Below are 72,089 nucleotides of genomic sequence, written 5' to 3'. Positions count from 1 at the left end.
TTTTGACCAAAGAAAGAAAAACGGAACAAGATTTACTTTTATTCCTCATACAGACAGGGTAAACTATTATAAATAAATCTTATCCTAATGGTCATTTAAGTATATATATGGAGAAATCTAGTTTTCTCAGGATACCAGAGACACTAGGATATGAGCAAAATTTATGGACTAATTGTTTATTGTGGAGTGCAGTTTTGGGAAGGAGAAATGGGGCAAAAGGGAAATGAGATGAGAAAATAACAACAGCAAGCATAAGAAGTGTATTGTTGAGTTTAGATCAGAAGTGCAGCTGAATGCTGTGTTTTGCAAAAAATCTTCTGGTTTTGCCTGCTATTTGTTGGAACAGTCTTTTCAGGGGAGATAGAAAAATTATCTCTTTGCTTCCTTCCTCCATTATTCCAAGTTTACTCCAGGCACATCCAGCTTTTGGGGGCAGGTACCAGGAAAACCAGTTCCCAAGACAGCTGTGTTAGTCCATGTGGCTTGTGCCAGCAATACTAACTCCCTGCCTTTGTCTTATAGTCTAGCAGGCCTCTTTGGGATGGGGTGGGATGACTGAGCACAGTCATCCCACTCCATGGTCTCCAGCTTCAGAGACAACAAGGAACTTTGGGGCAGGAGGTACACTTCAAGATATATCCAGTTGTTCCCATAAATGATATGAAGGAAAAATATCAGTTACTCTAGAGGACCTTGCTAGTTGACAGGATGCAATATATCAGAAACAGAATGGCTTCTAAAAGGGGAATTTGATAAGTCATTAGTTTACAGTTCTAAGGCTGAGATGATGTCCCAATTACAACATGTCTATAGAAATGTCTAATCAAAGGTATCCAGGGAAAGATACCTTGGCTCAAGAAAGCCAATGAAGTTCAGGGTCTCTCATTCGAAAAGGCACATGGTGAACACAGTCCCAGGCTCTCTCTCGGCTGGAAGAGCACATGGTGAGCAAAGTGCCATCTGCTAACTTTCCCTCCTGGCTTTCTGTTTCACGAAGCTCCCTGGGATGCATTTTTCTTCTTCATCTCCGAAGGTCACTGGCTTGTGGGCTCCTTGCTTCCTATGGCTATGTCGTTCATCTCTGTGCTTTAGGAATCTCCTTTCTCCAAAATGTTTCCTCTTTTATAGGACTCCTGTAAACCAATCAAGACCCACCCAAATGGGTGGACACATGTCATCACCTAATCCAGTTTAACAACCATTCTTGACTAAATCACATGATTCAGAGAGATGGTCTGATTACAGTTTCAAACATACAGTTTTGAATACAGATTATTCTAACTTTATGAAATGGGATTTTGATTAAAACATGGCTTTTCTAGGGTCCATACATCCTTTCAAACCAGCACAGACCTCAAGCCGTGTTGCAGTCATAAGGCTACCACCATACACCTGTGATGAAGCTCGGAGATTTCTTTCATATTCTATGAGAATTCTCCAAGTCGAGGCAATCATCCTGTGGGATCATAATTAGTATCTAGCAGAATATAATTGTCAAGGAAATCGGAGGAGACCTAAACAAGGTCCAGCACGTCATCATCAATGAAAAGCTTCTACTATCATCTTCATAATTTCCCATCCATAAACCTAGACCAGCAATTCTTTTGACCAAAATTATATTTAGATGGGGTGCTCAGCCACTTTGCTATAATAATGATGAACATATAATACATATACAACATATAACAGAAAGAGCTACCTCAACTAGATGAACTTATTGCTTCTACTTTATGACAATATCCTTGGAATAATTATTAAATTAGGCAAGGATGAGACAAAAATCCTATAAAAGACAATGAACTCAGTATAGAGTATCTTCCATGTTGCTTATGCCCTAAACCTGTTTTAGATACCTTTACACCTATTGTGCTCTCTAGTTATTTTTATGAGTTCCCATTCTTTGATACCACAATTGCACTAAGGTCTATGCCCTGTTGCTGCCTAATATTAATGCATGAATTCTCCAATGTACAAATGTGCCTGTTAAATGAGTAATGATTTCTGGATGCTAAACTTCATGGTCATCTTCCAGTCTTTGCCTAACTCCTCTGTTGCCATTTAACTTTGAACCTTTTTTCCCTCTTGAACATGGTTTCTATACAAATATGCTGGCAGGATGTGATTTGGAGCTATGTGCCCCAATGAAAAAAATGTTCTTGATCTATTTCCATGGGTCTGGACTCTTGTAAATAGGGCCTTTTGATAAGGTTATTTCAGTGAGGGTATGGCCCAAGTGACACAGGGTGGGTCAAGTTTCATTACTGCAGCCTTTATAGGGAAGGCCACAGAGAGACAAAAAGTGAGAGAGCAGCCAGAAGCTGAAAGTCAACAGAACCTGGAAGAGAAAGGAGAATCCAAGAGAGGCCACCATGTACATTGCCATAACAGAAAAGCCAAGAATCCTACATCACCAGTACCCAGCCCCAGAACAGCAAAGTACTTTGGAAGAAAGCACTGCTTTGATGGTGCCTTGATTTTGGAGTTCTTTTAGCTCAAAACAATATATTTGCATGGCTTAATCCCACCAATTACATAGTATTTGTTTTAGCAATGAGGAAATTGGAACAGAAGGATATATAAAATAAGGTTTGTTTCAAGAGTTTACAATCTAACAGAAGAGACAGAGTGATAAATAACCTTAATAAAAGTGCTAAGTATGTTCATAAAAGTCAGCACACAGTGTCTTAGAAAGAATTGCTTGGTCCTTCCAAGAGCAGTGAAGAAAAATGCCCTTGGGTTCTACTACCTTGCCTATTTCACATTCCTTGTATCTAAAGGATTATTTTACTGTTTCCCTCTATCCTCAAAAATTAAACAACACTTTCTCTTTCCACATTTTTACCTGAGGATTTAACTCCCTGAATTCACTGAGAAAATATGACAAAAATAAGAGGACAATTGGTATAAACTTTAGCTTTTACCATGAAATCTGCCAACCATTATATATACTTTTATAACATGTCTTCTCTCCTGTTATTATGCTTCCAGTTTAAGCCAATGTTCCTGCAGCACACACACAACATATACACAAACACACATACACGCGAACATGCCCTGGATTCTATCTCCTCTTTCCTATTCAATAAATTCTTCTGCAATTTCTGATTGGATCAGACAGAAACTAGGTGAATCAGGCCCATCTAGATTATTTTAGGTAATCCCTTTACTTAAAATCAACTGATTATAGATGTTAATAACCTCAACAAAATATACTCTAGGCAACACCTAGATTAGCATTTGAATGACTAAGTAACTGCTACAATTTAGCCAAGGTGATATATAAAATGGACCAATACTGTCATCTCATTAAAAATGCCTTCTTTAATATTAAATTTGTATCTAGTTTGATGGAGGAACAAGGGTAGTCCAGTGGTAGAATTCTCGCCTGCAAGCGGGAGACCTGGATTCGATTCCTGGCCCGTGCACTTCCCTAAACAAAACAAACAAACAAACAAACAAAAAACCAAACAGACAAAAATTCAACAAATGGTGCTGCCATAACGGGATGCTCACATGGAAAAAGAATGAAATGTGACTTCCACCATGCAGCATATAGAAAGAAAAATTGTATCTAGTTTGAAATATAAGAAAATACTGTTTTTTTAAAGAGTCATAAAAAGGTAGATACCTATTTAAGAGAGTCATAAAAAGGCAGATACCTAGAATTTTGTGACACAACTTAAACAGTAATGTTTCCATCTTTCTCTAATTCTTCACTCCGCCATATGCTTACCAAAATCCCCACTTTAAAGCCAATAGAGCATAGAAAGCTTCCATTGTAGATGTACATGAAAGTAAATATCACATTTCAAGTTATTATCTCAATGGGCTATTTGGAAGAATATTACCAAAACTTTAAGTAAAGGCAATGTTTAATTACAAACTTAGTAACTCTCTTTAAAAGCAGAATTTTAGAGGACCCCTGAACAAGAATACTCTGGAGTCATCTTTCTTTTAAAATCCGGGTCTGTATTCTTGCATACTTATTAAACCACGCCTGTTTTATCTGAAAAGGATAAACATACTATTTGCCCTAAGGATGCAGTTTAACATCATGTGGAATATGAAATGCTATTCTGCTTCAGGAGATAAAAGCAATTTAATTTTAATCTCTCTGGAAGCTAGTGCATCAGCTCAGCTAGTCATCTGTAACATCTGTGACTATTACCTTTTAGTAAACTCTTTTACACTGTCATTAATAAATGTGATGTTTTTGCACACTGAGCCTACTACAAAGGTGGTGTTCTTGAATCTTGCCCCTTGTGACCAGCAAAATTCCAGCAGTGGGTGTTGTAAGTCACTTTTCCTCAGTGGATTTTTGTTTGTATTTCTTGCATTCTTAGAAAGTGGTAAAAAGTTTTTTAAACAATGTATTCTCCAGGCAACCAGGTGGGGTGAACTCAGCATCTCTGTTTCCATTTAAAATAAAGTCCTTCTGAGATTAAAAAAAATCCTGTTATAATCTCCTGAGTTTTCTCTATCTGTTTCACAGTCCATGTAGGTTTTAACCAATCATAGCATGCTGCTTAATGGTGTTAATGGGAATTCATTTCTTCTTCTAATTAAACACAGATGTAGATCTAAAATTTAAGAAAACAAGAAAAGCTTTGTATTCCCTTGCCAACTCATAATTTATCTTTTTTGCACACTACAGGGTCATTGACAATACCCAGGAGCCTAACACAGATGCACATTAATTACCCGTTCTCTAATTACTAGGGTACTAATATAACTGTTCAACCATTCATTACATATTCTTCTCAACTTCGCAAAGCCCCAGAGACATATGCATGAAGCATGCTACTTGGCAACATTAATTGAACTCTATTAACTCATAAAAATTTAAGAAAACTGCAGCTATTAATAAAAAGTCCTTTTTCTTTTAGTCCACTAAACCCACAATATACAAATGATCATTTTCCTTTTGCTGTATATTAGGTATAAGACTGTGCAGCTGCTGACAGATTGTTAATTATCAGAAATGCATCAACAGGATTAGACTAGAATCCTTGTGGTTAAATTAGCCAAACTAATCTCCCATTCTGGAAGTTATGCACAGTGGTAGCTAGCTGTATAAGCAAATCTAAATTGGCTGCTTAGCCAGGAAGTCAGATTTTTATAAAGGCAAAATAATGAAGTCAACAAAAGTGAGGAAAATAACAACATTTAAGCTCTGTCATACCAAATCACTGCACTTCCAATCTGTTTATTTAAAAGCATAATTCAATTTTAACTACATTTTCATTGGAAATGCATCTTTAGTGGGATATGTTAACTTGGAAAAAGTGTATTTATCATGTCAGATAGATTTTTCTTTATTCATAGCAAATAATGTCTTTGGGAAATTTACCTTCGCTGAAAATAGTCCAAAACCCATATTCTGGATTCAGTCATCCAGGTTGGTTTAGCAAGTGTTTCCCAATTTATCTCCTACTAATTCATACATGAATCCCACTTTTAATTAACCAATCTATTTACCAATCTGCACATGTGCCATACCAGTCTCTGGATGTATTTGTGGGCCTCTATACCAATCTAGACATTGAGTTACATAGGATTAAAAATGGGAATTTCTAAGGTAATTACTTACACTGTATTATTCATGATTCATGAGATAAACTTTCAAAAATTAGAAAAATAATTAATATGCTTAAAATGTATGTTTTATTAATACCAGTTAGACATCAATATGCATAGAGAAAATTAATTTCTGTTTTTAAAGTCTGGTAAAAACATAATCAACACTGTGTATATGGTCTAAAACTCATTTTAAAAAATAAGAATATTTATAATTTCCATTGGTGCTTTATATATATTTAGTACTAGGCACATATATAGAAATACACATATATGTATATATCCTATAAATATATATATATATGAGAAAGTATGTGTGTGTATAAAAGATTTTTAACTTACGACACTTCTTTGATGTCATAGAATACTGGAGTTTCAAATGCACTTAGAATTAACTTATTCTCAATTTCTATTCTATCAAATTAAAGGAATACCTTCATAGCTCTGTGCTCCTGAGTTAAGAGAAATATGTCATATTATATGTGTACAATGATATAAAATATCATTTTTACTTTAGTGGCACCAAGGGGAATTCTGAATAACCCTCTTATATTCAATTTCATCAGTGACGGTTCTTATTATTCCCTGTGTATATTTAGGTTTACACAGCAGGTCAAGGAAAATAAAACTCAATGTCATTAAACAATTAAATATTAAGTATCTGTTCCTCAAAAGCCAAACTATGTGTAGAATGTTAATTATCTGCTCCCTTCTGTTCTAGATACAGCAAGTGCAGTTCCATTATAGCGAAGGAGATGTAAAAGCACAAAGACTTTTAAGTGAGGCCATTGAAATGCTAGATGATATATGCTATTTTAGGGTAAAAATGAATGTGAGAGGACGCAAAGCCAGGATATACAACCTTCCCCAGAACTGTCTGGTTAATTTTTGCATTTTAGGAACATTTAAGCTAAAAGCTGAGAGCTGGTGGGATGTAAAACAGATAGTGGGTTTAACAGGGATTGCCTGTAGAATAACATCTTTCCCCTTTTAAGTGGGGTTTGAAATGTTGGGATGGTTCATAGATCAAAAGAGGAATTTGTAGGCAATAATAATGGGTTTTGTCTCTATTCAAAACCTACTTGGAAGCTAATAAAATATTTTAAAAATCCGTTGCTATGGGTATAAATTACGTTTCACATTACAAAAATGTCAGCCCTTCACAATATATACTTCAAAGAATATTCTCTGTGACCTTCTGTTATTCCATGCTATTCATTTTAGGGTCCATACTCCTCAAATCCTCTGACTCACTGGGGTCTCCGCTATATTGACACATCACCATTATATAATATTCATTACTTCAGTCTAGTCCTTAATTTTTTCTTCACCAACCTTTAGGTATTTTCTCTATAAATGTAAATAGTCACCTTTGAATAAACCTAATTCTCTGTCTCCCTCAGTCAACTTATCTGGAAAATTCCAAACCTGATTAAACCAAGGCTCTGGCTACTCTCCACCCATGACCAAATATTGCAGAATAATATTTACTTTCTAAAGGAAAAGAGCTTTCCCAGTTTTCTCTCATCAAAATTACAAGACTTTCTCATTAATCTTACCTGAAAATCCTAATTCATGATTCGTTGAAAGGATAAATGCGTCAGATGAATGTCACTTCTCCCCACCATCAAAAATTTACCTGTAACTTATCCATATACAATTTATCCCATCTATCCCAATCAATAAATTCTTCCCTACACCTAACTAATGCCCACCTCTCCTTTTAGCTCCCAAATTCTGCTTTTTTTCACATAAAGAATTTTTCTATAATGGATCACTCCTGTCATCATATAAACATATTTTTGTAACTACCATTTTAAAACACATTGACAATAAAAAAACCCCTTCCTTGATCGTATGTCTTCTTCCATCTATTCCCCAAATTCTCTGTACCTTTCATAGCAAAAGTCTTCATAGGAACTCTCTAAATGTATGATCATAAACTTCCCACATCTCACCTCTCTAATCTAGTCAGTTACTTTTGCTTAAGCCAACTCTACTGCAAATTTATCAGCTAAATCTATCAATGAGTTCTGTCTTGCTACATTTAATATTTAATACTCAGTTCTTTCAAGCTTCTTATCAGGACAGTTGCTCCATGTAGCCACTGCGATATATGATTGTTCCCTTAAAATTCCCATTTTATAGAATCATAGCCTGATGTCTCTTGTAAAGACAAATACCTCTATTATAGTTTTGTATAGCAATATGTCACCCACTTCACACAGTTGCAATTGTGTGGTACATGCATGTGTGGTTGGCAGGTAATCCATTCCAAACAACAGAGAAAAAGAAATGGTCATTTAATCTGCATAGGAGGAAGAAAGAAAGCAGAAAATAGTTTTGAACTGAATTTAGTTAATATTAAAACATATTTACTGAACATTTTATCTCAGGCATTGTGTGAGTCCCTGAAATGCTTCTGAAGGTTCAATCACCTGGACATTTTAAACAAAGGAAAGAATATATAAAAAAAAAATCAGACTGAAAGTCAAGGAATGATGGGGTTGGGAGAAATAGATGATAAAGGAACATGGAAGACTATTGAGTACGAAATTTTGGTAGTTTACAGAGAACTAACCTTGGTTTGCTGAAGAGTAAACTAAATAAAATAAAGATTAAATAACCTACAAAAATGCATATGTTTCAAAAAAATATGTTTAATTGCAAAGTAAGAATTCCCAAACCCATGTTGGTTTGGTATCGTTTATTTTTCACCCTAGCTTGGAATATCGAGGTATGTTTCGCTGTCTGGGATAAATATTAGGACTACACAGATTAGAAAGCTGAAATCCTTAATTGTCTGCAATCCATCTCAATTCCTTTATTCGAAGACCACAATAAATTGAAAAAAAGGTAGAAGGAATCAGGGCATGGAAAAGAAAGAGATGCAATCATAATTAGGAAGTAAAATATACTATAAAGTATGTTCTAGAACTCTGGAATACATTGGATTATTTTTTATAAAACTTTTAAACTAGAAACATGCATTGCAAGATGGCTATGTCCTTTCACTGTTTTCTTTTAAGAAAGCAAAACTTTGATGATCTGTCTACTATGAAGGTCTTTAATTTCAATAGGAATGTAAGTTTCACAGTTCATATTAACAGTTAGGAGTTTTTGTAAAGGACAAGAGGAATTTATTTAAACAGTGGAGAGTGAAACCACATGTTTCCTTTACTTGACATAGATTCCTTGATACACATTCCTGGTTTAATGTCTCTATCGTATTCTTTAATCACCTTACCTCTCCAAAGAATTTTACTTCATACCATTTTCCTTCATTTGTTGAAAATATTTCTAATTTTATTAACATCTCGTGAAGAGACTCATTTGCATGCAATTAGTTTCTTCATAAAATGATTTCTCTTTCTGAAATTATGCACTAGCACATTACAGAACAATCAAATTACCAGCCTCTCTTCCAAGGATCAATTCAACACTCAGAAATTATGAAGAGTGAAATTCTCCATCATTAAAACTGCACACAAATTTTAGCGCTGTCAAAGCAACATCAGTGGTTGCTATTTAATGTGTTTATGACTATCAGGAGTTAATGGCATCTTATAACAAGATAGACTTTTCTAGAAAGTTAATCTTCCCATGAGTGAAATATATAGCTAATACTGCCTAAAAAAAGTCCAAAAGAGCAATATGGTAGTGTTTTTAGGCCTCTGCTTCTTAACAATCAGTCTACCACCGTGCCTATCAATAATCTAATGCTACATTAGTTCTAATTGAAACCTGATAGATTTAAAATCATGTTTGTTTGTTTTTTTAGCATTTAGCATGTTGGATTTTGAAATGAAAAGCTAATATTTAAGGGTATATTTGTATTTTGTTCACCTGAATATAAAAATAGATTAATAAACATTTACTGATTCAGTCAAATTAAAAAATATATTGAATTTCAAAAATAAAATATGTTGCACCAAACAAAGAAAACACTTTGGCATGACAAATAACATTAGTGCTTTTTCTCTGCAGAAATTACTTATAGAACAATATATTTTCCCGATCAAAAGCTGGATAGACAGGCTTATCTGAGAATTAGCTCTTTGTTCTCTGTATGAGCATGTCTCTCAAACATTAATGTGCCTAGAAATTAGCTGAGTTTTTTTTTCTTACAGTGAACATTTGGACTTGGTAAAACAGGCATAAGGTTTAATATTTCAAAAACACTTCCCTACGAGCAGATACTTTTGGTATCTGACACTGTCACTTTGAGTAACAAGGTTCCATATAATACACATATTTTCACCAAATAAGTGAATTTCCTATTATTTGTATTGGAAAGAATCAGGGTAATTTTCTGTACCCTTTGTTTACTAGTGCCATTACCTGCATCTAAATCTCAGCCTAGCTAGCATCAAATTCTTACGAAGCCCTTAAGAGAGTCAGATATTTTGACTACATTGAACACCTACTGAATGGATTCTCTGATAATGGTGCTCTCAAATTTTGATCTGCAAAAAATTTCAACAGTGATTTTGAAGCATACCAATGTTTAAGACTCGAAATACTAAGAGATGCCTATTGTGGTAAATTGAATTAGGTACCACAGCAAACCATGTTCTTAATCATAATCTGGATGTGAATCTATTGAACCTAGGGCCTTTTGAAAACGTTACATGTAGTCAAAATGTGACCAACTGAATGAGGGAAAGTCATAACTTTATTCCTGAAGGCCTTATAAAGGAAACCCAGAAGTCACAGAAGCCAGAAAGGAGAGGACATTGTCTTGTGCTGGGAAGCAGAGATACAAGCCAAGAAATCCCAAGGAATACCAGAATTCTACAGACTTTGGGAGAAAATGTTGCCTTGCAGATATCTTGATTTTATACTTCTTGTACCCTCAAAACCATGAGACAATAAGCTCCTGTTGTTTAAGCCAACCCATTGTTGATATTTATCGTAGCTAACTGACAAACTGACATTTACCATATGAGCTAGAATTACAGTTATTCACATGATTGGGAGAAAATAAATGTGTAAACATAAACCTAATAACCTTCTGGCCTCCATTATGCCTATTTATTTTTCTTTGTCTGACTAATTTAATTAAATGGCATCTTTCTTCTTTCAAATTGTAAAGAATTATTGCTAAGTAGAAGCAAAAATCTCTCACTTATGCTATATGTAGCACAGCTTAATCAACTACATATACATTACATTTTGATGGCAACTGATTCCATTCATAGGTGGTTAGTCCTAACCATATATTGGTAAAGAGTTAACAGAGTCTGACATGTTGCATATGAAAAACAGCTCTTTTACTTGTCACATGGAATAGGAAAATTATTTCTCTACCCAATTCCAAGGTAATCTTCTCCAGTGTTCCATTGTGACAAGTTTGGTTATTATAGACAGTGTAATTGTAACAGTGTTTTCATTTTGCTATCACAATATTAAATAAAAAAAAAGCCCTGAGGATGTATAGATTACTTTCAAAGTATTGTATGATATTTATCTCAGAAGAAAAGTGCTAAAGAAGATGCATGTAATATGATTATCAGAGCAGAAAAAGATACAACAGAAGCCTTCAAGCAGAATCGTCTTAGTTTAAAATCCTCATTTTGCTGAACTTGTAATCCCTAGTAGGGTTGCCCACTCAAAGGATATTTATGCTCTAAGTTTACATATACCAACTATTTTAGCACAGATGGCAGGTTTTTTTTTTTTTAAGGGAAATGATAATAGTTTATTTTTTGTTTAATTTTTGGATAATCAGGACTCTCTATACATACATATTTTTACTCAACGAATGAATTGTAATACATCGATACACACACATGTAGTTTTATAGTATCTCTATGGAAAGATGGAGTAGTATAGTTTCAAGTTCCGATCCTATTAAACTTAACATTGAATTGAAGCAGATGGGTAACTGCTTTACAATTTCTTGCACTGAGCTCCTATATGGCTAGTGTCACTTTTGAAGCAGATGGCTGTTTTACTCTAAGCCTAGAAGTGTCAATTGTATTTAAGAACTGTATTTGGGAAACATTTGCTAATTCATCACAAGTGATGTTGTTCATTGTGTAAATGTTAAAAATTAAAGTACAATTATAATTATCAGTCTAATTTCAAATAAGTATATATAGTAAGAACATTCTTGGTATCGAAGTCCAATATTGCCATGTGCTTACTATGTGCCAGAAACTATTCCAAGAATATTTATTCACTTTATTCTCACTCAGTTTTCACAATAATTCTGATAAATGTGCTATTGTAATTCCTATTTGACAGATGAAGAGATTGAGGCATAGAGAAAGTAACTTACCTGAGACCCTATAGTTAGCAAATTAATAGTAACCAGAATTGCAAACAGACTGTTTAAACTCCCATGCCATTTTGAATTTGTTATGTACCCCAGAAAAGCCAAGTTCATTAATCCTCATTAAATATTGCTGGGTGGAAGCTTTTTTATTGCTTCCATGAAGATGTGACCTACCTAATTGTGGGTAGTAATTTTTGATTAGATGGTTTCCATGGTGGTGTGTCTCCATCCATTCAAAGTTGGGTTGCTTACTAGAGCCCTTTAAGAGGCAACCATTTTAGAAAAAGCCTTAGAGCCATGAGAGTCCACATAGTCAGAGACCTTTGGAGACGAAGAAGGAAAATGCTCTTGGGGGAGATCCATGAAACAAGCCAAAGGTTTCTGACTATGTGGACTCTCATGGCTCTAACCCATTTGGAGCTTGTAGTGTTCTGGAAAGTTACACTAGTGCATGGAACCCTTGTGGAATCTTATATATTTCTCTAGGTTTCTTCAGGATTGGCTGGAATAGTCCTGGTTGGGATTTGGGAGGTTATGATAGGTAGCAATATCTAGCTGAAGCTTGCATAAGAGCAACCTCCAGAGTAGCCTCTCGACTCTATCTGAACTCTCTCTGCCACTGATACTTTATTAGTTACACTTATTTTCCCCCTTTTGGTCAGGATGGAATTGTTTATCCCATGGGGCCAGGGCTGAATTTACCCTTCAAGTCATCTTCCACATCAACAGGGAGATTTTCAGCCCTGGATGTTATGCCCCATGCATGGGAGACAGCAATGATTTCACTGGCAAAGTTGGATTTAGATAGAGTGAGGCCATATCTGAGCAACAGAAGAGGTCATCCAGAAGTAACTGTTAGGCATGTCTATAGATAGGTTAAACTTCTCCACTACCCACATAAGCTTCACAAGAGTAAGCCTCAAAATCAAGAGCTTGGCCTATTGATTTGGGTGTCTGTTCCAGTTTGCTAGCTGCTGGAATGCAACACACCAGAAATGGATTGGCTTTTAATAAAAGGGGATTTATTTTGTTAGTTCTTCAGAGGAAAGGCAGCTAACATTCAACTGAGGTTCTTGCTTATGTGGGAAGGCACAGAATGATCTATGCTGGCCTTCTCTCCAGGCCTCTGGGTTCCAGCAACTTTCCCTGGGGTGATTTCTTTCTGCATCGCCAAAGGCCTGGGCTGAGCTGCGAGTGCTGAGATGAGGTATGCTGAGCTGCTTTGGCTGTGCTACATTGTGCTCTCTCATTTAAGCATCAGTCAATTAAGTCAAACATCGTTCATTACAGCAGGCACACCTCCTAGCTGACTGAGATGTAATTAGCAACAGATGAGGTTCATGTACCATTGGCTCATGTCCACAGCAACAGAACTAGGTGCCTTCACCTGGCCAAGTTGATAACTGAATCTAACTACCACAGTGTCCCTAAAGTTCGACACTGTATCAGGGGATTTCCTAATGGTAAAGTTTAACAATTCCACACTTTCTCCTATCCCTCAAGGGAAATGTTGAGGATAAGCAAATTTATACTTTTATGTTTAGGGAAAATTTTTTCAGAATTGCTATTGTGCTAATGAGTGTAAATTGATTTATTTATGACCAGATGGTCCCTGGGCCAGATAAGTCCTGAAACCTAGAGGGCCTAGGCTCTCTAGAACATCAGATAGTTCCATCTCCATAACTTATATTATTGACAGACCCTTCCAACATGAAAAAGTTAGAATGACCATATCCCAAACACCCTTAAAAAGAGGAATAGAAAGATCAAAGTAAATCATGGAGTTATACAGAGAAGATAGGACTTAACGAATGTGATTACTGAATCATTAAAGTGACATCTCTTTTGGTTTCCAATATCTTAGAGCAGCTATAAGTAAAAGCCTAAAATTGTGGAATTGTTATCCATGTCAGACTCTGAAATATGTTCTACAACTAATTGTGGTACTTTGCACTTTGAAATGTATTGCTTTTTTGCTTATATGTCATTTTTCACACACAAAAAGAAAAAAATGCAATTGTAGTGATAAAAAATACTTAAGCCTTCTAGCTTCCTATATTCTGGAGCAGCTGGAAGGAAAAATCTGAGAGAATTTTATGGTAGCCCTCAATAAACTCTGGGATCTGTCCTGTAACTATTTGTTGAAGAGTGTTTTGAAAACTATTGCTTTTTTATTTCTTTGCTTTGTATATATGTTATACTATACAATAAAAAAGTTAAGATAAAAAATCTAAATGCAGGACCCCAGCCTTAGATCTAATGCTCTCCTGACCCACATTGTAGTCACAATGAAAGCATTTTATATTTCATTTCATTTCGTTTGTAATGAAGGAGTGTTTGAAGGAATATCTCAATAGAGATATAGCTTTGTGCACAAAGTAAGCATACATAATTACTTTTCTAATAAAGAGATGAGACATCAATTACTAACTAGATATTGAACATTTTATTGAGATATAAGAATTGTGATTCTAAGTAATGTTGCAGAAGAATTAATATCTCAAAATACAAGATACCAATATTAAAGAAATATATGTCAAAATTACACTGTCATAGGGTGGACCACCACGGTGGCTCAGTGGCAGAGTTCTTGCCTGCTATGTCAGAGACCAGGGTTCAATTTCCAGTGCCTACCCATGCAAAAAAAAAATTACACTGTCATAATTATCAAATAAAATTAATTCCATAATAAATATCAACACATGCGAATTTTAAGGATTAAATTGTTAATTCTAACCATATAGAAAGATTAATAAATTACAATCTTTAGTTTACTTTACAATGTATCTGAATCACCAGATCAGATTGTTAAATAAGAGGACCCTGGACCTGCCTCATAAAACTCTGGTTCTGGTAGAGTCCAGCAATCTACGATATAACAAGATCCTTAACTCCTCTTATATACATCAATTATTGAGATTCATTCTGTTAAATTAAGCCAACCTTATAGCAGTAATATAAAAACATTTTTTTCTGGTTTTCAATATGGTTATTTAGAAAATTAACATTTTTATAATTAAAATGTTGGATGTCTAGAAGATAGTCATTATTTAATTACAACATAGCTTCCTCATAACTATAATCTGTACTCCTAATTAATTAAAAACACAGACTAGATTCTTAATCTAATCACACTCATGATGTTCTTTAGAGACTATCTGACAGAACACACTAGATTTGAATCTTAAAGCTGCATTTCTAAATATTTTGTTTCTGATAAAAACTAAGAACTGTCTTCCCCACACATGCATACATTTCCAAAACATTATACACAATTTCAAATTCTTCACAAACATGTTGAATATAATCCATGGACAGAAACTTAATGATGATTTGTTTCAGTGATAGACAAAGCTGATTTCAAATTCTACTTTTAATTCGTATTAGTTTAGTAAGTTTGGGCATATTTAAATTGCGGATAAATTGCATTGTTCATGAAAAGAGGTTTTTCATGGTCATCAAGAGTTTCAAATAACATGTAAAGTTCTGAAGAAAAGTCCTCAGTAAATGTCTATATCCTTTCACTAGCAGATTGTGATTCCTTTGTGACTCTGGACTTAATTTTCTAGTGATATAGTAGATATTCTAAATTACTTGTATAATTGATCAATTTTAAATTTAGAAAAAACATGTAGATGGTTACATTTGTATGAGATTGCTAAATATTTTGCATTCTATAAACCAAGATTCACTGTTACAAAAATGCCACTTAGTGCAGTAAAAGAGTATTTTAAATTTAGGAATAATTAAATTGAGTGCACGAAGGATTAGATACCTAGTGGTCTTTTCATTAATAGGAATGTTATTACAATTATAAACGGCAACACAGAAATCACCCATAATCCTTTTAGCCAAATGCTGCCTATCCCTGTTGCCTATATTTCTTTGTCTTTTTTTTCACTTTTCCCTCAAATAGAGGAGAGACTGATTCAGATGAGAGATTATTCCCTATATTTACTTATAACTCAAAAAGAAATTTTGTTCTTTTGTGTGTGTGCTGCTTTTCACATTTTGGAGTTTTATCTGTATATGTTTATAAAATTTCTAAAATGGAATAGTAAAAATCCAAGTCATGCACCCTTGGATTCAGATCCCTTATCATTACATATTAAATGTACGACTCCTCATACTTCACTTAAACTCTTTAAGTATCAGATTCTTTTTTAAAAAATTAATTAGGGGATGTCCTGTGGTTACCCCATGGGGTAAAATGTTCAATCTTCCACCAAAACTTTAATTGGAATATAGGAACCGATGAAGCCACACATGCTTCAAAAGGAATGGAAAGATTTTATTATTCACATAATGAGGTTTTCAGGGGAGAGCAGAGTAGGATCTCAAATAGGGCTGTAAATGGCTTTAGAGAACAAGCAGACAGAGGGTTGGGGTTTCATTGTGGTTAGCCATTACTTCCCTGGGAGCGTTAGGCAGGAGGGCCATACCTTGCATGTTTTGATTTGAACTTTCCTCTAGCACCATGGCAGGAGAGCCCAGACCTTCTTATCAGCAACAAGGGAAGAGAAATGCGTGGAATTTGAAAAGTCCTCAGTAGTCAATCATCAGAGATGGAGTTAGACATTTTATTGCAGGTGACTTTCACTTCTGACCGTGGTGAATTACCTGGACTTTTACCTATCATACCACTGTAAACAACTGGAAAAATGGACATAATATATTTAAGACCTATTGTCAAGCTTTAGAAAATAAGCAGCAGAGGCTATCCCCCAGAGAAAGGAAATTGACATTGCCATAGTGCTTAATCCACAGCCTGGTAAAAATGTTTGAAATATACATAGATTTGAAAAATAACCTGTTCAGAATATGTAAAGAACACTTACACGTCAGTATTAAGAAAAGAAACAATCCAGTTAAAATTTGAGCAAAAGATTTGAACATATATTTCACAAAGGAATATATGTGAATGCCAATGAGCAAGTGATAACATATACAGTGCAGCATTATGAGTTAGCAGATTAATGCAAATATTGTATGATCATGCTTATGAGAAATACTTAGAAGAAGCAAACTTCCTGAGGCAGATGACAGTTCATAGGCATGGGGCAATGGGGCAGGATGAATGAGAAGAAGGAGTATCTTAATAAGTGAGTAGATTTTGGTTGAGATGAAGGAAAAGGAGGGGTCATAGACGATGGTGATGGTAACACAATATGTGATTAATTAATACTACTGAATTGTATGCTTAAATAAAGTTAAAATGCAAAATTTTGTGCTCCATTTTGGTTAGTACAATAAAAAGGCAAACACAAAAAATGAGAGATCACTTCACAATGATAAGAATAGCTAAAGTATAAAAAAGAAAACAGAGAGATTATCGCCAAGTATATGGAGGAACTAGAATGCTCATATAATGCATATAGGAGGGAAACATAAAGGAGGGAAACAATTTGGTTGTTTCTTATAAAGATAAATTTCTGTCATAAGGTTCAGCAATTCCTGTCTTAAGTATTTACTCAAAACATACCAATGCAAGCAATCACTTAAAGACTTTTACATGAAGGTTAATAGCAGCTTTGATCATATTAACCCAAACCCAGAAACCATCCAAATGTCTATCAGGTGGATAGATTGACATTTTAGTACATTCATAAAGAGACAATCACACTTTTGCACAAGAAAAAAGAACACACTGTTGATACAGAAAAATCAAAGATGAATCCCCAAAACAACATACTGTGTGAAAGAAGCCAGTCTATATGATTCCATTTATTTGAAATTTTAGAAAAGGCAAATTTTATTCAGAGTGACAGAAAACAGATCAGGCATTATCGATGGCCCGAGGAAAGAGGACTTCTGTGGTAGTTAGATTCAGTTGTCAACTTGGCCAGGTGAAGGCACCTAATTCTGTTGCTGCGGACATGAACCAATGGTACATGAACCTCGTCTGTTGCTGATTACATCTGCAGTCTACTAGGTGTGCCTGCTGTAATTAAGGACGTTTGACTTAATTGGTTGGTGCTTAAATGAGAGACCGCAACCTAGCACAGCCCAAGAAGCTCAGCATACCTCATCTCAGCACTCGCAGCTCAGCCCAGGCCTTTGGAGATGCAGAAAGAAGTCACCCCAGGGAAAGTTGTTGGAACCCAGCTGCCTGGAGAAAAGGGCAGCAGAGACCATCCTGTGCCTTCACACGTAAGAAAGAACTTCAGTTGAAAGTTAGTTGCCTTTCCTCTGAAGAACTAACAAAATAAATCCTCTTTTATTAAAAGCCAGTCATCTCTGGTGTGTGGCGTTCCAGCAGTTAGCAAACTAGAACAATTTCAAATGGGCATGAAGGAACTTTCTGCGGTAAAATAATCTGTATTTGATCATTGCGGTGGTTACATAGGTCTATATATAAAACTTATCAAACTTTATATTTAAATTGTATTAATTTTATTTTTAATATAGTATACCTCAATAAAATTGGTTACAAATTAATTACATTAGCATTTACAGCATAGCATTGATGTGATGGTTAAATCACATAATGTGTGCAAATCTTTTGTCCCAAAATATGTAGCTATTGTAAGTATTCCTTCTCCCTTTCTTCTTCAAATTCAAGGACTGCATGAGCTTTAGCATTAGACAGACGCGTTTTGCTCATTAGTAAGAAGCTGCAAGATTTATCTTCTATATTTTCCTTGTTGTTCACATAAAAATAAAATTAGGCTCCTGAATGAATTGAGAACACAAATACAGATCCATTCCTTAAGAAGAATGTTCAGACATTCTAATGTTTTTTGTTTTTTTTTTTTTGCATAGGCAGGCACCAGGAATCGCACCCGGGTCTCAGCATGGCAGGCGAGAATTCTGCCACCATCGCACTGCCCCTCTAATGTGTTTTTATTAAAATATTTCAAATGAAGGGAACATGCTCATGTAAGTATTTCAAATAATGCAGTTGTAGAAATAGACATGAAAATAATGGGAATATCATAGACACCCAATATGTAACCTAGAGTCAGGTCTCAAAGAAACTGTAAGCTCAGTAGCCTCCGTGTGATGTGTAGTCTAAGGAAACTCTGGAGAGCCGGTCATCTTATCTGTACCTCAGTAACTGGAGTTATTGATTTCCATCCTGATAACTCAAGTCTTTTCCATCTTTGTCAAATTCTGGCTATGAACAGCTACATCCTTTATTTCATTTCAGCTCCTCATGTTTGCTGATACTCACTGCTGTTGCTGACATGTAGCTTTATTATTTGTGGCTTGTTTTGCCATGATTTTTGCACTTTTTTGTGTTTGTTTTTGCTTTTAATTCTCTGGGAAAATGTTTATTTCCTTTCAGTCGCCTTCTTGGATGGTACCTGTTCCATGATCCACTCAGCTATAACTAAAGAGATAATTTGTTTGGAAATTTATACGGTCACCTTTGCATAAAGAACTGCTAAGCTATTGCTTCAGCAGCAGAGTGTGGATGAAGTAGTTTCTTTCTGAAAGAAAATTGTAGTTGTTAAAGGTATCTGAAGAAAAACAAAGTTTCCTCTAATACATCATGATATATTAGTGTAGATACTTCCCTTAAACTCAGCAAAGCAATGATACTTCTACCTGAAGATGGGTATATTATTTGGAATACACCTGGAGATGTGTCTATTGTTTAGAACACGTATATATAGTAATTATATGTGTAATTTTTTAAAAATGAACATATTATGTGAAACAAACTAGAATCACCATTATACATAAGTACTTGAAGTGCTTATGACACAATTTTGCATTTTTATTGGAAAGTTTCCTTAGGCATAAAAAAAAAATGACTCAACTATGAAAAAATTAAAAAAAAAAACAGATTTAAAATACATCAACATTATTACGCAAATTGGCAGTTATCACTTTTAATGCTATATTTTAATGTAATATTTATTAAAATCAAGACGGTAGATTCATTTTATGAATAAATTGCTGTTAAACTCATTAAAAATACAATAATTTACCTCTTATCTAAAAATGCATTTTTGAAGTCCCATTATAGAGTTAGAATTATTGCAATTTCGTAATATAACATTTAAGAAAGCAAAAAACCACTGTAGAGTTAGTCTTTTATTCTCAGATGATTTTTCCCACTAACTTTAGAGATCAATTAATTTTAAAGTTTCAGTATTAGCTGTATAATATTCATAGGTATGATATAGAGAATGCAGTTCTAAACTAAGAAAACATAGTTGTTAATGAGTTTTGCTTTTAGAGTTAGCTTTAACTTTTCAATTTGCAGTTACTTCATACATTTCCCTAATTTAAAAATAATTCATAGATGATTGCACTTTGGCAGCAGCTATATTTGAATAAAACACATATTTGATCAAGGAATACATTCATAAAGAATTGCTACTTAAATTGTATAAGTCACTATCTAGGATATATTAAAGTCTTTAAAAATAATTTTGTTAATTATAAGCTAATTTCTTCTTTAATAAGAAAAAAATGCTATGTAACTTTATGACCCTGAGTTTTGTAACACAACATGTTCAGTGATAAGCAAATCCTTTCCATTCTCTTAGGCCGTAAATCAGACAGTAAGCTCAAATATGTCTAGGAACATGCAAGGGTCATCTCAGCAGCTTTGGGATGGTCCCAAACCATTCATCTTTTTGAACCTTCAAGGGCCTGCGGGATACCCAGGAATTAGGAGTCTGATCTCATGATGCCAAGGGATTAGCATTAGGAACGGCAGGCCAGTGGCACAGGACACTGGGCACTGGTACTGAAATCTGCCTTTTTCTCTTCTGTCTCCTCCTTAGAAATGGGTGGGGCTTCCAGCAAGTTGGAATAATCTTCCCACCACAGAACTGAAAAAAGAAGAGCTTATTTTCTACTGTCATACTACTATCTGGCTATAATGTTGCCTAAAGAATGGCCAGTGTTGGCTCACAAATGAGACAGTTAGTTATAACCATATCCTACAGTTAAATCTCTTTTGGAAAAAGGAGAAAAAGTAGAAAGAAATTCCTTATGACTTTTTTGGACTTTATTTCAGAATAAATCCATGAAGGGCTCTTGCGCATTATACTATGCCCAGGAGGACTCTCAGGGGCTTCTACCTCATTACATTTCCACATGAGAGAAGGCAATTATTTCAAGTAATCTTATCTTAATTACTCCTCCCCACCATAATCCTGTCCCCAAACCTAAAATCCTCCTAGTCCCCCTAATGCTTAGGCTGTGGCCCCCTCAAAACTATCTTCACCTCCACACTACTCTAGCCTAGCAAACCATTCTCACGGTGGTGTTCCAATCATCCTCCAGGGTAAAAAAAAAGAAAAAAGATAGTATGCTTTCCATTCAGGAAGTAACAAATGGAAACTTGGAAATTATCCGTGTTCATGTTAAAACCAATTTTTATGATCATGCTGCTCTCACTATAAGAGGGAAACTCCAAAAACTGGCCTCTGGTCCACAAACCATATGAATGATTCAATAAATGCTGCTTTTTGTAACTGGGACACAACTGCAGAGTAGAAAAAGGTAAGAAAAGACAGGACAAAGCTCAGCTCATAGCACTTGCCATGAATGATAAGCAGTCATCTTGAGGTCACAAAGGGCACAAGCCATCTGGATCCTGCCATCAGTGCAGAAAACTGGAAAACTAGATGTTGTTCTAGTGTCTGTAAAGATTCTGAAAGCCTCCAGGAGTGCACTGAATCCTAAAGGAAGACAAGCCCTCCCAAAGACCTTAGTGATTGGCCCCATGGAAGACTGAGGAGGCGTGGGGCTGCTAACAGCTCCCTAGACATCACCAAGGAATGTGGATTTCAACAAGCCCCAGGTGACCGTCAATGCGGCAGGTAAGATGATATTTTAATTAATGCTAGAGCCACTTACTTTAATTTGACCTATCACTCAAGCTCATTACCCTCACAAGCCTGTCCCATAGTAGAGGTAGATTGCTCAGCTTCTTCTCTGGCAAAATAGTAGCTATACTTTTAAATTATCAGTTCTTAGTAGTACCAAAATTCCCCCACTCCTTCGAAAAAGATCTTTTTTCTCCCTGGGGACCACCCTAATACTAATAAACCCAGCTAGTGTTCACCTCCTTATTTACCCTAAAGTCCCTTCTAAATTGAGGCCTCATAGCATCCCAGAAAAGATCTTTAAGCAAATAAACCATCTATAGAAAATAAACCTAACCCAAGGTTAGCCTAAAAATGACCCCTAATTGCATTCAAGTTTTCAGTCCTAAATCTTATAAATTCATTTTTGTATCGCTCTTTACATAATTCTCAATACCTGTTTTTTGTTTTAGTTTTGTTTAGTTTTTTTAACATGGGCAGGCACACGGAATCAAACCTGGGTGTCCAGTATGGCATGTGAGAACACTGCCTGTGGAGCCACCATGGCCCGCCCAATACCTGTTTGTTTTTAAATGGCAAAAACCTAAAAAAAAATCTACATTCTACTTAAACTGTGCTGCCCCTATGGTTTTAAAATCTCTATATCTTTAAAAATATCTTAGCAGTGGACTTTACTAGCCTCCAACTGCTTCAAAGTACAGTCCTTTAATATGTTGGCTTTGTGAGCTAACATATTCCTAATATCATTGCTAACTGGGTGAATATGGAAAGTTATTGAACAGTTTTAGAAAGTAAATTTTATAGTCATTACTAACAAGAAACCCTAAGTAAATATAGAAAATTGCAGAAAGTTTAAGTTTTAGATGGATGTGCAAAGTTTTGGAAAGTTTTTAAAAAGTAAGTTCTGTTTACAATCATTTCTAACTATAAAAAGTTTTAGAAAGTTATAAAAATATATTGTCTGTCAAAGCCAATGCTACTCTGATTCAAACTTCTCTTAATGAAAAGTTAAACTGCTTTTAATGAAAGGTTATAAAAAAGTTTTCCTTAACCATCTGAGCATTCTGTCTAAAAAACAAAAAATTTATACCATATGAAAATGATATCCTTGTTAATATCTTGTCTTTCAGAAACAAATTTTCTCACTCTTAGAAGAAAACTGTTACAAAAGATTTGTTCTTTCACCTTGTAAAAGGAAGGTGCTAAAATAGTTTGGCATATTACATAAAATGTTTTAAAATATTATAATGATTTTTAAAATGTTCTATCCTTCTATTAGCTAAATTTGCATGGGTAAATTATTATTCATACATTTAAAACTAATTTAAAATTTCTAAATACTTGAGAATATTCTCATTGTCTGTTGTATTCTAATACTTATCTGTATTACAACCAGATTTGCTTGCCAGTTGACCTACTGTACTCTAAAACTTCTCTAAAAGTATAGATGGTCAGCTATAAGTCAACACTTCATCTTCAACAGTAAGTACTTTAAAGAAAAACAAGGCAAATAATCTATTTATGCTCTACCTGTTAATTAATTAACAGCTCTAGTTAATTTATAGCTCTAGTTAATTTATAGAAGCTCTAGTTAATTTATAGAAGTCAAACAAAACAAAAGTTCTGCCATAGTTTGTAATTAATAACTCTAATATAAAATTGTCAAATGTTTTTATTTCTGAAAGTAAATTTATTTAAAGTGCTTATAAAAATTAAAGTCTAGAGTGTACATTTTTACAGCAATCACATTTACTTCTAAGCTTTAACTGTTATTTTTAAATTTTGAAATACTTTGCTCTTTATATAACCTAATAATTCCTAGAACTATTATCTGTGTAATACCCAAGATTCAGAGTTAAAGTTCTCCAGCTCTGAAAATCAACATCGCTCCATCTAGCAGTATGTAAATGATGCTGATCTAATTAAAAATAATACAAATATAGTATTGTCTATATTCTAAAACTATGAAACTTCCCCACCTTGGGAAGTAATTCTATTCTCTTAAGAGGACTCCAATTTAACAATGCAAAACTCTACCCCAAGAAACTAACTTAGAAAACCAAACCAGTTGCTGTCACCTGAGTGCTAGCACTAGGAAATGACAAAGGGCTGTGCCTTTTTACACATGCCTTCATGTTCACTGAGCAATGTAAAAAAATAAAAATAAAAAGCAAGCTTTCTCCCAATTAAACACTACCAAGAGATACTCAATTTATTAAACTCCATGCTCTTATCAACAAAATATAGCAGTAATTCATTGTCCTGGCCATTAGAAAAATAATGCTAACATCTCTCGAGGGAATAACTAGGCTGACACAGTAGCCAAAGCTGCAACCCAATCAATCAAGCCCCTTCTAAACCTTATTCCTGCACCCTATAACTTAGCACATGTGCCCTCTTATTCGTCATTTACACAAGAATAGACCTCCCAGCTAAAATTCAATTTAAAAAATGGTCATTTCCTTCCTTCTTCCCCAATCTCACTTGGCTAATGCATCTTCTAAACCGATTCACTTCTATCCTCTTCTTGCATTTTAAAGTTTCAGCCCTTGCATTTTAAAATTTCTCACTAAGTTGATTTTTTCCAGACTAGAAGCCCTTCACCCCAACCAATGCTGATGTGGAGATTTTAAGCTGTTCTGACTGACCACTTCTCCAGACTCCTCACTTCTCAACTTAAATAAGATAGCCAGAGAGGTCTGTGTCCCATTAGGAAGGCCTACACCTGCTGGTAAGCCAGAAGCACCTACAACAGACAGGCTACTGTCCCTCAGCACTCCTTATGGTTAAGGGGTGAGAACTTTCTGAGGGGAAGTTTGAAGCAGGCTAGAAGAGGGAGAGAGGGGAGAGAGAAAACCAATGAAGTCCTTGAACATGGACAATTAATCAAAGTGAAGAAGGTGTTATGTCTGACACAGGAACCATGCCAAGATACCTTGCCTGGGGCTACCCATTTATGGGAAAACACCCGCAGCAGCTGCCCCATCTGGAATTAAAGGATCTCCACCTGAGTGAGACATCTACAGCGAAAGGTGGAACCAAAGGACCCCCACCTGAGTGAGTGATGCATGGAGAAGGGTCAAACCAACTGACCCACCCAAATTGACTATCTCCCACTAGGCACAACCCTGGTGAGAAGGGAAGGGGAGGGAAGTAAGTAAAGAAAAGCAGTAAGAAGATGGTCCCAAAGCAGATGGTTACAATGTTAGGGGCCTTTCGCCCTCCATCTTTCTCCACTTGTGGGAGTGCCCACATCCTCCTTTTCTCTGCATGTACTTAATGTCTTACCTACTTGCCCTATTTGTGCTGTGTCTCTAAATTCTTTCTTACAGCATAGACAAGAACCTAGGAAAACAAAATCCAGTGACCGTACTTCTCTATAGAGCAAAAGGAAGATGTAATAAAAACAACAAACCTCATAAATTAACAATTTTTAATAAATTACAATGATTTTTTGGCATTTTCCTTATTGTTATTATTACTGCTTTCCTGAAATGGTGATCTTATTACAGTTTTCTATTTTTATCTTTGAACTTACAACTCAGAGATAATCAAAAACATCTCTTTTCAAAACCTGGGGGTGATCTTCAAAGGGTAAATCTACTCATATATCCTCTACTCCTTGCATAATAAGACTTTTCAAAAATAGAGTAGAAAATTATAATATCTTGATTTCAGTCTTTAAATGCTAATTCCATGTAAAAAATGACTGTTTTCAGAATATCATGTAATGCCATGAAGAAATGACATTATAAAAGAACAATGCAATCCTGTCAAATAGACAAAGGAATATACACGAAGAGACTGACATGGGCCAAAGATAGGGCATTTGATAATAAAAATAGTAATGATTATAACTGATGGAAATCAATGAAAATATTAAAATCATAATTTCGTGATAAAGAGAGAAAGAAAAACTAAGTAAAAAAGAAAAAAAAAAGAAAGAGAGAAAGAATGCCCCAAGTTAGAGGGCAAGAGGCCTTGGAACCTTGCCTTGGGACCATCTGCTTTTCATTGCCTTGCTTCACTTATTTCCCTTCCCCTTTCTTCTCCCTAGGGTGATGCCTGATGGGAGAAAGTCCATTTGGGTGGGTCAGTTGGTTCCACCCTTTTCCAAGGATGACTCACTCAGGTGTGGGTCCTTTGGTACCAGATGGGTTAGCTGGATGTTTATTTACAAGCCTTTTATGTTTAAAAGCTTTTAAAAATAAAATATTGCAAATAATGTAAGAGAAGGTTGGAGAGGAAAGTGAAGCAATATATACAATGCCATATGGATCATATTCAAAATTTTTCATATTTAAATATTTTAAATATTCTCATTGATATTGCATTGTCATTACATCTAAGACTTCTCAGTGATGAGACAGAAAAAAATATTTTTGTAAAGAAAAAAATACCAAGAATAAAACATATGTTTCAAAGGTTTAAAAAAAAAAGAGTAGCTTATTTCATAATATATTTGCATATATAGTTCCTATTCCACTGAAAATGCCTGATGATAAAACCATTAGCATAGTTATTTATTCACTTTATTTTGGATATATAATAAAGTTTCAAAATAATAATGCCAATATTAATAAGAAAACGAAACCAATATCCAAACCAAAAGAGTTTAAAATCAATTGTTCTATTTTATCTTGGATTATATTACATTACAGCTGGAAATAATATTAAAATATTTTAAATATTAAAATATTACATCAAAATAAGTAAAAGTATTAAATATTTTCTAAAATAGCAAGTTCACTTGAAATAGTTATTTGTTTTCTCTCACCATTCAATATACAATTAAATTTGCTCCTTTTATTTTTTCAGATTTTAGTATTTCCATTATTTATCTACTGCACTGAAAATGTAAGACTATTGCTTGATTCTAAAGTCATAATTCTAAAGGTAAGTATTTTTAGAGATATTAACTTCCATTAAAGGAACATATATGGGCAATTATATTTCAATCCCTCACTCTATACCTTCCCTCCCCATAATGCATTTGCTTTTTATTGATTTTGGTTTCTCCTAAATCATCTTATAAAATATTGGTAAACAATATATATTTATATATTTACTTCATCCATTTTTTACTCAAAAATAGCATATTATGCATGTTTGTATATGCATAGCTCTCCTCCTTGATTTTTTTTTTTTTTTACATTTACCAAATATTATGGAAATAACTCCACATTTTTGCCTGGAGAAAACATAGAGGTTCTTCATTTGTTTTTATAGCTACTATAATGAATCATTGTGTGCGCATATCATGGTTTATTCGATCAATACACAATTGAAAGCCATTTAGTCCTTTCCAGTCTCGCAATTAATATAATCCTTTATGCATACATCATTTTACAATTTATTAGTCCACAAATGAGATTGAACCCTAGAAAGGAACTGGTATGTCGAAGTTTCAGTTCATATGTGCTTTTGTCAGATATACCTATTTCTGTGTCTGTAATAGCTGCACCCATTTGCATAGCCTCCAGCCTGAGAGTGATTACTCCCAGTCTCAAAAAGGCATATGCTGTTAAACTTTTGGATTTTTGCCTAGATTCAGTTTATAAAACTAAACTGAAAATGAGATCTCAGTTTAGTTTTAAATTGTTTTTCCATTTACATAAATGAGATTGAGTATTTTTGATAAGTTTTAAGAGACATAAAACACATCCATTTCTGTTTTCTGCAAACTGTTCTGTCAGTTTGTTCTAGCAACAATCCATCAGATTGTGGTGTTTTTTTCTTAATTGACTTTTGGAGCATTTTGTATATCAAAGCTCTTATTCTTTTGTCTGTGATATAACTTGCAAAGACACACGCTATATTGGTTTATTAATGCTGCCAGAAATGCAATATACCAGAAATTGGTTGCCTTTTATAAAGGGAATTTCTTAAGTGACAATTTTACAGTTCTAAGGCAATAAAAACTATAGGTATCTAGATAAAGATACTCGACTCAAGAAAGGGCTGATGATGTTTGGGGTTTCCCTGTCAGCTGGAAGTCTTTGTGGCATTGCCTGCTAGCTTTCTCTCCTGGCTTCTCACTTCAAATGGCTTCCCTCGGGGCATTTTCTTTCTGCATCTCCAAAGGTCTCTCCGTGTCAACTCTGAAGCTTTTTCCAAAATAGTTCTTTTTTTTAAGGACTCCAGTAAGTGGATTAAAACTCACCTTGATTGGGCAGAGATGCATGTCCATGGAAACCACCTAATCAAAAGATACTGCCCACAATTAGGTGGGTCACTTCTCCATGAAAATGATGATAAAGATCCCACCCAACAATATTGAATTAGGATTAAATAGCATGGCTTTTCTGGGGTACAACACTTTCAAACCCACATGCACACTTATACACATATGTGCACAATGTGCCCAGCCTTCCAGTGGATCTTTCTTTAAAGCCATCAAGTTTAATTGATCAGGATTTTGAGACATGGTTATGAAGCTTTATTCACTTCTACAAAATAAAACAATGAAGAACAAATTTTGTACAAGAAATTTTGTGGTTTCACTTTTTACATTTTGATATTTTTAATATTTTTAATTTATCATGGTAAATAGTAGGATATATGGATCTAACAAACTAACACAGAGATCTGTAACTGAACAGAAACAAATATACACATATTAACTTCCCCCTTCTCTTTTCTTCCTTTCTTCTTTTTCTCTTTTCTCCCCTTCTCTTTTCTTCCCTTTATTCTTTCCCTTCCCTTTTCTTCCCTTTCTTCTTCCATCCCTTACAATATTCCTCCCTTCTTTTGCTGTTTATTTCTCATTTTCTTTCAGAAAATATTATGGTGATAGATAAGAATACTGTAAACTAATAGCTCAAATAACAACTAAGGCCAAGGAAGGAAACCAAACAAATTCCAAAAATACATTTAATTGGAAATATTGGGCAGAAATTTCATATGTGACTGGTTGGATCAAATTAATTAAGATCACAGAACTAATAAGTGGTAAAACTGAATTTAAATGTGTCATTCATCACAATTCCCAAAAATGTCATGATCTCCAGTATGAATATCCAATTGATGTAATCTCAAAACAGATGACTGAGGACAAATTCTATAATACAAAAATGGCATTTCTGGTGGATGAAAGCATCATGTACTCCACAATATTATCTTGCAAAAAGTTGCCCTATGCAGTTTGGAAGTATTCCCCTTATACAGATTAGTTCCCTCAGTGTAATAGTCAAATGAGATTTTCTTTCAACTCATAGAGCTGTGTTAGATTTAAACTTCCAATTAAGCTATAACAAAATTGATTCACAAATGCATTAAACCAACATACACTCATATTTGTTTTTCTTTAGTATTTTGTTCACAAGTAAACCAAGAGAGCTTGGGTCTAATGACCAAAGAAGTGGGTTAACATAAAATTTTCAAGGATGGGCCATGGCAGTGGGCAGCAGATGGGTGTAGTGTGCCTAAGAGCAGGCATGAGGCAGGAGCAGGGCAGGTGGAGGTGGGGGATGGGGAGTGGTGACCGAGAGAGCTGGGGATGGGGATGCCCAAACCAGGGGGTGAGGTAGCTGGTGCTGCTAACCCAACACCCAGAGCCTGGAGTGAACAGGGGCAGGGCACCTGGCAGTGTATCTTCTTAATCTGAAAAAAGTCTTACATGAAGAAGTAATGCCATCTGTTTTCCTAAATGAATGAAATGGGGGCCAGCATTTTGAGGACCCCATTGTTATGAATGGGCTTCAACTTCATAATGGCTCCTCCTATGTCAGACACATGTGACATCTGGGCAGTGGATTCACAGATCACATCTGCTGGTTCAACACCTGTGGATTTCCTTTTGCCTATGGGGTTATATATCCAGTTTGAGGTACCTCAAGAAGCTACCATCTCTCATATGAAGCAGATGCTATGGAAACCAGTTAACGATTACCCAATGTTTAACCTCCTTATGGACTGACTCCTATAGGTTTGCAGGTATGAATCAAACTGCTGTTATGAGGAACTAGAAGATGAAACAAGAAGACTCTGTGATGTCAGACCTTTTCTTCCAGTTCTCAAACTAGTGACAAGAAGTTATGATCCAAGGGAGAAATTGGACTCAAAAATTGGTGTCATTATATGAACAGGACTGCATGACTTTGATGCCTTGAAAGATCCTAAAGTGAATGAATTCTGAAGAAAATACTCAAATTCAGTGAGGGAAAGATTCAGTCACTTCTGGGATTATTTTGGATGGACTGACTAAAACAAACTTATCTACCACAGCATGACCCATCCATCCTTGAAAACATAGAAGATAAAATTTATGGAGGAAAGCTCATTGTGAATGTTCATTTTGAAAATTGTCAGGATGTGTTTAATACAAATCCTATCAAAATAAAGGAATTGGCAATTCAAAAATGTTTGACTATTCAGAGAAAAAAAAACAAACAAATGTGAAGTTAGCCCCTATGACAAAGTATTGCAAGTCAGTGGGAGAGAGTAGAATATGTGTTTGGTGATTATCCACTAATTCAGTTCCAATATATCCAAAACTGTGTGATGAGCAGTATTCTGGAACATTTTACACTTGTGGAATGCTACAAGATCAAGACGTATGAACAGAAAATGATTGTCATAGAGACTGCCATCTATTGAAATTCAACTAACCTTCCTCTTTCCTTACCACCACAGAAAACATGAATTATTTCTCATGTTTGGGAAAATAATCATCCTTTCCAAATTGACTTGGTTAATGGAAATAAACTTAACACAGTTGAAACTGTAAAAGTACACATCAGGACTCAGAGATATCAGGAAAAAAATGATCACATTTAGAATGAACCCTTGGAATTTGATATTAATATATGTGACCTTCTAAGAATAATTCAATTATATTTTGCTGTTTATACAGTTAAAGTGAATACAAACATAAAAAATGGAAATGAAGAAATCAACTAAAACTATTAATCCCTCTAAATATCAGACCATCAGGAAAGCTGGAAAAGTGGTAATGATACACTAACTTCTGAAAAAGTTTTAATATAAGGATATAATTTTAAGACTCTTTGAAATAATAATTGATTAATATTAATTAAATTAACACATATATAAAAAGAGAAAATGATCATGTTAGGAGTAACCGAGGGAAAAAAATAGTCGTTTAAAAATTACTTAATGATTTTTTTGTTGCCAAGAAGATATCTGACCACAATTTGCTCTTTCAGTAAATCAATCATTTAAATTTTTTTTTTTTTTTTTTTTAAAGGAAAGACAGAGAGAAGGAAGGAAGGATAGAAGTAAGGAAGGAAGGAAGAAAGGGAAACATTTTTAAACATTTTCTTGTTTTATTGTATTCTGTTTCTCCGTTTTTGTTACATGGGCTGGGGCCGGGAATCGAACCGAGGTCCTCCGGCATAGCAGGCAAGCACTTTGCCCGCTGAGCCACCGCGGCCCGCCCTCATTTAAATTTTAATTAGAATACTAATAGAGCTATGAGTATTATACGTTATTGCAACAAATTCAGGTTCACAGGAAAGTACTTTAATCAGAAGATTCTGTTCATAATTCAAACATTGTATTATTGCCAAATCATCAAGCTGGTACAAAGATGAATTAAAATAAAACTGCTTCTGATGAAGGAAAAAATATTGCCTCACTCAGCAAGACAAATTAGTTTCCTTTTATGCCTTTGTAAATGCATGTGAAGGTTAAGGGATTGTAAAATAGTTAAAGACTCAAACATTTCTATAAATTGTTTCCTGTGTGTGAAAATAATAAATTAAAAAATGTTCATTTTTTATGGTGGTCATTGAAGTTTCTTCCTATAGTTCAATTATTCAGTGAAATTGTCTCTGTGGTAAATTGCAAAGGGCAATGTTTATGAAATAATCATTTATGGACCAGCACAGTTATTTAATATGATAATTTTAAACATATTTTTATAGATTCAGTAGATTTCCTTAATATTAAATAGTCTGTGAGCATGGACTGATACATGATGGTATTTTATTTATATATAGATGTAAAGAGATATTTCTGGGATTGAATCATGTACCTAACAAAAGGTATGGTCAAGTCTTAATCCATATTCCTGTGGGTGTAAAATCATTTGTAAATAGGGACATCTGGATAAATATTAGTTAAGGTGGACTCATTTGTGAATAGGATCTTCAAAGATGCTATTTAGATAAGGCCAGGTTGGATCAGAGTGGGCCTTAACAGAGTTTATGCCTAAACTCCTTTTAAGAGGAGGAAACACAGACAAAGACAGAGATGATGCAATAGTAGGAACAGAGGTCAGTAGAAGCAAAAAGTATAAGAAAGCAGAAAAACAAAGATATTCATGTAATGGACTATTGCCATTGCAAAAATGCTACAAATTATGAAGAATTCATGGCCTTGCCAGCATCTTTATCTTAGTTTTCCGGGCTGCTAAGAAAATACCACCCAATGGATTGTCTAAAATAACAGTGGTAAGTTGGTTTGCAGTTTTGAGGCTAGAAGTGGTCTAAAATCAAGATCATATTCAGAAAGTTTGCTTTTACCTAGAATCTGTAGCATTTTTGTGGTGCTGGTTGCTGGCAATCCTTGGGGTCCATGGTTTGTATCTCTGCCTCTTGTTACAATGCTGTGTCTGAGGCAGGTACAAGCTCAAGCAGGGCATTATACGTTAAATTTCAATGTATGAGGATCAGCTATGGATCAGTGCTCTGCATTCTGACCTTGCCAGATTGGCAGTCCCATATTTCCAAGTGATGGGGGTAGCTATCATGTTCTCCTTGAACACTGGAACCTCAGCCCCACACTCTCTTTCAGCACTTGGATGGCAGTTAAATTCTCCCAGCACATTGTGGAAGAAGGCCTGCCCCCTGCAAAAAGCAGAACAGAAATTCTGTTCTACCCATAAGCTTAGATGCATGAACATTCCAGGATAGCAATGTCCTGCTCATACAAAATCCTCATAAATCTTGTTGGTTTTGAATGTAGTTCAGTAGGATCCAAGTCATCAGGCAAAAGGATCATGCACAGGTTCTTTGTGGATGAATGCATTTCTAATCCTGAATTCCTCTGAGATAGCTGACTGGATCCATGCTCAACCATACTCTCTGTTTTGATTTGTTAAATGCTGCTGGAATGCAATATACCAGGAATGGAATGGCTTTTAAAAGGAGAACTTGCTAGGTCACAAGTCTACAGTTCTAAGGTCATTAAAATATCCAAACTAAGGCATCAAGAGAAAGATATCTTGACTCATGAAAGGCTGATGTCTGTCACATGGAAGGCATGTGGCTGTTTTCTGCTGGCACTTGCTTCCAGCTCTGTTGTTTCCAGCTTCTGATGCCATGGGTTTCCTCTCTAAGTATCTGCTGATCTTCACTTAGCTTCTCTGGGACATAAGTCTGGGTTCTGGTTTGCTTAGTATCTCATGGGAAGGCACATGGTGGCATCTGCTGAGCTCTGCCCATGTCTAAGCATCTGCTCTCTCTCTTGATGCTCTGACTCTAAATGTCTGCATCTCTGTCAGCTCTGAAGCACCTGTCCTCCAAGCATCTGCATCTGATGTATCTGCAAAACGTATCCCTTTTAAAGGTCTCTATCTCTAGTAAACTAATCTAGACCCACTTTAAATGGGTGGAATCACCTCTCTATCTTATCAAAAGCCCACATCCATAATTGGGTATGTCAAATCTCCATAGAAACAATCCAATCAAAACATGGCTGCCCCCACAAGATTGGATCAGAAAAAAGGATGTGGCTTTTCTGCCGTACACAACACTTTCCAACCAGCATACCCTGTTTCACAAAGGGTTGCTCAGTTGTATACTCTTTGCCAAAGGGTGTTAAGCTAAACCCTCTAAACCCTTGAGTAGCACTCCATTTTGTATTCATTTTCTTCAATCTCAGGGAGGGCATGAATAGAACTACTTCTGTCCCTGTTTTCACAACATACTACATTTATACGTTGATAATTTTGCAAATCATTAATTTCTGGCCCCTTCCTGCTTAAAAGTTCATCCCTAAGTTTATCCGTTTCCTTTCTCATTTCACTATAAGTAACAGAGAAATCAAGTTTCACTTATCATCCTTAGCTTAGGAATCTAGCTAAATATCCAAATTCATCTCTTGAAAGTTCTGTCTTCCATAAACATCAGAACACAATTTTGGCAAGTTTTTTGCAACTTTATGATAAAGACTGCCTTTCCTCCAATTTCTACTAACACATTCATCATTTCCTTCTAAGGCCTCACTAATAATGTTTTTAATGTCCATATTCCTATGGACTCATGACCAATTATATATTCTCTAAAATGATAAAAGTTTCCCCACAGCTCTCACTTATTTCTTAACCCTCATCAGAAACACCTTTAATATCCATATCCATATCTCTCCCTGCATTTTCTTCAAAACAGTCCAGGATTTCTTTTCCAAGCACTTCAGAATTCTTCTGGTCTATACCCATTACCCAATTCCAAAGCCACCTCCATATTTTAATTGTTTGCTTCAGTAGAACCCCACTTTCTTGTACCAAAAACTGTCTTAGTTTGCCAGGCTGTTATATCAAATGCCAGTCAATGGATAGGTTTAAACTAAAAGGAATTTATTGACTCACAGTTTTGAGGACAGAAGTAAAAAATCAATGTATCAGTAAGGCTTGTTTTCTCCCAGAGTCTAAAATTATGGTGCTGACTACCAGCAATCCTTGTGGCTCCTAGGCTTGTATCTCTGCCTCTTGTCATGTGGAGATGGCCTCTCCATTTTGGATTCTGTGACTTCTGGGTTCTATTTATAAGACCTCCAGTAATATGGATTAAGGCCCACTCTAATTCAGTTGGCCACGTTTAACTATAAACAATATCTTCAAAAGGTCCTATTGAAAATGGATTCACACCAACAAGGATGCAGATTAAGATTGAGAATCTATGTTTGTCGGAATACATAAATCATCCTACAATGATTTGAATTTGTATTTCTAGCCTAAAAACAAAATTGTGAGCCAATAAATTCTTGTTGTTAAGCCAACCAGTGTGTGGCATTTCTCATAGCAGCCCTGACAAGGACAGAAATTTAGAAATACAAAATAAAGTTGTATATAACATATATATTATAGAATTATATGCATAATGTACATATGTAATGTTTGCAAAAGTACAAATATGTGTGTATATATCTTCATATTTCAAGAAATTAGCCTTTTATTGAAAATAATTTCAGCACATTGTTTTTTTATTTTTTGAGCCACTTTGTAGTTTTACTGTAAAAATGTTTTCATTGTTTTTAGTGCTTTTGTAACAATTATATAAATATATAATTATATAAACATATAATGTGCAACATATGTACGTGTTTAAATTTATCAATCACTTCTTTTTTGGCTTGTAGTTTTGAAGTTTCCTCAGAAAATCCTTTCCCACTAGTAGATTACCTCAAAATTATCATGTATTTTCTACTACTCCTTCTGGCATTTTGCTTTTAATATTTAAAATGTTGATATCTATTAAACTTGTTTTTCTAAGGAGTAAAGTAGACATGAGCTTTATTATTTTTTTCTAAATTGTTATGTAGTTTTTCCTAAAATTATTGAAAAGTTAATCATTAACTTTTATTTTATTTTATAAATATTTCATTTATTTTAATTCCTATTATAATATGTAATATATTGTTTCCCTATATTTTTTAGGTAGAATTTCTTTTTAATGTTTTAATGACTGTTCCTCTCTTTGACCGACTATAATATGGCCTCAATTAATTTTTTTCTTTACATAATTCTATGTTAAGTCTAGAAAACCCTCACTATTGTACTTTTTCAAAGATTTCATGGAAACTTTTGCTTATTTGTAAATAAGCAAACAAATACTTCTGTCTCTTTACTACAAACTTCATATTTTATTCATTGTTTTCCTAATATCCTGTAGTTCTTCCTCTGTACTTTCCTTCATCTCCTTCAGCATTTTTAAGATCATTTCTTTAAAGGCTTTCTTTGCTATGTCCACAATCTTATCTTCTTCATTGGTGTCCTCTGCGTTTTTATCCTCTTTCTTTAAATGGATCATTTCCTATTTCTTTCTTTGTTTTGTACTCTTTTGTTGCATATTGTAAATTTTAATATTTTAAAATTTTAACTTCTGGACCTTACTCCCTGGGTTGTCTGATTACTGGTTTTGTAACCAGCTGATAATTAGAGATCTGCTGGACATTCATGTCCTCCTATCAGGATAGATGCACGGTGGGATTTTGCACTGTGTGGGGTTTTCCCTCTCTTACTGGGCCTCTGTCTTGTACTGGACTTTAGAATCTTAATTGTTTTAGAGTTTCCCTGTTTATAGTAGTTTGGTTGTCCCTTCTGTTTCCTAGGTAGTGATCTAAATTCACTAATCAAAAGATATTATCAGTGATTGGCCATGCAGATCTCTATTCTTTGGGAAGGTAATTTTCTTGTCCCTTACTGTCCACAGCGGCTAGCCAGGGACTGTGCTCTGTTTCACCCTGCTGTGAGAGTGAAGAAGGGACACCATGAGCCACCATGATAAGACTGCAAGTCTTAGTTCTTTACATACTTTATCAGCCTCTGCCTCTTGCTCTTCCTTGGTTGTTGTACAGTGTTCTTATCACCTCTGGAGTTTCAAAATAGTTGTTTTAAACAGTTCCTGTCTGTTTAATAGTTGTTTTTGGTGGAAGAACTGAGCCTGGAGTTTCCTACTCATCTTCCCCAGAAGTTGACTTTTTTTTTGCAGGTAAAACTTCTTTTTCTTTTTGTCAATGTAATTTTATTGAGATACATTCACATGCCATACAATCCATCTACAGCATACAATCAGTGGTCCACAATATTATCACATGGTTTTATTTTCATCACCATGATCATTTTTAGAACATTTTCATTACTTAATTAAAAGAAATAAAAAGAAAAAAGAAAAATTCCATGCATCCCATATCCCTATACCTCCCCGTTATTAATCACTAGTATTGCACTCTACCCAATTATAAGACTTACAATAGAGGTAGGCTGACTACAACAGTGTACTATATATATGTGTGTCTGTGTGTCTGAGTGTGTGTGTATGTGTGTATCATAGTGGAACAAAGCAAAACACCTAGAAGTAGATCTGTACAAACACGGGCAACTAAGTTTTTTTTTTTTGGAATATAGTTATACAATCACAATCAATGGTCAAGGCTACTGGATTACAGGTCAACAACTTGAGGTATTTCCTTCTGGCTATTCTAAATCTAGAACATTAGACACTAAAAGGAAATATCTATATATTGAGTCAGTAGTCACAGGCATTTGTTAAATCCTAAGTTCTTGGTTACACCTCCTTCCTCACATCTGGCCTTTTTCTCAATCTTCAGGGATATCTGAGCAATGACCATTTTAACTTAGTCATGCTGGAAAGGGGTGTTGACTTTCTGGGGTAGAGGAATGAACCTGGTTGTTGTTATCAGAGAGACCAGTAACTATGGGATTTAGAAAAAGTCTGGTCTAGGATCAATCTGAAGGGCTTAAGTTTCTGAAAACAATAAACTTACTAAGACTTTTATAGGAATATAGATAGAGTCCAGGGAACTCCCTAGGATTTTCAGGAATGCTGTTGGTTGGGGCATGGCATACTGTGGTAGTTTGAAATATCTAGCAAAAGCTTGCATAAAGTTACCTCCAGAATGATCTCTTATCTCTATGGGAAATCTCAAAACCACTGAAAGTTTATTTTGTTCCATTTCTTTTTCTCCTTTTGCTGATTCTCAATCCTAAGAAGACAGAGAGACATAAATACCTGCAAGTCAGGTTCTATGTAGGGGAAAGGTAATGAGTTTATTTGCGCAGTTGGCTTAGGTAAAGCAGGCACAACTGAGCAACTAGGAGTGACTCTTAGGCAGCTATGCAGGCCTAACTGCACCATTGCAGAAACAATTTTCATAGGAGCAAGCCTCAAGATTGTGATATTATCAAGAATTCCCCAGTTGGGGAAGTTTTTAATAGTTCCACCGTTTTCCCCATTCTCTCAAGAAGACTGCAAATATGTTTTTATTTTCTGCCCAAAATACTGTGGAATGTATCCAGGTGTTATGTTAACCTGTACAAAATAACAGGATCTCATTCCCTAATATGTTCCATGTAGTTAGGTTGTTTAAAGAAGCTGACCATATAGGTTAAATTATACAGTGTGCCACAGAAATTTTGGGCTAGGTAAACATCTCTTCCTTTGGTTTCACATAGAAATTAAAATTCTAAAATAAAAATAATATCACCCTTTACACAGTATTCTGATTTACATTAGGTCTAACCAGGTCCATTTCTTTCATATGTCTAATTGGAGTCTGATCTCTTTTTCAGTTTTTTAAATAGTTGCTGTTAGAAGTAATGCTTACTTTCAGAGCTTCAAAACTCTAAGTCTGAGGTGTCCCAGATATCCAATGTTCCAGAGACATTCCAGGTTATATACAAAGAGCAAAGCATCTCAGAATTTAGAAATAACAGCTAAAACTTAGGAAGAGATGTGACTGTTGTAAGATTTTACTATGTTGGAACCTTTACAATGAGACTAATTGAATATTCTGTACTCCTTGATCATCAATTTCTCAATCTTTCCCACTTTCTATCTCCTGATAATGTATGCACTCCATAATCAATTCTCAGAGTTGGCTCATTATATTTAGTTTATATTTGTGAGTCCATGCATTATTTGTCCAATTATTTCTGGCATATTTCACTCAACATAAAGTCTTCAGACACTGAGATTCATGCCACACTACCTTCATTCCTTCCTGTAGACAATCATTATTCCATAAAATGTACACACTACATTTCACCCTTCTGTCCATCAGTTAATGTGTGCTTAGGCCATCTCCATTCATTGCAAATCACAAATAATGCTGCCATAGATACCAGTGCACAAATGCCTATTCATGTCCTTGCTTTTATTTCTTCCAAGTCTTAGTCTAATATGGGGATTGCTGTAACATGTGACAACCCTATACTTATCCTCCTGTGGAATCATCATCCTGTCCTACAGAAGAGCTGCATATTCAACTTGCCTATGGTATAATCACATATTTATTCCTATGGTAAAATCACATAGATGCATTCACCACCACAATCTATATGAGAACATTTCCATTCATTCTTCAAAGAAAGAAAAATAGGGGAAAAGAAAAAGAACAGAGAAAGGAGGAGCAACAACAATAAGTACCCTATACCTCTCCATATATCTCCCTCATTATTTTCATTTAGCTTTGGCATATTGTGTTTATTACAATTGATGAAAGACCATTATAATGTCACTGTTAACTATAGATCCCAGTTTGCATTATTTTTTCCATATATAATACCATTTTAGCATCTTACTTTGGTGGCTGTTCTTCAGTTGTTCCCCCTCAAGTTAAAATTTTCTTGTATTTATACATTTAATCCACATCATTGTCCACTCTAGGTGTGGCTATATTATACAGCCCAGTGTTTATCTTCTATATTTCCTTCGAGTGTCATGCCTGCCCCTAGCCTTCCTCTTTCAACTATACTTACCTGCAGAATTGTTCATTATACTTAAAATATTTTGCAACCATCGCATAGTATTGTGCTTGCACTATTTCTGGATCTTTACAATCAATCTTGTTGAACATTCTGTACTCCCACAGCATCAAGTACTCACACTACACTCTCTTTATATCTCTTGGTAACCTGTGTTCTCAACTTTAACTCTCAGAATTTGCCTATAATACTTGGTTTATATTAGTGAGAACATGCAGAATCCAGAAAAACTGTTCTTCAAAAATAAGGGAGAGTTTAAAACATTTAAAGATAAATGGAAATGGAGAGTGCTTGTGAACAAAAGATCTGCTCTATGGAAAATACTAAAGAAAGTGATACAGGCTCCCTTTAGTAGTAGGAAAAGACAGGAGAGACAGGTTAGGAGAACAGTGTAGAAATGAAGATGAGCAGTAAGTATAACTAACAGGTAAAAAGAGAGAAAAAATAAAATATGACAGATAAAATCCCAAAAAAGAAAAATGGTTGAAGAAAATATTGCCTTTAAAGCAATTACATTAAATGTTAATGGATTAAACTTCCTACTCAAAAGACATAGATTGGCATAATGGATTAAAAAATAAGCTCCATCTAGATGCTGTTTGCACTTTAGACCCAAGTTAAAGAACAGGTTAAAAGTGAAAGAAGTTGTGAAAAAGATATTTCATGCAAACAACAACCAGAAAGGGAGGGGAGGATAGCTATAGTAATATTAGACAAACAAAACTTCCACTGTAAAACAATTAAAAGAGACAAAGAAGAAAATCATGTATTAGTAAAAGGGACAATCCATCTAGGAGTCATAACAATCAAAAATATCTATTCATCAAGCCAGAGTGCCTCAAAATTCATGAGGCAAACACTGATAAAACTGAAGGGAGGAAGTAGACATCAACTATAATAATAGTTGGTGGCTTCAATACACCATATTCATCAATGGATAGAATATCTAGACAGAGGATCAATAAGGAAAAAGATCTAGAATAATATGATCAATGAGCTAGACTTGAGAGACATTTACAGAATATTGTACCCAATAAAAGCAGGGTATATATTTTCTCAAATGCTTATGGTTCATTGTCCAGGATAGCTCATATGTTAGGTCACAAAGCAGGTCTTAATAAATTTTAAAAGACATAAGTTATACAAAGCACTTGCTCAGATCACAATGGAATGAAGTTGGAAATCAACAAAAGCTGGAAGACTGGAAAGCTCATCAAATATATGAAGGCTAAACAACACATTCTTAAATTACCAGTGGGTCAAGGGAGAAATTATGATAAAAATCAGTAAATATCTTAAGTCAAATGAAAATGTGAACAGAACATATCAAAATTTATGGAATGCAGCAAAGGCAGTGTTGAAAGGAAAATTTATTGCCCTTAATCCCTATATTAAAAAAAGAAGAAAGAGCAAAAATATAGGAATTAACTGCTCATCTGGAAGAATTAGAGAAAGAACAACAACTAACACCAAAACAAACATAAGGAAATAAATAACAAAGATTAGAGCTGAAAGAGATTGATTTATTCATTAAAACACTTCCAAAAAAGAAAAGTCCAGTACAAGATAGCTTCACAGGTGAATACTATCAAGCCTTCAAGAAAGAATTAGTACCAATCTTGTTTAATCCCTTCAAAAACATTTAAAAGGATGGAAAACTACTTAACTCATTCTATGAAGCCAACATCACCATTATACAAAAGCAAGGCAAAGATTCTATAGGAAAAGAAAATTATGGACAAATTATTTAATGAATACAGACTCAACAATCCTCAAAAAATACTTGCAAATCAAATTCAACAGCACATTGAAAGAATTATGCACTGTAACCAACTGAAATTTATTCAAGGTATGCAAGGGTGATTCAACACAATAAAATCAATTAATGAAACTCATCATATCAATAAACTTTGGGGGGATTGGCTTTTTTTAACTTTTTTATTGTATAGTATAACATATATAGAAAGCAAAAAACTAGAAAAAGCAACAGTTTTCAAAACACTCTTCAACAATTAGTAATCAAATTTATTTGCAAGTTTAGGGCACCCTTAATAGCCAAAAGTATCTTAAGAAAGAAAGATTAAGTGGGCAGTCTCACACTACCTGACTTTAAAGCATATTATAATGCTATAGTGGTCAAAACAGCATGGCACTGGCATAAAGATAGATGAACTGACCAGTGGAATTGAATTGAATGTTCAGAGGCTATGGTGCAAAATTCTTTTATTGCGCTGTTCATCTATGGCCAGTTGACCTTTGATAATGTGGTCAAGTTGACTCAACTGGGGCAAAGCAGCCACTTCAACCAATGGTGCTTTGAGATCTGGATATCCGTATCCAAAAGAATGAAAGAGGACACTGTGCTGGTTTGGAATTGTTATGTACTTCAGAAAATCCATGTTCTTTTAATCTGAATATTATCTTGAGGGGCCAGCCATGGTTTTGTAATCCTGACAATATTGTAGGGTGAGACCTTTGATTACGTTGTTTCCATGGAGATGTGACACACCCAATTTTAGATGTGACCTTTTTGATTGGCTTTGCTCATTCAAGGTGGGTCTTCATTAGTTTACTGGAGTCCTTAAAAGAGTGAGCACAGAGCTCAGACACAGATGTTTGAAGAAGCAGAGGAAAACACTAGAAGTAACTACAGGATCTATGAGAGCTATTTGAAGCCAGAAGCCAGGACAGGAGCCCAACAAATGGTGCAATATGCTTTCGCATGAGATGCTAAGCCAGTCAGAACCCAGAGGTTTATCCCAGAGAAGCTAAGTGTGGGCCCACAGATACTTAAAGAGGAAGCCACTGTAATCAGAAGCACAAAGCAACAAACCAGGAGCAAGGATCTCAGATGCCAACCACTTGCCATCCTAGCTGACAGAGAAATTCCTGTGTTATTTGGCTTTTCTTTGGAATCAGGGTATCTTTCCCTGGATATCTTGGTTGGACATCTGTAAGGCTTTCACATTGTAAACTGTACTTTAACAAACCTCCTTTATAAAAGCCACTCTGTTTCTGGTATATTGCATTCTGGTAGCATTCACAAACTAAAAGAAGCCCTATATCACATCTTATATAAACATTAACTCAAAATAGATCAAATACCTAAATATTAGAGCTAAGATTATAAAATATTTAGAAGTATCTTAAATATCTTGTGATAGGAGATGGTAAACTAGACCTTGCATTCAACACATGAGCAATTAGAGAAGCAACAGGCAAATGGAATATACTCAAAATTGAACACTTTTGCGCATCAAAGGACTTTGTCGGAAAGTAAAAATGTAGCCTACACAATTGGAAGCAATATTTAGGAAGCAATATTAGATAAGAGTTTAATATCAAAAATATATAAAGAAATCCTACAACTCAACAACAAAAAGACAAATGACCCAATTAAAAATGGGCAAAAGATGTAGAGACACTTTTCCAAAGATGGTATAGAAATGGCTCAAAACATATGAAAAGATGTTCAATTTCACTAATGACCAGGGAAATGTGAATCAAAATCACAATGATATGTCATCTCAGACCTTCTAGAATGGCCATTATCAAAAAACAGAAAACTACAAGTGCTGGAGAGGATGTAGAGAAATAGGTACACTCATTCCCTGTTGGTGGGAATATAGAATAGTGCACTGCTCTGGAAGGAAATTTGGCTGTTTCTCAGAAAGCTAAACATAGAATTGCCACGTGATCCAGCAATCCCATTATTAGGTATATATCCAGAGGAACTGAAAGCAAAGACACAGATGGGCATTTTCACACTGATGTTTATCATGGCATTATTCATGATTGTCAAGAGATAGGAACCACCCAAATGTCCATCAATGGATGAGTGGATGAAAAACTGTGGCATATACATATGTACAAGTAAGGGTTCTCTAGATAAAGTGAACCAATAGAAGATATATGTAAATATGAGATTTATAAATGTGTCTCACACAACCATTTTGGATGCAAGAGTCCAAAATCTGTAAAGCTTACAATTCTGATGAACGTTTTTGATGAACTCCACAGGAGAGGCTGGCTGGCTAAAGAAGAAATGAAAATTCTCTCTTCCCCTTAAAAGTCTTCAACTGATTGGATTCTCTCATTTGTGGAAGATGCACTCTTAGTTGATCATAGACATCATCAACCACAAGTGCAATCAATGGGCTAATTGGTTTACTAACCAGGCATGAAATATCGTTGCAGTAATGGTTAGATCAGTGCTTGGATGACCAGACAATTGGGTCCCATCATCTGGCCAAGCTGACACTGGAACCTAATCATAACAACATATAATGGAATACTATGCAACTGAAAGAGAGAATAAAGTCATAAAGCCTGCAATAATGTGGATGAACTTTGTGGACATTATTTTGGGTGAAATAAGTGAGAAACAAAAGATAAATACTGAATCAATTGTCAAATAGGACCTTTTAAGTGGTTACTATTAGTCATAGTGTGGACTAATTTAGAATAGGTTCTTCAAAGATTATGTTCAGCTGTAGCCAAACTGAATCAGAGTGGGCCTTAATTCATATGACTAGAATACAATTAAGCAAAGGAAATTCCAGATTTGGAGATTCAAAAGAAGCCAGAAGTCGGTGAAAATAGGAGGAAGAAACACAGTGATAGAGAGGTAGTCGTGATATGGAAGATTGTTGGAATGCTATAAACTTTGGAAGAAAGCATGCACTGACAATTCCTTGATGTTAGACTTCTGGTCTCCAAATCTGTGAGCTAATACATTTTCATCATTTGAGCCAACACATTGTGTATTGTTTGCAATAGCAGCCCTAGCAAACCAAGACAGTATTCATAGTTCTTTTATAGTTTCTAGTATGAATCCAAACTGTATATTCCCTTTAATGGCTCCATTAGTTGTTACAAAGTTTCATAAACTAGGTAGATTAGATTAAAACAAGTTCTGGAGGCTAGAAATCCAAAATCAAGATGTTGCCAGGCCTGCACTCATCCTAAGGTTCTGAAGAGAAATCTTTTCCATACTGTCTCCGAGCAGCTGCTGTTGGTCAACAACCTTCATCATTTCTCGGCTCATAGACATACCATTCAAACTTTGGCTCCATCTTACATGGTGTTCTCCCCATGTATCTGTCTCTTCTCTTCTTCTTATAAGGACACCTGTTTTATTGGATTAGGGCTCACACTAATTCAGTATATCCTCAAATTAACTTGATTATCATTGCAAAGACCGTCTTTTCAAATAAGATCACAGTCACAGTTACCAAATTTAGGGCATCATTTATCTTTTTTAGCAGGTACAATTCACACTATAAAGATGATTTACTGGATTCTGATTGTTAATATCTTATTTAGACTTTTTAAAAATTAATATGAATGTGATTTGGTTGGAAGATTCTTTTTCACGATATTTGATGCAGGCCAGGTTTTATAAGAACTTCATAAAAAGAATTTAGACTTTTTTATGATATGGAATATTTAAGATAGTTTTCAGATTTGCTTGTGGTTCCTTGATTTACTGTGAGCATTTTTATTTTATTGCAAGGGATGGAGGGCAGTTGACATTTTTTTTTCTTTCTAATATGTGGGGGAGGTTAGTATGTCGTATTTTTTATCTTTTGAGGGGTCAAATTAAAATAAATCATTCATATATATGAAGAGTTTTTTCTTTTTTTTTTAATAAGCAAATGGCCCATATAATTGGCCCATATTCTATGGTAAAGGTTGGTGGCTGGAAATATCAGTAAGATTGATGTTAAAGTTTCGAGTTCAAATTCCTTTGGCTCCAAATTGGAAGGAGTGGAGGGTGTAGCCTTGAGGCAGAATTATTTTTCTTCTCCAAACCCTCAGGTCTTTGCATTTAAAGTCCTCAGTTGATTGAATGAGGCCCACCCTCATTATGCGGGGTGATCATTACTGAAATTCAATTGACTATAGATATTAATTCCATCTACAAAACATCTCCACAGCATGTTCTATGTCAGTGTCTGTCAAAGTGACGCATAAAATTAACCATTACACCAAATGAGATCAGCCAAGTGTGGTGATCCAGAATAGCCAAACCACCCATCTTAACCCAGTCCAATTGCCAACCATTAGAATGTGAGCTAATTTTAACCCTCTAAATTTTGTGGAGTTTTTTTTTGCACTATTAGGTCATTGATATAGAGGATGTTATTTTTGAACTTATCATATATTTAGTATTGTTCCTAAGACATAGCATATACAAGTATTTATAGTTCATAAATAATGTAAAGAATCCATTAAAATGTATTTCAAGTAGTAAGAATATCATGCTGTTTCACTTTTCTGTCTACTAAAATACCATACAATGGAATGGCATAAACAACGGGAATTTATGATATCACTGTATTGAGGGAATGTTCAAACGCAAGGAGTCAGCAAAGCCTCACTTTCTTCCTGAAGACTGTGGCATTCTTGGGCTGACTGCTGGCAATGCTGGGGCTTTCTTGGCTTTTCTGTCACATGGCAATATCCATGATACCATCTTCTGTCTTTCCTGAGCCCCTTTACTTCCAGCTTCTGGTTCTCCCCATGGCCTGTCTCTCTGTGGCTCTCCCTAAACACTACCTACAATAGCGATAAGACCCATCCTGATTGAATTCGGCCGCACTTCTTCAAAAGGCTTTATTTAAAATGAGTTCACACCCATGAGAATGGATTAAAAGATTAAGAACATGTTTTTCTGTGGTTCATATCTCCAAGCTAACCACATGCTTTTTGTTTTTAATCTATTTGCCTAACCCTTAATCAGGTTCTCAGTTTGCTCTTTAAGGGAGAGGCCAGAAATTTAAAGTGGAAAGATATAAAGTGCCTAGTCCAGATAATAGCACAGAATGGCATTCTTTGCCTTCTATCGGTTTCAAGGACACATTCTCTCAATTGAGAAATCCATTCTCATTGTCATTGTGTTTATTTTTCTAGTTAATATTCTTCTCTGACTTTATTGTTTTATTAATTCAAGTTAAGTTAATAGCTCTATGATTAAAAAACTGGCTATGGATTGGTATATTTGCTTGGATTCTGACCTCCTACTGAATTAGATGAAATTAAAGCAGATTTTTCTTCTGATTAAACACTGTGAGGTTAGTAAAGCTACTGCTATCTCAGCTGATTTGTTAATTGACTTCAGTTAGAAGTTTTGCCAGAGGAGTAATGACTTCACAACTGACCTTGAAGTGATTAATCCACAAAAGGGTTTGGGAGCAAAGGCAAAGAAAATAGAGGGGGGAAGAAAGCCTTTGCTTTTTTTTTTTTTTTTTTCTCACTGCTATTTGAGGTCATTCAAGCAATGAGAATCCTCTAACTTTTCACACATAATGCTGAATTCCAACTCAGAAATGAAAGTTAAAAAATAAATTTGACAAAAGAATAAAGTTTAAGTAATATGAAAACATATTTACATAGTGTCATTCCAGGTTTTTTAATAAAATTTGCTAAAGGGGAACACACATACACTCACACGTGCATAGGAATACAGATTAAAGAAAATCATAAAGTTGATTTGCAAATTAAGTGCTTTCTATCAAGTAGAGTTTTCTCTTCAAAATTATTACTTTCCTTTGTTTCTATTTTCAATGGACACAAACAGACAAGACATCAATTCTGACATTGTCATGATTTCTACATATCCTATAAAAGATGACTGATGGGGGTGCAAGCGTAGTTCAGTGGTAGAAGTCTTGCCTGCCATGCGGAAGATCTGGGTTCAATTCCCAGTCCATGCACTTCCCTAAAAAACCAAACAAGTAAAAGAAAGAAACAAAAATTCAACAAATGGGGCTGCAATAATGGGATATTCACATGGAAAAATAATGAAATGTGCCCACACCATAAAACATACCAAAAAAAAAAAAAATCTGATGGCAGAAAAAGACAGCTATTTTCTGGAATTTTAGCAAATGCTTCAAAGGTTTAGATAGCTGTTCACCAGTCATAAAATGGGGAAGACCATTTGAGACAATATGTTTTGTACGTTCAAAATCATGGAGTTAAGACACCATGGCCTTTTTAGAAAATTAAATCTATTCGTCTGGCTAGAGCACATTGGGAGGTGCAGAAATTGCTTATGATTAACTTAAAGATTTGCATACAAGCTAAATTATGGAAAGTTTTCCCCTCCCCACCCCGATAAAATTAAATTTCGATACTAGCCCATAAAGAAGAGAAATCATTTATGATTTTTATGTAAGAAAGAATCACAATCAAATATTAATACCTAAAGTATTTCATGGCAATTTGTGACATTTAAAAGAAGTCACGAGCATTCTCCTTTATTTCTATATAGGGTGGTTTAAATATTTGATTTTAAGATAATCTGCATAGAAAAGGTATCTACATTTTTCCAGTGCTATGTATAAAATTTTACTGAGTGACAGAAACAAAAAATATTGTAAAAAGTCATACTAAAAGAAATGTAAAATAATGAAGTAACAGGGAATACAATGTAAATACTGTATGACAAACATATCTATATCTTTTGGGCACACTTGGCCTTTTAGCAGAATTATGTTGCACATAATTACAACATATTTGTTTATTAGAATGATAATATTTATACAGAAAAAATAAAGGAATCTTGCTTAAAAATAAAATTAACACCAAGGCATGTAAGAATACTCAGCTGCTCTCTATGTATTTGAATTTCAAGTTCTTACAATATTGTGGTATAATCAGGTGACGGAAAACATGGGATCTTGTGTGAGTCCCAGGGCAGGAGAAGAAAAGAAGAGAAGGATGGGGAAAGAGTTCTAAAACCTCATCTTCCAAAGCACAGAATATATTTAAACTGGGAACATTATATCAAAGTGTAGAGATAGAATGGAGGTATGAAAGGAGATGGGCAACTGCACCTTTCCTGAAAAAAAAAGTCCAATTAGAGTTATTATATATGTTTAAATTATATATAAAGTTTCTCAAAAATGTGTAAAAGGATAAATAGAACACTATAAAGACCTCCTTATCTGAACTAGTACTACACAAAGCCTTCTGGCTGTGTATTTTTCAATTACCAATTTTTCCCCTTCTACCTGAGGTTTGCATGCATTGTGCTTATCATACTTTTTATTTCTATTTTATTTATTTATTTATTTATTTATTTATTTATTTATTTATTTATTTATTGCATGGGCAGGCACCGGGAATCGAACCTGGGTCTCTGGCATAACAAGCGAGAACTCTGCCTGAGGAGCCCCCGTGGCCTGCCCATCGTACTATTTTTAAGAATAGAAGTCAAATTATGTTTCTTTCTCAGTTAAAACAACAAATTTGAACTTACTGCTATGTCTCTCAGCCCTCTATGGTCACCTGCCTCTGACCTCATCTCAAAATTCTTTCCTAAAAGACTTCCGGAGAAGATGGCGGCTTAGTAAGACACGCGGGTCTTAGTTCCTCCTCCAGAAAAGCAACTAAAGAAACAGAAACAATACAAAACAGCTCCCGGAGTCACGACAGAGACCAAAAAAGACAGCGTACCCCATTCTGGAACGGATGAACGGGTAGGGAGAATCCACTGCTGTGAGATACCCGAGGGGTGCACGTTTTCCCGGCTGGGGTGGCTCGCGTCTGGGGTCCCCTCCACGCACGTGGCTCCCCGGTCTGACTGGGAACATTGGCTAGCGGGGCCCTCCCGTCACGCTTGGCGTCTCAGGCCAGCTGGGCAATTTGGACCGGCACTCCCCCAAGCCACGGCCAGCGACCCCCGCCACCACGCGCGGTTTCCCGGGCCGACTGCCCCGCAGACAAACGACCGCCACGAGCGCCACCTACTGGGCAGGAAAAGAAAAACAGAGCCCAGAGATTCCACAGAAAAACCTTTCAACCAGCTGGGTCCCACACCCAGGGAGATCTGATCAAATGCCCAGACACCAGCAGAAAATAATGGATGACGCTCGGAAAATTGAAGATATGGCCCAATCAAAGGAACAAACCAATAGTTCAAATGAGATACAGGAGCTGAGACAACTAATGCTGAATATACGAACAGAAATGGAAAAACTCTTCAAAAACCAAATCAATAAATTGAGGGAGGACATGAAGAAGATATGGGCTGAACAAAAAGAAGAAATAGAAAATCTGAAAAAAACAAATCACAGAACTTGTGGGAGTGAAGGACAAAGAAGAAAAAATGGAAAAAACAGTGGATACCTACAATGGTAGATCTAAAGAGACAGAAGCTACAATTAGTGAACTGGAGGATGGAACAACTGAATTCCAAAAAGAAACAGAAACTATAGGGAAAAGAATGGAAAAACTTGAGCAGGGAATCAGGGAACTGAATGACAATATGAAGTGCACAAATATACGTGTTGTGGGTGTCCCAGAAGGAGAAGAGAAGGGAAAAGGAGGAGAAAAACTAATGGAAGAAATTATCACTGAAAATTTCCCAACTCTTATGAAAGACCTAAATATACAGATCCAAGAAGTGCAGCGCACCCCAAAGAGAATAGACCCAAATAGGCGTTCTCCAAGACATTTACTAGTTAGAATGTCAGAGGTCAAAGAGAAAGAGAGGATCTTGAAAGCAGCAAGAGAAAAACAATCTGTCACATACAAGGGAAACCCAATAAGACTATGTGTAGATTTCTCAGCAGAAACCATGGAAGCTAGAAGACAGTGGGATGATATATTTAAATCACTAAAAGAGAAAAACTGCCAACCAAGACTCCTATATCCAGCAAAATTGTCCTTCAAAAATGAAGGAGAAATTAAAACATTTATAGACAAAAAGTCACTGAGAGAATTTGTGACCAAGAGACCAGCTCTGCAAGAAATACTAAAGGGAGCACTAGAGTCAGATACGAAAAGACAGAAGAGAGAGGTGTGGAGTAAAGTGTAGAAAGAAGGAAAATCAGATATGATATATATAATACAAAAGCCAAAATGATAGAGGAAAATATTATCCAAACAGTAATAACACTAAAAGTTAATGGACTGAATTTCCCAATCAAAAGACATAGAATGGCAGAATGGATTCAGCTTTAAGACAAGATAAACTTATGAACCATGTAATAACATGGATGGACCTAGAGAATATTATGCTGAGTGAATCCAGCCAAAAACTAAAGGACAAATACTGTATGGTCCCACTGATGTGAACGGACATTCGAGAATAAACTTGAAATATGTCATTGGTAACAGAGTTCAGCAGGAGTTAGAAACAGGGTAAGACAATGGGTAATTGAAGCTGAAGGGATACAGACTGTGCAACAGGACTAGATACAAAAACTCAAAAATGGACAGCACAATAATACCTAATTGTAAAGTAATCATGTTAAAACACTGAATGAAGCTGCATCTGAGCTATAGGTTTTTGTTTTGTTTTGTTTTGTTTTGTTTTGATTTTACTATTATTACTTTTATTTTTTTCTCTATATTAACATTCTATATCTTTTTCGGTTATGTTGCTAGTTCTTCTAAACCAATGCAAATGTACTAAGAAATGATGATCATGCATCTATGTGATGATGTTAAGAATTAATGATTGCATGTGTAGAATGGTATGATCTCTAAATGTTGGGTTAATTTCTTTTCTTCCGTTAATTAAAAAAAAAAAAAGAGAAGGGATAATTGGAGATGAAGGGATACAGACTGTACAACGGGACTGGATATAAAAACTCAGAAATGGACAGCACAATACTACCCAATTGTAATGCAATTATATTAAAACACTGAATGAAGCTGCATGTGAGGTATAGGTTTTTTGTTTTTGTTTTTTTTGTTTTTTTTTCTTTCTATTATTGTTTTAATTCTTATTCTGTTGTCTTTTTATTTCTTTTTCTAAATTGATGCAAATGTACTAAGAAATGATGAATATGCAACTATGTGATGTTATTAAGAATTACTGATTGTACATGTAGATTGGAATGATTTCTAATTGTTTTGTTAATTCTTTTTTTAATTAATAAAAAAAAATAAAAAATAAAATATAAAAAAAAAAAAAATTCTTTCCTAAAGATTCTTCAGCCAGTCTTTCGGTTTCTCAGATGATCCCACCTTCTTACTTGGGGTGATTAGTACTTGCAGTTCCCAATCACTTGAATATTTTTCAGTTTCACTTGTTCCTCAGTAAATGTAATTCCAGGCTAAAATATCACCTCTTCATAGATACTTCATATATGAGCTCTCTATCAAGTAGCTCTGAAGCACTCATGTATACACACACACACACACACACACACACACACACACACACACACCACAGTCACCCTTTGTTATATTCCCATGTCTTACATTCTTCAGATCCCTTATCTCTAAAGTCATATGCTTCCTCCATTTCTTTGTTACTATTTTTAATTGTGTTCTGTGTATCTCGTGTGGGTATATTCATTTAAATGCTTGTATAATCTTGATATTTTGCTCACGTTTGATAATGGGACACCAAAATCATCATTGGATTCTCAATATGGGTGGATTCTTGATTACTGTATTTGAATGTTCTATAATCTGACTGGACTTCCAAAATCTTGAAATCTTTTCAGAATGGTCTACTCAGTTTCCCCAGGGAAGATCTTTACAGCATAAACATTGTCTGCCACTATTCTGGGAGCCAAGTGGGGGAGAGAGATTTGTGGTCTTAGAGTTTTGTGTTAGGCTTTCATCTAAACCCACTTATGTCAGTCTAGTACTCTTGTCCTCAGCTATGTCTAGTGCCACCAGCATAGAATCCCTTTACTTCACCTTTTCCAAAATAGTCACTAGTTTCCTATCAGGAGCAGGGAGTAGTTTGAGCTAAGCTTCTAAAGATGTAGAGGAGGATATGGCTGTAGTTTTCTGCCACACCTTCAATCCCACTTTTGAGATTTCCTAGGTTTCATGGTAGAACTTACTCTCATAAATTCTGTAACTAACCCAAAACTTGAAAAGTAGTATATGATTGATATAACAGAGTCAAGATATGAAAAGATTATGGTTGCATTTGAATAATATCTAAAATCATTTAATGCATATTAATAAAGATATATATGGGAAACTTTATTTATGTTTAAAAAGTTATAAAATTTTGGAAGGAAAAATTAATGAATTGCTTATTTACTGAGAAATAGGTTCCATAATATGTAATTGCATTTTTTGTTAATTATAATACCATAATACGTATATATTAAATTTAAATGTAATGTATAATATACTCAAGCACTCTAAAAATCCATTATAATGATTATCAAGCTTCATCAAAATAGGTAATTTTATGTAATCTGACTGTAAGTTCTTCAACAATATGGATTAAATTATAACAATTTGTTTCTACAATAAATTGATGAAAATGTTCAATATCTTTATATATATATATATATATATATATATATATATATATATCCTTACCTGCACATACAACAACAAATAGACACTGTCACTCATCCCATGCTCTCTTCCAATTACCTGGAATAAAGTGATTAATTCCAGTTACCAAATCAGGAATGATTTTGTCCAATAGATTCAGATGGCTCTAATGATGAAGGTTCTAGAAATTAGGATATATGAATGACAGGTAAAGTAATCTATGACTTTTTCTTCTGGAAAAAAGAAAATTTAGAAGGAAACTCATGTGTTTTAAACATTCTTTGGGAGTATGCTGTCAGAACAAAGAATGAAAATGAAAGGTGATATGATATGAGGAGGCAGAATTTTTTTAATATGAGGAGAAATGTTCATTTTTCTAAAGCTGTCACAAGATAACCTTTTGAAAATGAGCTTCTGTACTACGCCATTGTTAAAAATTTCATGAAATTCTGATTATTTGAAGTGTTGTAGATGAAATCTCTTCACTGCTCCAGGTCCGTATTTATCAGCCACAGACTTGGGGAATTATAAACTTGCTACCCTGTAATTTCTTCTTTCTGTAGCCGTAAACTATGTAATTCAATGATTATTTTCCTTTTTATTCCACCCTTACCACATTCCTTTTTCCTCCCTCCTTTCTTCTTTTGCTCCTTACTTTCATTTTATATTGAAATGGTGGAATCATTTTGGCTTAAAACTGTAAGGAGAACACATAGAAGAATCAGTTTTCACCCTTGATGAATCCTTTCTTTCACTAATGGGCTCTAAGGAGAATATATAATTCACTTAATGGGTTGGGGGCTGCATAATGATTTTGGTACAAACTGAATCTATGGAAGCAGATAAATTTAGGATCAAATATTACCAGTTACTAAACTTATAGAATTCTCAGTTATGTTTTTATCTATATGTATGCATTAATCTTGAGAGGAAACATAAAAATTTAGATCAAGCATTATACCCAAAGAACATAATACCACTGGTTTCCATGCCCTAATTTTTGTGGTGGCAGTGAAGGAGATTCTGATGTCACCTGACAGAGTGTTTGCACCACAGGAGAGGAACCCTGAAATGATAACTCTTGGATCTGATATAAGATGGTTGTACAGATGCCCATTCTTCCCTGTAGAAATGGAGAGAGAGGGCTCTTGCTTTGTAATGGAAAAAAATCTTCCCTGAAGAAAAGGATGGGAGGTCTCTACTACTCCAGAATATAAACAAATAGCTCTGGGGAGAGATACAACTTTATGTTTCTCTGGAGACAACTCTCATTACAGTTGCTATTCAATCATCCTCTAATCGAGATGCCAGTGTTCTTTGCTCAAAAATGTCTGATCTGGCAGAAATATGAAACTATTCTTGAAGCGTCGTCTCCCAACATAACTCACCTATAAACAGGAATAATAGATGTCTGAGGTAAGATGCATAAAGCGTACATTCGTAAATATAATACATGCATGTACATATAAAATACCTATGTGTATAGTAATCCTACAATAAATTTGGAGATGAAATTTTTTTCAATTATCTTTTCCAGAGTTTATGTTGGGAAATTCTAATATATGGAACTTCTAAATTTGATTATGACTCTATAGTTTATTTGTCCTAAAATTAATTATCAGGAAAGATAGCAAGTTAGAACTCATATCCCATTTATTTTTTGTGGTTTCTTTATATTTGTTTGAATGCATAAAACAGCATTTAGGTCTAGAAAAAAAAAGCATTCCCACTCCAGAGACGCCATACACACTTAAGACTAGCTTCGAAGTGAATTGTAAAATATGCTTCATGTTTCTACAAAATATTTTTCAATTCAATTGTCAATTACTTATGGAAGCTATTTCTGGCCCCTCTTACTAGGCAAAAGTAGCCATATATAGTAGGCTACTGGGAAAACTGCAACATATGTTCTGGAAACCCTTGGAAAAAAATATGCAGTTTCTGCCATGAGAGGCAAATGAGAATAGATTATTAAAATAAGTATTTTATTTATTAAATTGGGTGCACATGTAGTTCAGTGGTAAAATGCTTGCCTTCCATGTGGGAGACCTGGGTTTGATTCCCAGACCATGCATTCCCCTGCCCCCACCAAACAAAAAAGAAAATTTGTGTGTGCACATATATCTTAACATTTTTTGGAGACATCTGATTGAGATAACAGACCCTTGGATCAGATAATCTGAGTTTAAAACTTGGCTTGAATGCTCTCTAGCTGGATAAAATTGCGCAAGTTATTTATATCTCCAAACTTCAGTTTTCTCATCTGTACAGTAGACAAAATAGGGTCTGCTTTATTAAGTTATTATAAGGGTTAATTATAATTATGCAAAATTTGTACACAATTTACACTATGTGGCAACGTTAATACTATTTATTGTTGAAGTTGCTTAAATTTAAAAGTACTGTAATTATCTAGAGTTACATAGTAATTGTTTAAGTCTATAGTTATCCAATTAAACAGTATTTGCTTATCTATAAAATGGGGATAATAATACCCACACCATATAATTTTTATTTGAAAAAAAATAAAACTACATAGTAAAAGCTCTTTTAAACTCGAAATACTTCTTCCTTTGACCTTGATCTCACTCTCTTTTGCCATCTTAAAAAAGACTATAAATCATAAAAATAATATAAAGATTATGAAATCAGTATGTAACTCTACCTCCTATATATTAAGCTTCTCCCTCTTTATTGGATGCATTCCTTCAGCATGTAAATACATTTTTTTCTTTACTGCTATTTAAAAACAGACATTCAAATACTCCTTTGAGTTGGTTTCCATCTGTGGCTACGGGTCCATCCTTCAATCTCTTTTAGAACAAGATGTCCAAAATGGATGTCCAGAATTGCTGTCTCAGAATTTCTCCCTTTCCATGCAATCCCTGATCACATCATGCCATCTACATGGCTAATAGCCTTGTCTTTGATTGCTTTGTTACTCCCCTTTCTCTCTTCCAAACAAATGGCCTGCACACTCCTACTCCCGATAGACAGGTAGTCCATGGAAACAAATAGGACATCTCATCTCATCTTTCTCTTTTTGCATATATAATTCTGCACACATACAGTCGTTTGAATGTCTGTGTATATATATATATATATATATATATATATATATTTATAGTTATAAGTGCATACATATGTGTGCAGACAGTTTGTTTCTATGAGAATCGATAACAAAATAACATGTTCTTCATCTGGCTTTTCTCATTGAGTAATATTCCTTAAGTGGAAAACTCCTTGAATCAATTATTGGAGTGTCTAATTCATTGATTTTAATGCATGCACAATATTACCTATTATGAATATATGAAGAGAATTGTTATATTTCTCTCCATCCTTTATTTCTATCCTGTTATCCAAAATTTTAAATCCTCCTTTCAACTGACCTTTCTGCTTATATGCCAAAAGTTGCTTCAAACTGCACACGTCCCAAACTGAGCTCATTATTCCCTAATCAAACACAGACCTTGTCCAGAGTTCTCTTTCTCATTGATTGACAACATAATTTATCCAATTGACTGGGATGTTGTTAAGACAAAAGACAAATAAATAACAGAGTGGGGTAAGGGATATGAGATGTTTTGGGTATTCTTTTCCATTCTTATTCTTATTTTTTTGAGTAATGAAAATGTTAAAAAAATGATTGTGATGATAAATGCACAACTATATGATGATACTTTGAACCATTGACTGTACACTTTGGATAATTATACGTTATGTGAACATATCTCAATAAAATTGCATTAAATAAAAGAAATAAAGGACCACAGTAGTACAACAAAATAAAAAAAAAGGAAATTTCAAGAATCTTCAATAATCTCAGTTTAAATAATAAACCCTCACTATATGTACAAGTGTGTACAACTGCACACACACAAACACATGCAGAATACACAATAAGGTTGTGGCAAGAATCATATAATGATCAATAAATCAGTTAAGAAATAAGATGATGTATTTTAGCATATCTGAATATGTGTAGACAATTGTGTAAAGGATCCTCCACCACCAAACCCCACACTGCACACACACACACACACTCAACCTGTCTGCCCTTGTAGCTTCTCAAAAGAGTGATGAGTCACGGTCATCTTAGAGAGAAGAGAGATGGACAAGTCACTACAAAGTGGTGAAAAGGAGACAAAAGCCCCCTCCTGGCTTTGATAGACAATGGAAAGAAAGTTGTAGTCATGTCATCACCATGTAACCCTCAATTTCAAACTGAAATCCTGGAGACAAGGTCCAAAGCAGAGGGATTCAAGTCCCAGCTCTCACTTGGAACTTTGAGAGGAGACCACTAATGCTGGTTTAGGCTGTCCTGTACCTCAGAAAAGCCATATTCTTTTGGCCCTGCTCCAGTCCTGTGGGGCCACACTTTCTGTTTAGAACACAGCCTCTTGATTAAATTGTTTCCATGGAGATTTACCCTACCCAATTGTCCATGGGAACTTTTGATTAGGTGGTTTCCATGGAGATGTGTCTCTACCCATTCAAGGGGTCTTAATCTGTTTACTCGAGTCCTTAAAGAGGGAACCATTTTGGTAAAAGCTCAGAGCTGACACAGAGAGAGACATTTGGAGATGCAGAAGAAAACACTCCCGGAGATGCTGTTTGAAACTAGAAGCCAAAGAATCAGCAGATCCCAGCCACATTCCTCCCCAGCTGACAGAGGTGCTTCAAACACCTTGGCCTTTCTGGAGTTAAGATATCTGACTGGGTAATGTTTAAAAGAATCTTCCCTGTCCACGACTTAGAAAACATCTTTTTGTGACCTATAAGCGCTTGCCTCACTTTGAGACCTACTGCCAGGTAGAAATGAAGATACAAAGTTGTTTATTACTCTAGAGGAACAGCTTGACCCTTTCCGTGATTGTGGTTCTCACCACAGAAACCAGCTGAGCCCACACATATGCAATTGCCCCTATCACAAAGTATCCAACAAACATCTAGTGATCATTTTGTTTCAATGGTAAAATGTGAAGATCTGACTGGGAAGTCTGGCTACCCTCTGAGATGGGAATGTACTTTCATAAACGTATTTTTGTTCAAGGAAGTTTCTCTTGAGACCTAGCCAGTCTCATGAGAAGCACTTGAGCTTGGTCATGTAAATCAATTGGGCCAGTAAAGTTATACCATATAAACTACCCACAAATAGCTAGACTTTGGAATCCCTCTTGCCTCCAAGAGAAAGACACTTCCCTTGGGGTCTCCTAGTTGCCAGATCATTGTCTCCCGGATTCCCCATCCTCTTTGGGTGTTGGTGTTCTGCCCCAGTCTAGTAATGTAACTGTTTCCTTTCCTTTCTTTCTTTCTGTTTGGCTATGCTACCAATAAAATGTATAAAGTTAACTATTGAAATCTTTGTTGTCTGGGGATTTGAGCCTCTAAATTAAGTGACCACAAATATTATGTTGCCTTTCGTGCAAAAGCATCTTTATCTAGATGTCTTAGTTTGGACATTTTTGTGGCCTTAGAACTGTAAACTTGTAATATTGCATTCTGGCAACATTAGCAAACTAAAACACCCCTCTTCACATTTTAGGGTATCCACAATTTCAAAACAGGGTTGAGTGACTGCTTGTAAAAGCAAACAAATAAACAGAAAAATCAACTTAGTGCCTTGATATGATTTAGCAGATAAGCAGGGGGAGGCCCTGAATTAATCCACTTGGAGTTTTCTGTGGCTGCCATATGCTTCCAAATAGTCCCAAAAGTCCTGTGGTAGGATGCATGTGGTAATGGGTTGTGTTGACCAGATATCTTCAATCACTCACTCATTCAAACAATCAATAACAGTTTTCAGACGAATTGTTATGGCAGGGGCAAAGCGAGTATTTCGCTGGGATTGTCAAGGAGGTATTATGGCCAAGGGATCAAATGGGATGTGCAGCCAGGAGTGCCAGTGAGGACTGAACAGTGTACAGTAGGCACGGCAACTGCCTATTTCTGATGAGGCTTCATTAGCCAAAAACCTAACCAGACAATCTGAGCAGTGTGGGAGTAAGCAGGTGTGGGCAGAGCAGGTACTTCTTATAATGCAGGAATGAATCAGCATCAGAATGCAATAAATGTATGTACACAGAATATAGGACTCCATGGAGGTACTCTGTGCTCCCCCATGTACTTACATGCCATTTTGAGAAAAGTGGGGTGTAGTGAAAAAAGGTAGATCTCTCAAATGCTGAATATTTCTTAGAAGGTGTGTGCAGTAACTCTAAGGAAACTATATATATGCTAAAAGAAGTTCAGGCATTAAATGGCAATTTTGAGTTTCGACAATTCACTGAGATAGGGAGACACTGTTGCAGAATAGCGGATCAACTATAGAAAATAAAAAGCTGCATTTTTATTCACACCTGGATGACGTTTGTGTGCCACTGCATAGTACTAACCAATTGCCTGGTCTGTGTTACATGTTTTAAGAACACTTGGTTGTGACTGCTAAACCTCGTAGCAACCTACCAATTAAGTACACTTAGCATTACCATTTTTAAAATGTGGGAAATTATATATATATAGGGAGGATGGTTTGTCTGAAACATCAAGTGAAAGAACAGAGTTTTGGATCAATGAAGTCAAATTTCAGGCCTTAGAATTTGTGTATGTCTATATGTACAGTATGTAATCTGTCTATATGAGGTTAATACAGTTAGACAACATAATTAAATGTCTCAATACAGTTCCTCAAGTTAGAACCAGGTCCCTCTGGATGACCCTGCATCCCTAAGCATAACACTGTGCATTTCACATAAATAGGCACCTAATATTTATTTGTTTAGTTGAGCAAAGGTAAAAAAATAATCTTCTTAGCAACTGGAATTTAAGATCTTACAAAATGTAAAAATTTTCTTTGATTTTTAAAAACAATCATGGATCACCTTTGCATAGAATCTGATTATCAGTAGATTTTCTTTATATATGTATTGCAGTGATTTGAAGCTCTATGTAACCCAGAAAAGAATGTTCTTAAATTGAATCAATTTCTGTGGGTGTGACCCCATTGTAAGTAGGACCTTTTGATGAGGTACTTCAGTTAAGGTGGGTCCCACTTCAATCAAGAAAGATCTGAATTTTATTAATGAAGTCCTTTATAAAGAATGAATTCAGACAGAGAGAGAAAAGACACAGGAAGCAAGAAGCTGAAATGGAACTTGGAAGAGAAGGAAGAGACAAAAATATGCCATCAGGTGGTCTGCCATGTGACAGAGGAACTAATAATCACTGGCAACCAGCCCCAGAATACCGCGGTCATCAGGGAGAAAACATTGCCTTGATTGATGCTTTGATTTGGACATTTTACTGGCCTCAAAACCATTCGCAAATAAGTTCTCATCACTTAAGCTGAATCACTTCATGGTAGTCGTTTGAGAACCCTAAGAAACTACAGCATGTGTCTTCAAAGAGATTGCTGAATTTGAGTGAACAATTGGCTATATACCTTTCCATGGAGAAACTTAACCTTGTTTCTCCTCAAGCTTTAAATAATTGACAACAGTGTTATAAGTCTGGAGATAGAGCATTGACAAAAGTAAAAATAAAAGAAAACCATATTCTAAGGTTACTTTATTATTATTCAAGTCCTAAATTGTTTAAATTTAGAAAAGCGACACATAAAGTGCTATTAATTTGTTTCTTTTACACTCACAAAAACACCATCGGAAGACTGCACTTGGAAAGATTTAAGAAAACACAGATGGATTTGGGGGAAACTGTCTGAAAAGCATGCAGAATTACAAAAGACAACTAATGGTCCATATGTAATGCAGTTTATAGCTAAGTATTGCTTAAAGAATCATTAAATTAAACATAAAGCTCTTGTGGGTTATTATGTTAAGTAATGAATATCGTCTCTTTATCATTTTCTTCCACTTGTTTTGCCGTAGGTGTGTACATTCCCTTCTCTACCCATAGTCTAATTCTTACTAGACACATTCTTATATATTTTGAGAAAATTAACTAACTTCACACTTTGCATTTTTTATTACTATGCAGCAATTTGCCATAAAAACAGTATAGATTACAGTTCTGTAGGTCAAAGTCTGTCACTGATGTCCTTTGGCTAAAATCAAGTTGTTGTGAGCCCTGAATTCCTTTCTGGGTAAACATTTGGGGAAAATTTATCTCCTTGCCTTTTCCATTCTTTAGTGACCATCCACAATTCTTGGCTCATGAACCCTTCACTCCATCTTCAAAGACATCAATGTTCCATCTCTGTGTTTCTCTTTTGTAATTATATCTCTTTGAGCATAGTCTTGTGTTTTTACATTGGCCCCACCTCGATAATCCAGGGCAATCTCTTTATCTCAAGGGCTACTTTAGTCTCATCAGCAAAATCCTGTTTGTCATTTAAGGTATTATATTTGCAGTTTAGGGATTAAGAGGTGAACAAGGTGATTCTGAAGGTTTTCCATTGTTATTAAAGGTTGTATCATCCTCCCCAGGGAGCCAATTGCCTGGCATATTCCAAAAGTGACTACTAAAAACATACCACTTCTGAAAAGAAAATTCAGGGCAGCCATGGTGTTCTGAACAAAATTGTATATTTCTTTCCAAAATTCTGTCAATGTCCATTTATTTTGTTTCCTCATTTTCACACTATATTTGTATCATTTCAAACTTGTTCCATCCAGACCAAATGACAATCACTGATAAAGAAATAATAAAGCCTGTGTTTACTCTTAAAACAAAGAATCCATATTCTAAAGTTTGTCAGTGACTCTGTCTGAAAACTATAAATCTGAAGATTTATATCTCTATAAGATTTTTGATTTGGTGGTTTCATTATTGATAAGCAAAAGACTCATATTTGGAAATGTCACAAAGAGTTAACCATGCTACATAAAGGCATTCTCATATACAACTATGGGTGGACAACTTGAAAAATATTCACTCTCTTGGGTCTTCAAATTTGAATTTTGCTAACTTTAGAAATTATTCCATGATTCACATTTCTCTGTCAATTTTCTTCTGTTTGTTATTATGGCAGGAAGTAAAATTCCTAAATTTTCAACTCTGTTCATCCAGTAGAACTTAAGTATGACAAATAATGTCTCCAGAGTTCTTTTGTATCTTCTTGAAAGATGATACAAACTTTGACCAACAATAAGAAATGTTAAGGATAATGAAAATGTGATGATTTATTTCATTATTATATCATCCTTCTAGGTAATTCTACCATTCTTCCATTTCCTTATCCTAGCCTTTTAAAGCATAGTTGGAATAATTGCTGAATTTAGAAATTATTCTTACAAATATTAAATATCAAATTTTAAGGCCTAGGAAAAATAGTATCACCAATATTCTACAGTTTATTTAGATCTATAAAATCATCCAATGAACCAATGTGGTATATTTGTGATATGGAATAAATTTTATTATATTTTTTAACTGCATTTTTTCTTTTCTCTAAAAGAAAATATTTAAAAACTATTAAAGAAGGTAGAATATCAATTTTTACAAACAGATATAAATACACAAAAAAGTAAAAGCCTGAAAGCAGATTCTATGGACCTTGGTGGTTTTTCAAGGGTTAATATTCTCTGCATTGGAAAATAAGATAAAATAAAAAATAATTTGAATGCCTGTACCTGTTCTTAATATATATCTGGGAAATACTGGCTTTTAGATTGCATTCTTAGTATGCAAATGAATGCTACAAAGAACTGCCAGATGTTATACAGAACATTTTGTCATTCAGTGGCATTAACATTGTTACCACAAGAAAAAATGTTCTTAATCCTCATTTTATACTGGAGCAAATGTACATTTAACAGATTGCAAGAAATACTATTCATTATGGATATCATAGAAATATGTTTCAAAAGTATTCACAGATGAATGTATCTTATCATAAACTGATATTCTAATATTTTTTTTATTTCACACACACACATATCACATAAATATGATGATATTTGCCATTTTATATGAATTTTCAAATGATTTTATATCCATTTCCAGACCTTTGTTTAAGTAAAATATGGTTTAAAAACAGACAAGAATTAATAGGTTCAGGTAAATTAATATGCTGAAACAATGCCTCAGGTCTGATTAGTCTTACTGGATTTCTGTTCTCAACACTTATCTACCAAAGAAGATATAGGTATCCTTAAGGGTAGAGTGCAGGCACTAACATGGAGGTAATATATTTAAAACTATTTCATTACTTATTGGTAATGCAGCACTTTGAGAGCTATATGATTTAACAGAAGAGGTTAAGGCTGTTTTCATACATTGGGGGTTTTGAGTAATTAGCAAATTAGTTTTCGTGTGATCTTTGAATTTGCACATTTGGTTAATTCCTTCAGGTATTTCTAGTATAAATAGAGATAGAGAAATATAGTGACTGATAATTTCCTCATATTTTCCTAATATTAGGTGAACATACTATTCTAATTATAAGCTATAATTATGATTTTTGTTTTTTGGATACAAAAATGAATGTGTTTGCAAAACATTTAAACTACCTTTAATAAATTACCTTCTAATTAAGTTGAACTCTTCCACATGAAGGCCAATCAATACAGACATGAGCATTAGTTGGCAGAATATGGTGCTCTAATTCTCCTTCCTTCACCTACCTTAGCAGAGTAATTGATTACTTTCAATATTAAATCTTCATCAAAGCTATCTTCCAACTATTTCTCAGAGATGGAAAATTGCCACTGTTAGCATATTTCTCAACTCCCCATCCTCTTTTAAGCACTCTGGAGATAGCTGAAAAAGGCAGTTTTGAAGTTAAGAAATAAAATTTAATAAAAACAATTCAGAATGTAGATATTAAATACCATGTTTCTAGAGACAGTGAAAACACTTTTATTTATGTATAACTCCCATTCATAGCTTAAGGAACTGTGCTACTTCTGAGGTTTTGTTTCCAAGGCCTCAGTGGTATGCATCATCTTTAATCTTTAACATTTACGATAGTACCTCCCTTTTCTCTACAAAATAAAATGCACACACCCAGAAACCTAGCCTATTGTTTTAAACCTAGAACAGATTCTATTAGGTCAACTTTAAATTCAGATACCAGTGAGAAGTCCAAATGACTAGATGCAGGATTAATGTCAGGTTCATAGGGCCAAACATTTTTTATCTAGCACATAAATTAGAAGATGGTTGTGGTGGTTTTGAGTTGTATGCACCCCACTGAAACTTTTCTTAAACTTAATATATTACTGTTGGTGTGAATTCATTGAAAATAGGACTCTTTGATGAGGTTATTTCAGTGAAGATGTGGCTTAACTCAATCAGGATGGGTCTTAATCCTACTACTGGAGTACTGCATAAGCAGAATGAAATTCAGACAAGACACACACACACACACACACACACACACACACACAGTGGGAATGGCCAGAAGCTGACCACCAATGCAACCCAGAAGCGATTGGAAAGACCAGGATACACTGCCATGTGTCTTGTCATGTGCATGTGACAAGCTAAGGACCAAGGATTATCAGCAGTCCAACCCAGAATGCCACAGTCTTTGGGGAGAAAGCATCACCTTGATGATGTTTTGATTTGGACATTCTCTTAGCCTCAAAACCATCAGCTAATAAATTCCATTTTTTAAGGCTACCCCTTGCATAATATTTGTTTGAACAGCCCAGGTAACTAAAACAGTGGCAAATAAGTTGTAATTACGGTAGGGGTGAGGATTCTTTAAAAATTAGGTTCATATGGCTAATCTTCCAGATTAATTCTTGTGTCTATATGATAGCTTGACACATAAAAATTAAATGAATCATAGGGTCTGGGAGAGATAGATGTATTGTGGAATCAAGGAAAATGGAATGGATTTATAGTTTCAGGATGGTTGAAGGTAAGATACAGTAGGTTTGATAATTTTTAACCAGCCCTGGTGTCTTAATTTCCCAGCTGCTAAAACAAATGCCATATAATGAGTTGGAATAAACCATGGGGATTTATTATCTCATAGGTTTGAGGCTAGGAGAATTCCTAAATCAAGGTGTCAGCCTGGCAATGATTTCTCCTTGTTCTGGGGCTCGCAGCTTGTGATCCTTGGAGCTTTAACTTCCTGTCATGTGGCAGCACACATGGTACTGTCTTTCCCTTTGTCTTCTGTATTCTGGTGAATTCCAGTTTCTGGCACTGCCCATGGCTTTTTCTCTATATGTCTATATTTCATCCAGTTATCTGGATTGAAGCCCAACCTGACACAATTGGCAAGACTTTAACTAAAAATAGCATGTTCAAAAGGTCCCATTTACAGTGGGTTCCCACCCATAGGAATCAATTCAGAACCATGCTTTTTGCTGGGATACATTATTCAAGATACACACCTAGGAAGCAATATTTCAATTTTAATCAGGAGCATGTGGTGTGAATGTGTCAGATGGAAATCCAGCTGGCATTTAGGAGTCAAAATTTGTCTCTGAGAATTCAATTTCCAAGAACATATAATAAGTAACTCTCCTGGTGTATTGTACTCTATTACTATTATTGTGTCCTACTTTTGCTCAATACCTTTCAGGTAGTGATTGAACATTGGTGTTTTGTGGCATTCTTACTACATGAAAGTGGCAGGGTGAAAGGTGTGTTAGTCATGGAGTGATGTTTTAATGAGAATAAATATTCAGCAAATTGCTATCGGGCAGCATTTAGATGCCATAGAAGCCAGAGAAAGTATGGGGTTGGTGGTTTTCAATTGTCATTCTACTGGAATTGTAATACTGTAAGTATTTTCCTGAGGACTGCCTGATATTTCTACATAACAATTGGACCATGAGTTGTAGTAAATGGGAAGGGGCTGTGAATAGGGAGAGTTTTGAACGATATTTTTTTTCAAAATCATGATAGAACTGAGATGGCTATAGTTCTCAGAGGTAGAAAATATTTCAAATAAAATTGGATGAATTTGCTGTCGTGAACCAAACAGATGATGAGTGCCTTACTGAAAAAACCATGGGATAACTGAAATCATGAGTTGGATTATATCTACCATATATTCATTGTGATAATGTCATAGAGCATGCATATGTGAGTGGATCCAGTAACATTTGTACGTATCTCTACTTAGGCCACATGTACGGCAAGACATTGACTTTTTTTTTTTTTTTTCCCCATATGAAGAGCCGTCCAAAAACTTAGCGAAGCACATTTAGTAATTTTAATATATTATGTTGACCTCAGAGGTAGAATGATGGGAGATACACAGCTGTGTGGGACAATTGATGTACATGAACACAAAGGGGTATTGACTAGGACCATCCTGAATGTTAGCCAGGAGCTGATATGTATAATTATTGTTTTATTTTGCCTATATCATACTGCATATCTTCAGCTGTGGCTTAAAAAAGAAATAAATTATAAACTTTCAAGCATGATGAGCTCTTTGTGCTCATTAATTGATATTCTATGGGAATGAAAAGACATTGCTCAAAATTAAAACTAAAGAATTAGTTCATCTTTTCTCTAAATTTTTTCTCAGTTCCTGCTCTGTAAAGCATGAATACTTCTAAGTGATGGGAAGACTGCAGTGAGGAAAATTGATAAAATCCTGTTCTCGTGGAATTTTATTCAAATGGGGTGCTGGTGGAGGGAGGAATGAAATGTATAGAGATATTATATAGGATATCAGCTAGGCTATGAGGAACAATAAAATGGGCAAGAGGGGAAGTGTTTCCAGGCCATCCATCATAACATCCCCTGAAGAGGCCTGCTGTTTTCTAAGGAAGGCTTTCAAAATTGCTGGCAGCCAAGACTAATGGAGTTCTAGAAATATCACCAGCTCAAATTTCTATGAAAAGTATAAGACAGCATCTTTCAATCCAATTACTGGATTTATGAGTAGACACTGGCATTCATAGACAAATTTTTATTTTATCTGGCTTATTTCCAAGTACAGTGGGAAAAGAGTAGTTATGACTTTCTCCTTTTTGAGTGGGGTCAAAATAATGGATTCAAAGCAAGTTATCCAATCCACCCCTCATTCAAAGGATTGAAGCTCATCCTGAAGGGGTGTGCATTAAAAGTTAAGTGTCAGGTTTAGGCTCAATAAAGTTCAACTGAAGTTAAAGATTCCTTCTTAGTACAGGAAGGTATACAGTACAGATATGTAGTACTAGCATGGTTATATGAAAAGATGATAGATTTCTAAGGAAAGTAATAATCAATTAGGAGACGGTGAGACTCAACAACTGCAGAGATTAATATAAACAGACATTCAAAGAACAAGAATTCTGAAGTTAGTGTTAATAAAGTTAAATTCAGAAATGCTTAGGAATATGTAGCCTTATCAGTTTCTAGATATAGTGTGACATTGAGTTTGAGGCCAATGAGACTACAATGTGGGAATATCAATTTATTTTAAAGAGTAGATAAGAAGTGTTCCAAATTGGCTACTTCTAACTAATGTTCTTAATGAAAAGAATAGGGAAGAATCTATCTCACATTTCTTTTATCCAATAAAATATTATTGTGTGTTTTCAATAATTCCATTTTTATAAATCTTTTCACCTTGTCATTTTCTGGCCAACATGCTGTGTCTAATTTCCCTTAATGTACTAACCTGCCTCTATGTAGTTCATTACAGGGACATCTGGCTATACTATCAACCCAAATGATTTTCTTGTATAGATAGGAAATTACAACTAAATTACTAAAAACTTATAAAAACTATAAAGAAGCAAATCAAGAACTTGCATATTTAAAATAAAGAAAAAAAAACATATGCCTTCTAGCAATCAAGAAGAAGACAAGGGAAGGAGTCTTCATATCATTAAGTGGGAATCAAATCAGCTATGACTATAAAAAGCAGTGCATCGGGCGGGCCACGGTGGCTCAGCGGGCAAAGTGCTTGCCTGCTATGCCGGAGGACCTCGGTTCGATTCCCGGCCCCAGCCCATGTAACGAAAACGGAGAAACAAAATACAATAAAACAAGAAAATGTTTAAAAGATGTTTCCCTTTCTTCCTCTCTTCCTTCCTTCTATCCTTCCTTCCTTCTCTCTGTCTTTCCTTTAAAAAAAAAAAAAAAAAAAAAAAAAAAAAAAAAGCAGTGCATCAGGTGGGGACCAGAGATATATAAATTGCTCACAGAAAGATTATGAGCATTATGACAAGTAGCATAATTTGCCACAGGCAAAAAAAATGTCTCTCCAAAGGGAGCTCAACTGGAAAGAGAGCCCCACATTTTTGAACTGGTTATTTTTCCTGACCACTATCCATTCTTACCTCACAGTCTTACCTCATACACAGGGTAAATCAATTTAATTAAATAGAATCAAGCAGGATTCTCAGTTCTCCAACTTCCTCACCTTATTCTCAGAGAATGTGTGTGATTTATGAGTTAATTGTTACCAGACTTAGCCTTAAGCTTATGAGTTTGCACTTTGTATAGAAGAGAGTCTAATACCTAAACTAGACTCCTTGAGGCCTGATTCTTAACACCAATCTTTATAGCACTCAGAATCTTAGGAAAAGTTATATAAATTCTTTGAGACTTGTTCTGTGCAATAGGGATCAAACAAAATATGTTTTGCTTGCTTGTATGAGAATTAAATGAGTTTATACCTTCTAAAAATATATTTAGATGGTAAAAACAGATAGCATGACTTCATACAAATCTAAAAGGGCTGCTTAACCCTGCAAAATGATTAATATAAATTAAGGATTATAAAATAAACCATGATATATACAAATTCCCACCCTTATTTCTTCTTCCCCAAGTCACTATCTACTGAGAAGTATTGCAAACCTAACACAAAATCATAAGGAAAAGCATGTCGTACTCTCCATTAGTTGTATTCTCCAGCAATTACGTTAATATGGACAGTGTCATTGAGCTACAGACCAGTGAAGCCCAGAAACATGTTCTTGACTTGAAGTAACACTAATCTTGTAACCTTGACCAAAGAAGTTTAAAATTGAAAATCAGATAACTTAAAAGATGAAATTAGCTACTTTAAGTACTCAACAGCCAATTAACTTGGTGACCTACTAGGGATGACTTTGGGAGATTGTGTAAAAGCATGCAAAGAGAAGGGAATATTGGGCAAGAACCCTTCAGGATTAAAAAATATCTAATGAGCTTAATGAAGAGAATTTCATTAGCAGATAATTCATGCATTTGATATATACCAATTAATTGACTGGAATAGTTACTCAGATCTGGCTTTTTCTTTTAAACTTTATTTTCTCTTTTCATATGACTCTTAAAAGCACAGTTACTGCCATGAGCCCCTGAAATTTAGTTTTATTATTTATATGGGTTTAATTAGCAGGACTGTAGGTAATACTCAAAAGTTACAGTGTAAAGACTAGTTATAATATATTAAATTGTTTTAGTCTTATAAGTAAAGTAACATTTTTAGATTCATATTTATTAACTCATTCAAAAATATTAAATAATCACATATTATGTGGCAGATACTATGCCAGGTGCTGGAATGTAATAAACAAAACACAAAAATTAGTCATCATGAAGAAAACATAATAATATGGGAAAGAGTTAACAAATAAGCAATCTATGTATTATTTTAGATAATGATAAGCATCATGGAGAATAAATAAGGGAGAGAGGAATGGGAAATAGTTTGTTAGTGGGGAAAGAGTTAAATTTCATATAGAGTAATAAGAGGAGGCCTCATGGATAAGGTGACATTAAAAGTGGTGTTATGAGCATGGTCAGGAAGTGAGCAGTGGGTATATATGTTAGAGAACACAGTTACAGTAGATGAAAAAAGAAAAAAAAAGGTCTGAAATAGAAAAGCACCTTTTATGTTTTAGAAACATAGAAAAAGAGAGTAGCAGGTGAGAGTAATGAGAGATGTAGGTCAAGAAGCAATGAGAGAGAGGGGCCAAGATGGTGGCTTAGTAATGTGCACATTTTAGTTCGTCCTATAGAACAACTGCTAAATAACCAGAAACAGTATAGAACAGCTCCCGGAGCCACGATAGTGACCGGACACACAGCGTACCCCAGTCTGGACCAGCTGGACCGGCTGCGAGTCTCCGGAACAGTGAGTTCCCCAAGCTGCGGAGCCCAGCACGCCTCCCCCACAGGCGGCTTCCTGGAAGGAAAGGAAAGAGACTCTAACAGTAGCAGGGACTGAGTCCAACCAAGCACCAAATGTGGCATTAATAAATAAATTCTGACTAAAAATAGGCCCCCAGCTCAGGCGAAACTGGTAGAGGCGGAGAGGTCGCCTATTGTGCTAACCGAAAAAGAGGAAAGGGGATGAAATGGACCCTTCTGTGGCTGTTTCTACAGAGGCTTGGCTGCCTCTGTATTTAGCGGCGGGATTACACAGGCTGAAACTGCCCCAGGCATACGCAGAAACAGGCTGCTTTCAGGGCTGTCTCCCGCCTGGAACCTTCCCCACGGGAGGGGTGAAATGCAACTCAGGTGGAATCCCTCTCTCAAGGAATTCAGACCCCAGGGCTTCGCAATTTGAAGCCATTAAAACCAGCCTATAACCTTTCCTCTGTCTCCACCACGCCCCCAGCAGGGAGAGCCTTCCAAAATTAAAGGAGCCACAACATCTTTTGCTGGTGGGACCCGCAGACAGACAAGCGCCACATACTGGGCAGGATAAGAAAAACAGAACCCAGAGACTTCACAGGAAATTCTTTCAACCTGCTGGGTCTCACACTCAGGGAAAACTGCCCCCCCACCCCCCGCCCTGAAAGGAGGACAGTTTAGTCCAGGAAAACCCGGCTGGAGTCTGTAATACCTACGTAGACCCTCCTAAGGGTGGGGAGGGAAAAGGCACCTTACAAGCAGGACAAGAAACAAGAAAATGAGAACTGAAAAATTACTCTCTGTTAAACAAAACTTAAGCTAGAGGCCCAGAAAAAGCTGAACTGAAGGTCAAAGAACAGATAGACAACAAACTCATCTAGCAAGAAAACCCTAGGTAAGATAAGTGAAAGCAATCTCCAGAATAAACTAATTAAGGTAATTAAATGTCCAGACGCCAGCAAAAAATAACAAATCACACCAGGAAAATTGAAGATATAGTCCAGTCAGAGGAACAAACCAATAATTCAATGAATTAAAAAAAAAACAGAGAGAAATTTTAGAAATTTTCTTACTCTGAAAAACCTTACAGTGACACAGCTTCAAGTCTACAACCTGTAACACATTTCTTCTTGTTTCATTCTGACATTCAGCTGATTAGTTGAATGGGGAAGGCTACCATTTTGGGAATAAATATTCATTTTAAAGAGCTTGTTATACTTTCTTCAATCTAGTATAGTTCTTGGAGTGAAAAAAAAAAACAACATATTTTATGGTTACTAAGGATCTTATAATTTAACTTTTAAGAACTACATCAATATTTTGGATCATCTTAACAAATGTTTATTAACATACCTAGAAATGTTTGGATTAAAGATGCAACACATTACTGGTATATGTTAGGACTCTATGAAGGCAAAATGAGTGAAAATTTAGCTCATTCTAGTCTATACAATAACAGGAAATGACCAACTCATGTAAGTAGACAGAGCTGGGTGCCATAGCTATTTCTGGTGTATTTCTTGGACAGCAAACTACAGTTAGCACTTGGGACTGGATTAACCTGCACATCTCAATGGAACTCCCATTGTTGGGGGTTGAAATAGGGTCCCCAGAAAAGAATGTTCAAGTCTTTACCCACATTCTGGTGGGTGTAAACCCATTTGTAAATAGGATCTTTGCAGATGTTATTATTACTTAACGTGTGGACTGATTTATGAATGGAATCTTTAAAGATCTTATTTAGATGAGGCCAAATTGAATCAGGGTGGGTTTCAATCCAGGGATGAAGTCCTTATAAGGATAAGAATTCTTATAAGGATTTCATCTAGACAGAGACACAGATGACTGAGTGGAAGTGGAAGCCAGAAGGACAAACCATGTGAACAGAGGCAGAAACATAAGCCAAGGATCATATTAAGGAATGAACCCAAGGATCACAGAAAACCAGCACCAGAATGTTACAGACTCTGGGAGAAAAAATGGCCCTTTGAGCCTTTGACCTTGGACTTCTAGACTCCCAAACCATAAGATAATAAATCCATATTGTTCAAGCCGACCAGTATGTGGTATTTGTCATAGAGACCTGTCATCCATCTCTAAAGAAATCTCTGTTACAAAAGGCAAATAATTTTAACATTTCATTTTGACATGTAATATGCAACAGTAAGGTTTACTTACTCTAGCTCAGTGCAATTAGATATAGAAGGCAGATGTTTGGCTTCACTAAAAGTCGCTTTTTTGCTAGGAAGACAAGATTGAGGGAGAGCTGATCAAAGCTATGTACCACATTTGTGGTCAGCAAAATTCTAAGATGGTCTCCAAGTTTCTCACTCCCAGGTCAAGCCACTCCTCTAATAATTATACGATAAAGATTAAGTGATTTTATATTATACAATAAAGATTAAGTAATTCCTGATATGATTAAGGCCCTAATCAGTTTGACTTTGAGTTCATCATAAGGGAGATTTTTTCCGGTTGGGTCTCACTTAATCTGAGTGAGTCCTTTAAAAGAACTTTCTTGAGTTCAGTGACCATTACCTGCTGACCTTGACAAAGTACACCACTAAAAATTCTACTGTTACAAGAAAACTAATTCTGTGAATAACCACATGAGCTTGGGAGAGGACTCAGACTCAGATGAGATCACCCACTTGGCTGACACTTTGATTACAGCCTTTGAGACTCTGAGCGAAGATCAAGCTAAACTGTG

At 35.2% G+C, this 72,089-nt stretch overlaps 1 long non-coding RNA gene and 1 pseudogene across 1 annotated transcript; one reads left to right on the top strand and one right to left on the bottom strand.

The window, feature by feature from the left end:
* Nucleotides 1-29,341: 29,341 nt before the first annotated feature.
* On the top strand, nucleotides 29,342-30,784 carry LOC143663557 (phosphatidylinositol 4,5-bisphosphate 3-kinase catalytic subunit beta isoform pseudogene; annotated as a pseudogene).
* Nucleotides 30,785-47,683: 16,899 nt separating this feature from the next.
* LOC143663558 (uncharacterized) lies at nucleotides 47,684-56,800 on the bottom strand. Its single transcript, XR_013166040.1, has 3 exons — nucleotides 56,718-56,800; nucleotides 52,430-52,486; nucleotides 47,684-47,966 (listed from the first exon to the last, which is right to left on the bottom strand). It is a non-coding gene; the product is annotated as an uncharacterized LOC143663558 (long non-coding RNA).
* Nucleotides 56,801-72,089: the final 15,289 nt, after the last annotated feature.

Source organism: Tamandua tetradactyla, chromosome 19 (genome assembly GCF_023851605.1).
Source record: "Tamandua tetradactyla isolate mTamTet1 chromosome 19, mTamTet1.pri, whole genome shotgun sequence".
In the NCBI taxonomy this organism is placed as follows: domain Eukaryota; kingdom Metazoa; phylum Chordata; class Mammalia; order Pilosa; family Myrmecophagidae; genus Tamandua; species Tamandua tetradactyla.
Note: the sequence above shows the minus strand (reverse complement) of the source record. Positions and strands in the feature narration are given on the sequence as shown.